This window comes from Puma concolor, unplaced genomic scaffold (genome assembly GCF_028749965.1).
Source record: "Puma concolor isolate L17-30 unplaced genomic scaffold, mPumCon1.1.hap2 unalloc_scaffold_86, whole genome shotgun sequence".
NCBI lineage: Eukaryota > Metazoa > Chordata > Mammalia > Carnivora > Felidae > Puma > Puma concolor.
Genome location: NW_028240298.1, coordinates 6,047 through 66,904, shown reverse-complemented (window position 1 = coordinate 66,904; position 60,858 = coordinate 6,047). Strand labels below are relative to the sequence as shown.

At 50.3% G+C, this 60,858-nt stretch overlaps 1 protein-coding gene across 1 annotated transcript; it reads left to right on the top strand.

The window, feature by feature from the left end:
* The first annotated feature begins 8,176 nt into the window (after nt 1-8,176).
* Nucleotides 8,177-53,420, top strand: LOC147570826 (complement C3-like). Its single transcript, XM_086696757.1, has 41 exons — nt 8,177-8,330; nt 8,722-8,914; nt 9,350-9,512; nt 9,611-9,681; nt 11,445-11,539; nt 11,620-11,702; nt 11,785-11,875; nt 12,152-12,254; nt 12,346-12,472; nt 14,879-14,994; nt 15,100-15,246; nt 15,640-15,849; nt 15,965-16,171; nt 16,504-16,659; nt 16,947-17,076; nt 17,351-17,422; nt 17,586-17,768; nt 29,609-29,717; nt 30,003-30,088; nt 35,549-35,691; nt 35,796-36,008; nt 38,090-38,156; nt 38,265-38,351; nt 39,109-39,312; nt 39,748-39,823; nt 40,111-40,270; nt 41,186-41,284; nt 44,248-44,404; nt 46,069-46,241; nt 47,603-47,761; nt 47,905-47,964; nt 48,081-48,171; nt 48,289-48,340; nt 49,646-49,733; nt 49,814-49,891; nt 51,671-51,776; nt 51,976-52,065; nt 52,190-52,273; nt 52,831-52,914; nt 53,006-53,141; nt 53,238-53,420. The coding sequence occupies exons 1-41, from the start codon at nt 8,254-8,256 to the stop codon at nt 53,377-53,379; spliced, it is 4,968 nt and encodes a 1,655-aa protein (XP_086552883.1). The 5' UTR covers nt 8,177-8,253; the 3' UTR covers nt 53,380-53,420.
* The last annotated feature ends 7,438 nt before the right edge of the window (nt 53,421-60,858 follow it).

The following is a 60,858-nucleotide window of genomic DNA, read 5'->3' as shown; positions in this document are numbered from 1 at the left end:
GGCTCCACAGTCCTCTGCCTCCTCACCTTCATCCCCACCTGGATCCTCCCCCTCCTCATCTTCATCCCCACCTGGATCCTTCCCTTCCTCACTTTCCTCCCACCTGGATTCTCCGCCTCCTCATCTTCCTCCCACCTGGACCCTCTGCCTCCTCACCTTCCTCCCACCTGGATCCTCCGCTTCCTCACCTTCCTCCCACATGGATCCTCTGCCCTCTCACCTTCCTCCCACCTGGATCTTCCCCCTCCTCACCTTCTTCCCACCTCGTCCTCCACCTCCTCACCTTCATCCCCACCTGGATCCTGTCTCCTCACCTGCCTCCCCACCTGGTTCTCAGCCTCCTCACCTTCCTCCCACCTGGATCCTCTGCCTCCTCATCTTCATCCCACTTGATCCCCTCTCCTCACCACCTGGATCCTCCGCCTCCTCACCTTCCTCCCACCTGGATCCTCCGCCTCCTCACCTTCCTGACACCTAGATCCTGCCCCTCCTCACCTTCCTCCACTCCTGGATCCTCCACGTCCTCACCTTCCTCCCACCTGGACCTTCACCCTCTCACCATCCTCCCACCTGGATCCTCCCCCTCCTCACCTTCCTCCCATCTGGATCCTCCCCTTACTCACCTTCCTCCCACCTGGATCTTCCCCCTCCTCACCTTCCTCCTACCTGGATGCTCTGCCTCACCTTCCTCCCACCTGGATCCTCCCCTCCTCACCTTCCTCCCCTCCTGAATCCTCTCCCTCCTCACCTTCCTCCCATCTGCACCCTCACTCTCCTCACCTTCCCCCCACCTGGACCCTCACCCTCCTCATCTTCCTCCCCTCCTGGATCCTCCCCCTCCTCACCTTCCTCCCACCTGGACCCTCACCGTCCTTACCTTCCTCCCACATGGATCCTCCCCCTCTCATATTTCTCCCACCTGGATCCTCAGCCTCCTCACCTTCCTCCCACCTGGATCCTCCCCCTCCTCACCTTCCTCCCAACTAGATTCTGCCTCTCCTCACCTTCCTCCCCCCTGGATCCTCCCCCTACTCATCATCCTCCCATATTCCCAACCTGGATCATCCGCCTCCTCACCTTCCTCCCACCTGTGTCCTCCCCCTCCTCCTAATCCTCCCATCCTCCCAACCTGGATCATCCGCCTCCTCACCTTCCTCCCACCTGGATCCTCTGCCTCCTCACCATCCTCCTACCTGGAACCTCCCCCTCCTCATCATCCTCCCCACCTGCATCCTTCCCCACCTCACCTTCCTCCCCACCTGGGTCCTCCACCTCCTCACCTTCCTCCCAACCTGGATCATCCGCCTCCTCACCTTCCTCCCACCTGGATCCTCTGCCTCCTCACCATCCTCCTACCTGGAACCTCCCCCTCCTCATCATCCTCCCCACCTGCATCCTTCCCCTCCTCACCTTCCTCCCCACCTGGGTCCTCCACCTCCTCACCTTCCTACCACCTGGATCCTCTGCCTCTTTATCTTCCTCCCACTTGGATCCTCCCCTCCTCTTCTTCCTCCCACCTGGATCCTCCCCCTCCTCACCTTCCTCTCACTTGGATCCTCCGCCTCCTCAGCATCCTCCCCACCTGTAATCTCACCCTCCTCACCTTCCTCCCCACCTGTATCCTCACCCTCCTCTTCTTCCTCCCACCTGGATCCTCCCCCTCCTCATCTTCCTCCCACCTGGATCCTCCGCCTCCTCACTGTCCTCCCCACCTGGATCCTCCCCCTATTCACCGTCCTCCCACCTGCATCCTCCACCTCCTCACCTTCCTCGCACCCTGATCCTCCCCTCCTCACCTTCCTCCAACCTGGATCCTCCACCTCCTCACCTTCCTCCTACCTGGATCCTCCACCTCCTCACCTTCCTCCCACCTGGATGCTCCGCCTCCTCACCATCCTTCGCACCTGGATCCTCCCCTCCTCAACTTCCTCCCACCTGGACCCTCCGCCTCCTCACCTTCCTCCCCACCGGGATCCTCCTGCTCCTCTCCTTCCTCCCACCTGGATTCTCTGCCTCCTCACCTTCCTCCCTACCCAGATCCTCCACCTCCTCACCTTCTTCCCCACCTGTTCTCACCTTCTTTCCATTTGCCCATCATCTCTAGGGTGTGTGCAACTCCATTCACTACTTTGCCTGCATTCCTCCTGGCTGTTCCCAGGCGGCGGCAATAAGGGGCAGGGCTGGCAAGGTTTTCACCGGATATTTGAGTGACCCAGGGAGGGGAAGGCATGAGTCCATTTTCAAGAGCAGACTGCAGGGGTCGGGGGGAGGTGGGCATTGTAGTCAAAGCATCACCTGAGCTGCGCGGGGGGCAGCAGTCACAGGCAAATCATTTCACTGGCTGTTGTTGGAACCTGGGCCCCTGGATGCCTCTTCTGATTAATAACACCACTAGTAAGTCTTGGTCTATGGATGGTGGGATCCAGTTCCTGGCTGTAGATGAGGTCATCATGAGAAAAGTCCTGAGACTGGCAGTCACCCATTTCCCCTAAGATCTCGAGTGCCTGTAAGCCCCACCTCCCAATTCCAGGAATATGGGAGAAATATATTCGCAGTCACCCTGCTACTTCCATTCTTGGTTGTCAGGCACCCCTGTCAAGGGGAGACTCAAAAATTCTCACCACTCACTAGGTGTCCCAGCCTCACTAGGTGACCTCTGACCAGACGTCTGCCCACCCGCCTTTATGTCCTTCTTGTCATGTTTTTCATGCCAATTTCTCCCTTTCTTCTGCCCTAGGATTAATTTTCTTCCTTTTTTTTTAATACATTGGTATTTTTTTGTTTGAGCACCTGTGGTTCCACACTGTGACAACACAGATATGATCTTTGAAACTCACATTCTAAAGACAGCGTGGAGTTGATGTGTTCCATCGATATTCACTTGATGAACCCGATAGTCACATGAGCCAATTCCTCAAAATAAATTGTGTGTGTGTGTGTATGCGTGTGTGCATGCAGATCATCGATAGATACATAGATACATACATGCATACATACATACATAGATAATACATATAAATCGTTAAGTGGTGGATAGATAGATAACATAGATAGATGATAGATAGTAGGCAATAGATGAATGGATGTATGGATGGGTAGATGAAGAGATGAATGAATATATAAATGGATGGATGGATGGATGGATGGATGGATGAATGCATGGTCAAATGGATGGATGGATGGATGGATGGATGGATGGATGGATGGACAAATGGGCGAATGGACAGATGGATGGATGGATTGATTGATGGATGGAAAAATGGATGGTTGGATGGATGGATGGATGGATGGATGGATGGAAGGATGAACCGATGGATGGATTTATGGTTGGGCGGGTAGATGGATGGATGCATGGATGAACAGACAAATGGATGAATAGATGAATGGATGGATGGATGGGTGTATTGCAAAATGGGTGGTTGGACAGATGGATGGATAAATGGACGGAGGGACAGATGGATGGATGGATGGGTGGGTGGGTGGATGGACAGATAGAGATATTACTGGTTCTTTCTCTGGAGAGCCCTGACTAATGTAGATGGTCAGGGAAGACAGGGATAGCTTCTGTCAGGAGGGAATTCTTGAGCCAACACACAGATGACAAGGAGGAGCCAGGCATGGAGAATCTGGAAAAGAACATTCCAGATGATGGAAACAGTATGTACAAAGTCCTCAAGATGCCTGAGGCCAAGTGAGCACAGGGTATGGACTTCAAGATAGTGAAGATCACTTTGTGTCTATTCTAAGCTCAGGGGAAGGCCAAGCTTTTTCTATAAAGGGCCAGATAGTAAATATCTTAAGGTTTGAGGGCCAAGATAAAATCAAGGAGATCATGAAGGTACTTGTAAAACAAGAGAGGAAACTTGTGTCCCGCCATGCCTTCTTCACCTGGGATGGGCCATCCTGGGTGGGGGGCATCCTCTATGCCCAGCAACCAGAGCTGTTCTCTCCATGATAAGGGATTCACCCAAGGGGGAGCAGTTTGGAGATCCAGAAAGGTGGAAGCAGTAGGAGGTGACCCCAAGGTCCGTTTCTCTCTGATCCAGTGATACCCAGATCCCAGCCAACCTTTCCATCCCAAGGTCTACTTTCTCTTCTGGATGAGCTTGTCAAAGGCAAGGCAACTTGCTGAGCCACCAACTCCCAAGATGAGATTCATTCACTCAGTGCCCTGTAGTTACCAACACAGGATTCTCCAACATGTAGGTGGCGGCCAGTATGACCAGCACAGGGCGTGTACGTGGTGAGATGTTGGCTGTGAGTCAGGGAGGTGGGCACTGGGAGCAGAGTGGGGAACAGGCAGAGAGGGAAGCCCCTGGTGGGTATCTGCAGCTCACTACAGTGAGCCTTTCCGTACACACAGAGGGGGATGGCTGGATTTGGGCCACGAGGCATAATGTGCTAGCCCCTGAGGCCTCCGTGGGAAGCCACTGCAATATTTTAAGCAGGGAAGACATGAAGGCTGACTTATGTGTTTGGAAAGCTGATGGTAGCAATTCCAATCCTAGCTATGTGCCCAAAGACTTGGAAGCTGGTACCCAGACAAATATACGTGCGAGCATGCTCATAGCAGCACTTCGCCCAGTAGCCCAAAGGTGGAACGACTGAAGCATCCCTCAGTGCGTGAATGGGCAAGAAAATGGGGATGTGTCCATGCACTAGAACATTCCTCAGCCCTAACAAGCAAGGACCTGGCTGAGACTTGAAAACATTATACTCAGTGAAGGAAGCCAGACACAAAAGACCACAGGTTGAGTATTTCCACTTTTCTGAAATACCTGAACTATTCAGGACAGGTAACTCCATAGAGCAGGAAAGCTGGCTAGTGGTTGGCAGGGGCTGGGAGGCCTGGGGGATGGGGACTGCTTTATGGGTATGGGCTTACCTTCCGAGGCGCTGAAAACGTCTGGGGACCAGACAGAGTTGTCCGACTGTGGAAATGCCCTAAATACCGCTGAACTGCTCACTTTAAAATGGTTGCTTTACGTTTTGTGAATTTCACCTCTAAAATAAAAGAAAATAGTAAATTAAATTTAACCATATAAATTAAAGGAAACAAATACACAAGTTCACACTTGTAGAGGGCAGAGAATGAATTAGGAGGTGGCAAGAGGCAGAGAGAACGTCCAGCTGGAAACCACTGCAAGGGTCAGGCCAGAAATGACGATGCCCTAGTGTGTTAGTGCAGTCTGGCGGCTGTAACAAGATGCCCTACACCGGGCGCCTCAAACGGCAGACATGCATCTCTCAGGGTTCCGGAGGCTGGAAGTCTGAGACACAGGTGCCAGCTTGGTCGGGCTCTGGTGAGGGCTCTGTTCCTGGCTTGTAGACAGTGGCCCTCTCACTGGGTCCTCAAACGTCTTCAAATGGCAGAGACAGAGAGGGAGGGAGAGAGTCTCCCGTCAGGGGCACTCATCCCATTCAGGAAGACTCCACCCTCCTGACCTAACCGCCTCCCCAGGGCCCCACCTACAGAGGCCATCAGGTAGGTGATCAGGACATCACCAAATGAACGGGGGAGGGGCACAGACACTCAGCCCACAGCACTTAGCAAAGGCAGCAGCGGTGGGTCTGGAAACAGGTGGCTGGGTTCACATCAGACGTTGAGACTGAAGGGCCAGGGCTTGCGAAAAGGTGGGATGTGGGGGAGAAGAGAAAGAGGGCTACTCAGGCCAGTTCGAGGTGCCCCCGGGACGACTCCCAGGCCTTGGATTCAGCCTAGTTAACCTAGCGGCTGGTGGTTACACCACCTGTCCGTGAGTTCCAATTTGAACTTGCATCCATGCATGCACGCATGCACACACACACTCACAGGCACACTCATGCACATGTACGCACACCCACACATGCAGGCGTATGTGTGTCTGCTCCTGCACACACCCGTGCACGTGAACACTCATGCACATCGGACACGCACACGCACCTACATGCACACACCTACACACACCCGCATGTGTGCATAGATGCACCAACATGCATGCCTGCACCTGCACTCATCTCCATGCACACATACACACAGCATACACACGCACACACGCGCGCACACACACACAAACCACTCTTGTATTTTGCACTTCCTTAACCACCATCTCAAACACTATATAGTATTTTCTTCTTTACGAGGCTCATTGTCTCTCACCCCAACAATGGGAGCTCCTTAACACCAGGGACTTATGTCTGTCTTGTTCACAGCTGTGGCCTCAAACCTAGAACAGTGCCTGGCACACACGTATCCAGGAATATTTGATCGAGGAGTGACCAAAGGCTGAACCCAGGTACCCATAGGCGCCTGTCTGCAGCGCGTGAAGCCCAGGACCATTGGGCAATTGTGGTTTCTTCCCTGCCCTCAGGGACCCAGCCATGCTAGCCCTGCCCTGAGGTGACTCAGGACCTCATCTGCTCAGGCATAGGGAGACAGTTCTATGGCCCTCAGTATATATGGTGGATGGACAGACAGACATCCCATTCACGAGGCTGGGGCACAGCCACAGGTGAAGACAGCCCTGCAGTGCGTGCCAGCTGAGCCTGGGCCTCCTGCTGCTGCTGCTGGCTGCTGGGGGAGATGGCCACACCCCTGCTGGTGAGTAGGGACTCAGGGCTTGTGGCAGGTGGGTGTCCTATGTCACTGTGCATGTCTCTGTGCACGTGTGTGCAGGACAGGAGACAGATTAAGTGTAGCCCATTGCAAGTCAATTCACTTCTCTGAACCTCAGTTTCCTCATCTGTAAAATGGGTGTGATAATACAAGTACCTACCTCACAGGGAATGAAATACGATACTGTGTGTGTACATGAGCTGGAAGAAGTGATTCTGCAGCCGTGAGGCCACAGACCACAGGGGTGCAGACAACAGACAGATGGACTGGGACAGTGAGTGCAGGGGAGAGGGAGGACGATGGGGGACGGCTTGGAGGATGGGCAGGGCTGTCAACGAAACAAGGTGAGGAAGAGAAGCAGGTGTTGGAAACAGTAAACATACAGTCCACGTGCAGTGGGGTCTCACCACGTGCGGGGCACCAGGCTGAGCCTCTGCCTGCCCCATGCCACTGGCTTGTCACCCAATGCTCAGAGGGACATTCATGGCTGTGAATGTCCAGCCTGCCCCTGCACCCTCCAGGGTGGGGGTCCCTGATGCTCAGGCCCCTCCTGAGCTTGAGTCAGGGGTGCGGGGGAGCGGGGGAAGCAGCCATGGGGCAGATCAGATCCAGCCGGGCCAAGTTTACCTTCCAGTTAATGAGTAATGAGTAGGGGGAGAAGGGGAGGCCTGGGCTGCATGGTGGGGGAGGTGCCCTGGCCGTGGGTCCTGGGGGGAAAATCTCAGAAAGCAGTGTAGCAAGGACCCCATCCTGGAAGTGGGGGGCCAGGAGGGGAGGGGCAGTCCCCGCTGTTCCCAGGCCTGGCACCGACTCAAGGGTGAGGGTGGGGGGTGCAGCAGGGAAATCACTGCACTCAAGGGGGTGGGGGGGAGAGGGGTGCCCGGGCTCCCCCCGCCCAGAAATCCTCCCCCTTCCTTCCCCTTCTTCTCCTTCCTCCAGCTGGGGTGCCAGACGAAACTCAGGACACCAGTTCAACTGGAATCGGGGACACGCAGCCAATACTGTGTTGGGGTTAAGTGCCTTCCAGAGACCCCACTTAGCCTCAACCCAGGCAGCCTGGCCCTCCGGCTGTCCGACCTGGAATGTTGGGCAGGGCACGCCAGCTAACGGGAATCCCATCCGCCAGGCCTCCTCCTCTCTCTCCCCTGCTGGCTTATCTTGCCTGCCATCCCTCTCCCACACTTCCGGGCACAATGGGCATAGAGATGAACCCATAGGAAGGCATTGGTTAACAAACGCATGGCCAGAAACTGACTGGGCGCCAGGCCCCGATACCTGGGGTGAGGAGCTCTCTGGCCCTCAGTGTTCCTCCGCCGCTAAGTAGGTGCAACAGGGAAAGGTCCCTGTTTGCCAACTGACCTTGACCCTGAGGGAGACCTTGGCAGGGGGAAGGTGTGTCCATGTTGCTGGAGGACATGCCCTTGGGTTACTTACCCCAGGACACACTGGCCCCAGGGATTGAAAAACTTAGGAAACGGTATTGAGCAATCTGGGGCAGCTCCAGGAAGGGGGAAGCCACGGGAGCTACGGGAGCTACGGGCTGGGCTGAGGTTGCAGGGGGAGGCGGGAGCCAGATAAAAGGCAGCCTCCAGCAGCCTCTGCTCATTCCCTCCCAGTCCGTTTCCTCCGTCCCTCTGTCCCTCCACCGTCCCTGCACCATGGGGCCTGCCTCGGGCCCCAGCCTGCTGCTGCTGCTGCTGCTTCCCATCCTGCCCCTGGCACCGGGGGACCCCATGTGAGTGGTCATGACCCTTCTCCAAACCGGGCTACTTGTGAGGTGGGGGTGGGGTTCAGGTCCTAGTAGAATCCAGGGCGCACGTGGGTGTCTGTGGAGGCAGGGGTCAGCGGGTTGGGATGTGAATGGACTTGGGCTGCCTGGGAGCTCATGATTTCATGAGCTGGGGGTTCATGGCACTCGGGTTACAATGGGAGGCGGATGTTTCTAGAAGCAGGGGTCTGCGGGTTTGGGTGCCTGTGGTGTGTTCAGTGATTCCGTGGCTGCAGAATCACTTGGAGGCCTCGAGATCTGACTTCACAGGATTTGGGGGCTTCGTGATATGTCGGTGAGGGTTGGAACCGTGGTCCCTACAACGGCAGCTCCATCCCGTGTTCCACCCGACCTGCAGGTTCTCCATGATCACCCCCAACATCCTGCGGCTGGAGAATGAGGAGAAGGTGCTGCTGGAGGCCCATGACTATGGAGGCAACATTGCTGTCACAGTCAGCGTCAACGACTTTCCAGACAGGAAGATAAGTTTGTCCAGAGGAAACACTTATCTGACCAAGGATAATGACCACATAAGCACAGTCAACATCAAGGTGCGTGCACCTGCTGGCGCCCCTCCCCGCTCTGAGTCTCCTCCATGTTTTGAACCCATCCTACTTGGAAGCCCCTCCCCATTATGACCAGGTGCCACTTGGAAGCCCCTCCCCTCTCTGAGACTCCTCTTTCAATTAGCTTCTCCTATCCTGAGCCCCTAGCTTTGAGCCCCTCTCCTAAGAGAGGTCCTCTGAGCCCCTTGTCTGATTCCCCCTACTCATCCCCCTTTCTGATCCCTACCCATCTTAGACCCTTACTCCCCCCCCCCCACTACCCCTCTGCTCCCAACCTGGGCACACCAGGGAGATCCGGAGTGGTGGACAGGTGCTATTGGCAGGAAGGGCAGACAGGTGTGGACCCCTCTGAAAGCCTGGAGCTGAATGCGGGCAAGGGGCCGGGAGGCAGCATCTCAATGATTCTCTGGCTATGCCTAGATCCCAGCCAACCGGGAATTAACATCAGGGAAGGGGAAAAAATTCGTGACTGTCCAGGCGGACTTCGGGGGCACTGTGGTGGAGAAGGTGGTGCTGGTCAGCTTTCAGAGTGGGTACCTCTTCATCCAGACGGACAAGCCCATCTATACCCCAGGCTCCACGGGTAAGGGGCTGGGCGGTGGCTGGAGAGAGGGCTGGGGGGGACTGTGGGGAGGGGCAGGGCCTCACTCACCGCCCCCTTTCTCTAACATCATCTCCCAGTCCTCTATCGGATCTTTACCGTGGACAACGACCTACTGCCCGTGGGCCGGATCATTATTTTCAGCATCCAGGTACCAGCAGCGGGGTACCCAGACAATGACTCCCCCTGGGCAGAGACTCGGGGAGAGACAAAGAGATAGAGACAGAGAAGAGATTCTGGAAAAGGCAGGACTGCAGAGGCCTAAAGGCAAAGAGACCTGTAGAGCCACGAACACAGAAAGAGCCCTGGACACAGGGCAGAGATCCAGGGATACCAGGCACAGTGATGCTTCTGCCCGTGGATTCCGGCTCCAGACAAACCTCTGGGGACCGTGTCACTCTGGACAGGTCACTTCACCCTCCTGGGCCTTGGTTTTCTCAGCTGAAGATTGAGATGACAGATAAAAACTCTCTGTAGCCCAATCCGCCTCCTGCTGCCAGGGGGCAGCCTCGAGCACCCAACTCCTGTCCCACCCTCCTCCACCCAGAGCCCTCCAGGAGCTCCCACCTCCTTGGGGTAAAAGCCTAAGTCCTCCCAGCACTCCCCAAGGCCCTGCAAGACTTGCCCTGTCCCCTACCTGTCCTCCTCTCCTCCTCTCCTCCCCCTCTTCCCCTCACTCACTCTGCTCCAGCCACATGGGCCTTATTGCTGTCCCTCCAACTGCCATAAAGAGCCAGCCCTAGGACCTTTGCACAGGCTGTTCCCCCACTACTCACAAAACGCTCTTCCTCCAAATACCCACATAGCTTGCCCCATCACGTCATTCAAGTCTCTGCTCAAATGTCACCGATGGCACAATTTTACAGAGAAGCCTGAGGACCTGTAAAATTGCAGACACCCTCTCCCAACTCATACACCCACGCACACACACACACACACACACACACACACACACACTCCACTGGTCTCCCTTCCTGTCATCTCCTTTAGGCACCCTATAAATTGAATGTATTCATTTGCTAATTGCCCGTTCCCTAGACCTCCAAAGAACCTAAATTCCAGACAGGATGGGTGCTTGGCATACAGTAATTTCTTTACAATTTACTGGGCTAAGGCAGGAAAGGGGTGGGGGGGGAGGGGGAATGGAAGGAGGAAGTGAAGGACAGAGGGAAGAGGTAGGTGGTTCTCAGAGGATCATCATGAGTACTTCTTGCAATCATGCAAAGTTAACAGGGACCAGGTCCTGACAGCCACAAGGTGACTGTGGGGATCGGTGGGATTTGTGGGGAACGGAGAACACACACCTCTAACGGTAGAGCCTCTGCCCAGTTCCAGTCAAATGTCGCTATGTGCCAACAGGAACCCGTATCCATGGTTATCCCAATTTCCAAGAGAAGCCAGAAAGCCAGATTTTTCATGATGTCTCCTGGTGTTTAGTTATTTGCAACGAATGACATACTGTGTGTTAGGTTGAACCACACGACTTTGTATTCTTGTAGGTCAAAGAGTCGAAGGTAGGCAATGCTGTGTGACTTAGCGCCCATAGGATGCTTACCACAGGGTCCCGCACAAAGTAGGTGATAAATGCTAATTACTATCAGTATTCAGACAGCTGCCGACGAGAGTGAGCTCCAGCTTACATGAATCATGTGCCAAGCCAGTGAGGGAGGGGCTATGTTCCTCTCCTTCTTCTAGCTGGGCACATTGAGCACAGAGACATCAAGTAATTTGCCCAAGGTGACACAGCACGTAAATGGGAGAGTGGGCATTTGAACCCAGGCTGACTGACTCAAGTCCATGTTCATAACCACTGCCCCAGTAGTCATGACACACAGAGAGTGTCCAGACACAGAGAGGAGGAAGAGAGCCTAGGGGCTAAGCCAGGTCTCTGAAGAGACACACCCTCCCTGTCAGACCCCCGACGGTGTTCCCATCAAGAGGGACTTCTTGTCTTCTGGGAGGCTGTTTGGCATCTCGTCCCTGTCTTGGAACATCCCGGAGCAGGTCAAGTATGTCAGGCCCTCCTAGAGGGGGTTCCCTATGCCAAGGGAGGGCGTCTGGCTGGCTCACTCACCTGCCTTCCCCACAGTACAGGGCAGTGGAAGATAGAAGCCCACTATGAAGATGCCCCACAGCAGGTATTCTCTGCTGAGTTCGAGGTGAAGGAGTACGGTAAGAGGAGGAAGGAGTCAGGGTGGGGGCCCCAGGTGCCAGGCCCAGTGCTGACAGCCTACTGGTGCCGTCTCGACCCCAGTGCTGCCCAGTTTTGAGGTCCAAGTGGAGCCTACAGAGAAATTCTACTACATTGATGACCCACAGGGCCTGGAGGTCACCATCACGGCCAGGTGAGGGGCTAGGAATGGGGCCAGGCGGGAGGGGAGGGGAGGGGGGCCAGGTGAGGGCTAGATGACGGGCCAGGTTGGCAGCTAGGGGTGGAGCCAGGTAGGGGCCGGGTAAGGGAACCCGGGTGCAGTGTGGCCAGGTGTGGGACCAGGTGGGCGCTGAGTGAAGAACCAGATACTGGCCAGGTAAGCACCAGGCGCGGGACCAGGGGTCCGTGGAAGTTTGCAGGCAGCCTCACCCTTCAGGAGAGGAGCATCTGAGACCCTCTTGCCTCTCAGGTTCTTGTATGGGAAGAATGTGGATGGAATAGCCTTCGTCATCTTTGGGGTCCAGGATGGTGAACAGAGGATTTCGCTGCCCCAGTCCCTCACCCGTGTTCAGGTGCTCTGCCCCTCTGAGCCTCCTCCACTTTGGACTTCCCCCTCCCTCACCTGCGCCCCTCCCCGTCTCTGAGCCTTCCTTCCTCCCCCAGATCGATGATGGCAGTGGGGAGGCCAGGCTGGAACGAAAGGTCCTGCTGAGCGGGGTGGAACCCTCCGGAGCAGATGCCCTGGTGGGGAAGTCGTTGTACGTGTCTGTCACCGTTATCCTGCACTCAGGTGAGGCCTGGTCTGAGGAAAGGGACCCAAATGAGGGGGGAGGCCCAGTGTGAGGGCAGAGGCCCAGAATGGATGTGGAATGCAGTGTGACAGGGGAGAACCAGTCTGAGGGCAAAGGCCAAGTGTAAGAGAGGATATCCAGAGGAAAGTGATACCCAGTGAGACAAAGGAGGCCCATCTGAGGGTGGGGGGAGCCCCAGAATGAAAGTGGGATCCAGTCTGATAGAGGAGGCCCAGTCTGAGGGGGGAGGGAGCCCCAGAATGAATGTGGGATCCAGTCTGACATGGGAGGCCCAGTCTGAGGGCGGAAGGAGCCCCAGAATGAATGTGGGATCCAGTCTGATAGAGGTGGCCCATTCTGAGTAGGGGAGGTCCAGAAGGAAAATGAGATCCAGTCTGTAGAGGAGGCCCAGTCTGAGGGGGTAGGTTCAGTATGAAGGTGTGATCCAGTCTGATAGAGGAGGTCCAGTCTGAGGGGGAGGCCAGAATGAAGGTGGGATCCAGTCTGACAGGGCAGGCCCAGTCTGTGGGGGAAGGCCCAAATGAATGTGGGATCCAGTCTGATAGAGGAGGCCCAGTCTGAGGGGGGAGGTCGAGTATGAATGTGGGATCCAGTCCGAGCGGAGGCCCAATCTGATGGGGGGGAGGCCAGAATGAAGGTGGGATCCAGTCTGACAGGGCAGGCCCAGTCTGAGGGGGAAGGCCCAAATGAATGTGGGATCCAGTCTGATAGAGGAGGCCCAGTCTGAGGGGGGAGGTCGAGTATGAATGTGGGATCCAGTCCGAGCGGAGGCCCAATCTGATGGGGGGGAGGCCAGAATGAAGGTGGGATCCAGTCTGATAGTGAAGCCCAGTCTGATAGGGGAGGCCAGTATTAAGGTGGGATCCAGTTTGACAGAAGAGCCCCAGTGAGGGGGAGCCCAGAATGAAGGTGGGATCCAGTCTGATACAGGAGGCCCAGTCTGAGGGGGCGAGGCCCAGTATGAATGTGGGATCCAGTCTGATAGAGGAGGCCCAATCTCATGGGGGGACGCCAGAATCAAGGTGGGAACCAGTCTGATACAGGAGGCCCAGTGAGGGTGCAGGCCAGAATGAAGGTGGGATCCAGTCTGACAGAGGAGACCCAGTCTGAGGGCAGAGGCCCAGTATGAAGGTGGGATCCAGTCTGATAGAGGAAGCCCAGTCTGAGTGGGGATGCCCACTATGAAGGTGGGATCCAGTCTGATAGACAAGGGCCAGTCTGAGTGGGGAGGCCCAGTATGAAAGTGGGATCCAGTCTGATAGAGAAGCCCAGTCTGAGAGGGGAGGCCAGAATGAAGGTGTTATTTTGTCCAACAGAGGAGGCCCAGTGAGGGGGGAGCTCAGAATGAAGGTGAAATCCAGTCTGATAGAGGAGGCCCAGTCTGAAGGGGGGAGGCCAGAATGAAGGTGGGATGCAGTCTGATAGAGGTGGCTGAGTCTGAGGGGGGAGGCCCAGAATAAAATTGGGATGTAGTCTGTCAGGTGAGGCCAAGTCTGAGAGGGGAGGCCCAGTATGAATATGGGAACCAGTCTGATAGAGGAGGCCCATTCTGAGGGGGGGGAGCTCCAGAATGAAGGGGGGATCCAGTCTGATATAGGAGGCCCAGTATGAAGGTGGGAGCCAGTCTGATAGAGGAGGCCCAGTCTGCCGGGGGGAGGCCAGAATGAAGGTGGGATCCAGTCTGACACAGGAGGCCCAGTCTGAGGGGGGAGGCCCAGTATGAATGCGTGATCCAGTCTGACAAAAGAGGCCAAGTCTGAAGGTGGCAGCCAGTGACAGGGTAGCCATAGTCTGAGGAATGAAGGTGCCTGCCAGTTTCTCAGAGGAGGCCTGGTCTGAGGGAGGCCCACTATGAAGGTGGGAAGTTGTCTGACAGAGGAGGCCTGGTCTGAGGGGGGAGGTCCAGAATAAAAGTGAGATCCAGTCTGATAGAGGAGGCCCAGTCTCAGGAGGGCGGCCCAAAATGAAATTGGGATCCAGTCTTACAGAATGGACCCAGTCTGAAAACAGGCCCAGTGAGGTTGGGGGCCAGTCTGACAGAGGAGGTCCCATCCTAGTGGGGAGGCCAGAATGAAGGTGGGCAACAGTCTGACAGAGGAAGTCTGATCACAGGAGGCCAGTATGAAGATTGGATCCTGTCTGATGGATGATGTCCAGTCTGAGGAGGGAGGCCCAGCATGAAGGTGGGATCCAGTCTGACAGAGGAGTCCCAGTGATGGGGGAGGAACAGAATGAAGGTTCTAGCCAGTCTGATGGGGGAGGAACAGAATGAAGGTTCCAGCCAGTCTGATGCAGGAGGCCCAGTCTGAGGGAGGCCCAGTGTAAGGTGTGGTCCAACCTGGAGGGGTGGCCCAGGAGCCTGCCCTCACGGCTGGCCCCCTCAGGCAGCGACATGGTGGAGGCGGAGCGCAGCGGGATCCCCATCGTGACCTCCCCCTACCAGATCCACTTCACTAAGACTTCCAAGTTCTTCAAACCAGGCATGCCCTTTGACCTCATGGTGAGACCCGGGGTGGGGCTGCCTCCCCCACCCTTCCCCTGAGCATCAGCCACGCCTCTGGGTCGACCTGAACGCCCTCCACCTGCCCCTGCACTGCACCCGCAGGTGTTCGTGACGAACCCCGACGGCTCCCCAGCCCCCAACGTCCCCGTGGTGACCCAGTACTCCAAAGGGTCCTCCTTCACCCAGGAAGACGGCGTGGCCAAGCTGATCATCAACACACACAAAACCTTTAGGTCCCTGCCCATCACCGTGAGTCCTCACCCTCCTCTCGCCCCACTTCTGGGAGATAGGGGACTGTATTTGCATGGAGGAACTCTGTCCTCTGCCACGGTCATCCTGCCACGTGAGGAGTGGGGTCCTTTTATTGTATCAGGGCTTCCTGCCATTCACATAGAGGGTTTTCATCTGTATAGAGGGGATCTTATCTGCACCAGCAGTCTGGCCATCTGCATAGGTATATTATAAAGATCCGGTGATTACATTTGACCCACCTGGATAATCCAAAACAGACTCCCCATCCTCAGACCCTTAATCCCATTTGCAAACTCCCTCGGCCAGGGAAGGTACCGTATTCCCAGGTCCCAGGGATTAGGATGTGGACATCTTTGGGGGGCCAGAATTCATCCCCCTTTCCTCACCCAGGTAAGCACTAGGAAGGATGGTATCCCAGAGTCACGACAGACCAACAGGACTATGAACGCCCAACCCTACAGCACCATGAGTAATAACTACCTGCACATCTCTGTGCCTCGCGTGGAGCTCAAGCCAGGGGAAGATCTCAACGTCAACTTCCACCTGCGAATTGACCCCACCACCACCCAGGAGAACAACATCCGCTACTTCACCTACCTGGTCCGTGCCCTCCTAGGATCCCAGACCCCTCCTCCTTACTTCTGCAGCACCCCCAGTCCAGGGCCACCCCCCTCCACCTTGCTGATTCTTCCTTATGCCAACCTGTCTCCCCCAGATCATGAACAAAGGGAAGCTGTTGAAGGCGGAGCGTCAGACGCGGGAGCCCGGCCAGGACATGTACGCGATGCCCCTGACCATCACTGAGGACTTCATTCCTTCCTTCCGCCTGGTGGCTTATTACACCTTCATTAACAACAATGGCCAGAGGGAGGTGGTGGCTGATTCCGTGTGGGTGGATGTCAAGGACTCCTGTGTGGGCAAGGTAAGCTTCCGGAGCCTTCCTCTGCACCCATCTTGGCACTCCCCGCCTGGCCAGTGCTCGCTCCGTCTCTGCCTCTCTCCAGCCTTCTGGGTGGGTTCCCCAACCGAGACCCATCTTCTCCTTTTCCAGCTCCTTCTCTCCCCACCTCTGTTTCAGCCTCAGTATCTCCCTCCCTGCTGGCCTTTCCACCTTCAGTCTGTCTGTCTCCACCGTTGCCCCTTCCTGACCAGCACAGCACGGACACTGCCCTGGGCTGACTGCTGATGGAGACCCAGCCTGGCAGGGCTGACCCCTCACTCCTACCTCTGTGTGTCCCCCATCCCCGCCAACAGCTGGTGGTGAAAGGTGGCAAGAAGGAAGAGAAGGTGTACCCACCTGGGCAGCTTTTGACCATCAAGATCGAGGGTGACCGGGGGTCCCGAGTGGGGCTCGTGGCAGTGGACAAGGGCGCGTTCGTGATGAACAGGAATAGGTTAACTCAGAGCAAGGTGCGCCCCGTACCGCTGGGGTGTGGCGGAAGCAAAGGGGTGGCGTGGGGCTGAGGCTCAGGTGGCGCTCAGAAGGGAACCGGAAGTGGGGCTAGGCGTGGGCGGGACAGAGGCTGGGAGGGACACAGACGTGGCGCGGAAGTGAAGGCCGCGGGTGGGAGCGTAGATGGAGGAGTCCGCGCTGGGGGTGGTTGGCGGGGGCTGTGCACACAGCTCTGAGAGGGGTCTGGGACCAGAACGGAGGGGCTGTCGGACATGTCAGCCTGGTGACCCCTGCCCTCCCGCAGATCTGGAACGTGGTAGAGAAGGCTGACATCGGCTGCACTCCAGGTAGCGGGAAGGACTATGCCGGCGTCTTCACGGACGCAGGGCTGGCCTTCCAGACCAACAAAAACCTGCAGACCCCGGATAGGACAGGTGAGGGCCGGGGAGGGGTGGGGCCTCCACCCCCGATGCTGAGAGCAGATGGAGGGCACTGTTCTGAGGTCCTCAGATGCTGAGAGCAGGTGGGGGCCCTGGGTTCAAGTCCTGCCCCAGCCCCCACCTAGTGAATCACTGCCCGCTGAGCCTCAGTTTCCTCATCTGTCAAATGGGAGCAGCAACACCCCTCCTTCACGGCTACTGAGAGGAGTACATCGGGGACCCTCAGTTGACGCTTAACCCACCTTGTTCGCGTGTGCCCTCCCCTCAGATCCCGAGTGCCCCAAACCTGATGCCTGGCGCCGCCGCTCGGTGATGCTCACAGAGAAGAGGATGGACAAAGGTGGGGGCCCCCACCCTTCCTCCAAACCCTGCCCATCTGGGATCCGGCCCAGGAGGGAGGAGGGCAGGGCCGGGCCCTGGGGACGTCCTACCCTTGGTCCGCCCTGAGCTCCTCCTGCTTTGAGGTCCCGGCTGAGGCCCTGACCGGTGTCGTGTCCACACAGCGGGTCAGTACCCAAAGCAGCTGCGCAAGTGCTGTGAACATGGCATGCGGGAGAACCCCACGAAGTTCTCGTGCGAGCGCAGGGCCGGGTTCGTCCAGCACGAGGCCTCGTGCGTGAAGGCCTTCCTGGACTGTTGCAACCGCATCGGCAGTACCGACAGTGCCCCCCTGGGCCTGACCCAGAGTGAGTCCACCTGCCTGTGGGCCAGCCAGAGGGGGGAAGCTCGGTCAGAGCGAGGAGGGCCTGGTCTGATGGGAGAGGGCTTGCTCCGAGGGAGGAGGGCATGGTCTGAGCAGGGAGGCTGGCCAGAATGGGGAGGCTCAATCAAGCCTCGATCAGGCTTGAGGGGTGAGGGGATGGTCTGAGTGGGGAGGCTCCCTTAAAGGGGAGAGGGCCTGGTCTGAGGGAGGAGGCCCAGGTCAGAGTGTTGAGGCTCAGTGAGAAGGAGGAGGGCCTGTTTGAGGGAGGAGAACCTATCTGAGGGGGGAAGGGGCCTGTTTGGGTGGAAGGATGCTTGTGTCTGAGGGGGGAGGAGGGCCTGTCTGAAGGGGAGGGCCTATCTAAGGGGAGAGGGTCCACCTGTCTGAGAGGGGCATGTGTACCCTTCTGTGGAGGAAGGAGGGCCTGTCTGAGGGGGGAAGTTGTTTCTGTCTGAGATGAGTTTTTAGCCTGCCTTTACCAAAGAAAACTCATTTACGTTGCTTTCCAAAGAGGTGCCTAACTCAATGCCTAACAACATCTGTTGATTTGTTTTCATTCATTCATTCCCTCCCTCCCTCATTCATTCATTCATTCACTAATTCATTCATTCATTCATTCATTCATTCATTCATTCAGTTCTGGATAAGACAAAACATGTGCACACTTGAAACTTTACATCTCGGGCCAAATAAATCTTAAGCCAAGAGAAATTTCTCTTCCAAGAAGCCCATTGAAAGCAGAACCAGAGTGGTCCCCACCACAAGGCGGCCCTGACAGAACTGGTGGGAATCCTACCTGCCATTTGCTCAGAGCCTTTGAGCCCAGTGAGGCCTGATGTCTGCTTTTTAAAAATGCTTTTTGATGTGTCTTATGTAGAGAAAGGCCTTTCTGCTAGGATGGGTGCAGTGGAAACCAAGCCCACAGAGAGCCCCCCCCCGCACCACGGGCAGCATGGCCCCTGTCGTGAGGGTCCCCCTGGCAGATTCCCTCTCGGCCCGCCCTGTCCAGATTGCTCTTTCTTTCTTTCTTTTTCTTTTATTTTTTTTTTAATTTACATCCAAATTAGTTAGCATATAGTGCAACAATGATTTCAGGAGTAGATTCCTTAATGCCTCTTACCCATTTAGCCCATCCTCCCTCCCACAACCCCTCCAGTAACTCTCAGTTTGTTCTCCATATTTAAGAGTCTCTATGGTTTGTCCCCCTCCCTGGTTTTATATTATTTTTCTTCCCTTCCCTTATGTTCATCTGTTCTGTGTCTTAAAGTCTTCATGTGCGTGAAGTGATATTTGTTTTTCTCTAACTTCGCTTAGCATAATACCCTTTAGTTCCCTCCACATAGTTGCAAATGGCAAGATTTCATATTTTTGATTGCCGAGTAATACTCCATTATATATATATATATATATATATATATATATATATATATACACATACATATACATATATATACATATATACACTCATATATATACATATATATACATATACATATATATATACATATATATGTATATACATGCATACCACGTTTTCTTTATCCATTCATCCATCGATGGACATTTGGGCTGTTTCCATATTCTGGCTATTGTTGATAGTGCTGCTATAAACATTGGGATGCATGTGTCCCTTCGAAACAGCACACCTCTATCCCTTGGATAAATGCCTAGTAATGCAATTGCTGGGTTGTAGGGTAGTTCTGTTTTTAGTTTTTTGAGGAACCTCCATACTGTTTTCCAGAGTGGCTGCACCAGCTTGCAATCCCACCAACAATGCAAAAGAGATCCTCTTTCTCCGCATCCTTGCCAACATCTGTTGTTGCCAGAGTTGTTAATGTTAGCCGTTCTGACAGGTGTAAGATGATATCTCATTGTGGTTTTTGATTTGTATTTCCCTGATGATGAGTGATGTTGAGCATCTTTTCATGGGTGGGTTGGCCATCTGTCTTCTTTGGAGAAGTGTCTATTCATGTCTTTTGCCCATTTCTTCACTGGATTATTTGTTTTTTGGATATTGAGTTTGAGAAGTTCTTTGTAGATTTTGGATACTAACCCTTTATCTGATATGTCATTTGCAAATATCTTCTCCCATTCTGTTGGTTGCCTTTTAGTTTTGCTGATTGTTTCCTTCGCTGTGCAGAAGCTTTTTATAATAGTAGTTCATTTTTGCTTTTGTTTCCCTTGCCTCTAGAGACGTGTTGAGTAAGAAGTTGCTGCAGCTGAGGTCAAAGAGGTTTTTGCCTGCTTTCTCCTCTAGGATTTGATGCCTTCCTGTCTTATTTAGGTCTTTCACCCATTTTGAGTTTATTTTTGTGTGTGGTGTAAGAAAGTGGTCGAGGTTCATTTTTCTGGTTGTTGCTGTCCAGTCTTCCCAGCACCACTTGCTGAAGAAACTGTCTTTATTCCACTGGATATTCTTTCCTGCTTTGTCAAAGATTAGTTGGCCATACATTTGTGGGTCCATTTCTGGGTTCTCTATTCTGTTCCATTGATCTGAGTGTCTGTTCTTGTGCCAGTACCATACTGTCTTAATGATTACAGCTTTGTAGTATAGCTTGAAGTCTGGGATTGTGATGCCTCCTGCTTTGGTTTTCTTTTTCAAGATCGCTTTGGCTATTCGGGGTCTTTTCTGGTTCCATACAAATTTTAGGATTATTTGTTCTAGCTCTGTGAAAAATGCTGGTGTTATTTTGATAGGGACTGCATTCAATATGAAGATTGCTTTGGGTAGTATTGACATTTTAACAATATTTATTCTTTCTATCCAGGAGCATGGAATCTTTTTTCCATTTTTTTTGTGTCTTCTTCAATTTCTTTCATAAGTTTTCTATAGTTTTCAGTGTATAGATTTTTCACCTCTTTGGTTAGATTTATTCCTAGGTATTTTATGGTTTTTTGTGCAACTGTAAATGGGATTGATTCCCTGATTTCTCTTTCTGTCACTTCATTGCTCTTTTTAACCACTGTGTGCAGAGTGGTGGTTGCTGCACTGACCCTTCTCACTGGCCATTTGAACGCTTCTTTTGCACATCCCATCGTTTTCATGGGGGACCAGAAATTGTGTTGTCCAAATTGGGTTCTGAGAACAAAGGCCAGTGTGAGTGGCTCTTGAAACCGAGGGAAGTTATCTTATCAATCACAGGATGAAAAGTCACAAAACAGAACCCCTTTGCTTAAAAACTAAGGAAGATGGGGAAATGCCATAAGCGGCAGTCTGCCCGATCCAAGCAAACATAATCATTTTTTTAAAAAATCTTTAGACTCAAGCAGAAAAAGGAGAAATGGGCATAAAAACCTTTTATCCCTCTGAATCATTTGAGGCCGCACCATTGAGGCCCCTAATTAGCTCCGTGTGGAATTTCTAGAAGCAAAGATATTCTCCCACAAAACCACAGCACAGGCATCAATATTAGGACGTTAATGTTGACTTGTTACCACCACCAAAACCTCCAGCCCCGTTCAGGCTGGCCAGTGGTTTCCCTTTGGTTTGGTCTGGTCTGGTTTGGCTTGGATCCTTTATAGGAAAAGGATCTGTGCAGGAACAGACGTCGTATTTACTGGTGGGGTCTCCTTAGTGTCCTTGGATCTGCTCAACCCCTGGCAGCACAGCCGTCTTGAGTGACTTTCACGTCCGGCTATTTGGGGGGCTGTCCCACGGTTTGGGTTGGCTCCATGCTTCCTCGTAATGACATCCAGGTTTTGCATTTGGGGGCAGCACTGTCACAGGAGAGACACTATGGATTCTCAGTGCATCATGTCGGGAGCCCAAAGACATCGATTTGTCCCATTGTTGGTGCTGTGAGTCTTGATCACGTGATTAAGGCGCTGTCTGCTGGGTCTCTCCACTGTAAAGTTCCTCCTTAGTCCTGGATAGTCCATTTCTAAACCTCTTTCTGCTATCAGATCAGGGCAAAATTAAAGCCAAGGGAAAATTTCCTCCAAATCAATTTTTATGTAGCCTTTATGACAGCAGGTATGGATCCTTATATGGTAACACATACTTTTCATGTACACTCATATTTTTATTTTTATTTTATTAATTTAATTTAATTTAATTTAATTTAATTTAATTAATTTATTTATTTTTTGCTTAGAAATGTGCAGTCACCTATTAAAGGCAGACATCGCCAAAGGGGACACATATTTCTGAATTCTTTTAGCTGGAAGGCTAGCACGCCCTCCACCATCACCCCCCAAAAAACACACAAAATCTAATTTTGATTTTTTGAGGGACCTCCACACTGTTTTCCAGAGTGGCTACACCAGTTTGTATTCCCACCAACAGTGCAAGAGGGTTCCCCTTTCTCCACATCCTCACCAACATCTGTTGTTTCCTGAGTTGTTACTTTTAGCCACTCTGACCAGTGTGAGGGGGTATCTCAATGTGTTTTTGGTTTGTATTTCCCTGATGATGAGTGATGTCGAGCATCTTGTCATGTGTCTGTTTACCATCTGGATGTCTTCTTTGGAAAAGTGTCTATGCATGTTTTCTGCCCATTTCTTCACTGGATTATTTGTTTTCTGGGTGTTGAGTTTGGTAAGTTGTTTATAGATTTTGTATACTAACTAACCCTTCATCCGTTATGTCATTTGCAAATATCTTCTCCCAGTCCATCAGTTGCCTTTTAGTTTTGTCGATTGTTTCCTATGCTATGCAGGAGCTTTTTATCCTGATGAGGTCCCAAACAGTTCATTTTTCCTTTATTTCCCTTGCCTTTGGAGACATGTTAAGTAAGAAGTTCCTGCAGGTGAAGACAAAGAGGTTGTTGCCTGTTTTCTCCTGTAGGATCTTGCTGGTTTCCTGTCTCACACTTAGGTCTTTCATCCATTTTCAATTTATTTTTGTGTATGGTGTAAGAAAGTGGTCCAGGTTCATTCTTCTGCATGTTGCTGTCCAGTTCTCCCAGCACCATTTGCTAAAGAGACTGTCTTTTTTCCATTGGATACTCTTTCCTGTTGTCAAATATTAGTTGGCTATATACTTGTGGGTGCATTTCTGGGCTCTCTATTCTGTTCCATTGGTCTATGTGTTTTTGTGCCAATACCATACTGTCTTGATGATTACAACTTTGTAATATAGGCTAAAATCCAGGATGGTGATGCCTCCAGCTTTGGTTCTCTTTTTCAACATTGCTTTAGTATTTGGGTTCTTTTGTGGTTTCATAAAAATTTTAGGGGCGCCTGGGTGGCTTGGTCGGTTAAGCGTCCAACTTCGGCTCAGGTCATGATCTCACAGTCCGTGAGTTCGAGCCCCGCATCGGGCTCTGTGCTGACAGCTTAGAGCCTGGAGCCTGTTTCAGATTCTGTGTCTCCCTCTCTCTCTGCCCCTCCCTTGTTCATGCTCTGTCTCTCTCTGTCTCATAAATAAACGTTAAAAGAAAATTTTTTTTTAAATTTTAGGATTGTTTGTTCTAGCTCTGTGAAGAATGCTGGTGCTATTTTCATTGGGATTGCAGTGAATGTGTAGATTACTTTGGGTAGTATCGACGTTTTAACAATACTTACTCTTCCAATCCATGAGCATGGAATGTTTTTCCATTTCTTTGTGTCTTTTTCTAGTTCTTTCATAAGATTTCTATGGTTTTCAGTGTGCAGATCTTTTACATCTTTGGTTAGGTTTGTTTCTATGTATTTTATAATTCTTGGTGCAATTGTAAATGGAATATATTCCTTGATTCTTCTTTCTGTTACTTCATTATTTGTGTATAGAAATGCAACCAATTTCTATACGTTGATTTTGTATCCTGTGACTTTCCTGAATTCATGTATCAGTTCCAGCAGTTTTAGGTGGACTCTTCGGTAGAGTTTCTTGTCATTTGTGAAGAGTGAAAGTTTGACTTCTTCTTGTCAATTTGGATACTTTTTACTTCGTTTTGTTGCCTGATTGCTGAGGCTCGGACTTCCAACACTATGTTAAATAACAGTGTGAGGGGCGCCTGGGTGGCGCAGTCGGTTAAGCGTCCGACTTCAGCCAGGTCACGATCTCGCGGTCCGTGAGTTCGAGCCCCGCGTCAGGCTCTGGGCTGATGGCTCAGAGCCTGGAGCCTGTTTCCGATTCTGTGTCTCCCTCTCTCTCTGCCCCTCCTCCGTTCATGCTCTGTCTCTCTCTGTCCCAAAAATAAAAATAAACGTTGAAAAAAAAAATTAAAAAAAAAATAACAGTGTGAGAGTGGACAGCCCTGTCATGTTCCCGATCTCAGAGGGAAAGTTCTGTTTTTCCCCATTGAGAATGACATTAGCTGTGGGCTTTTCATTTATGGCTTTTATGATGTTAAGGTATATTCCTAATATCCCGACTTTCTTGAGGGTTTTTATTAAGAAAGGATGTTGTATTTTGTCAAATGTTTTTTTCTGCACCTATTGACAGGATCCTATGGTTCTTATCCTTTCTTCTATTAATGTGATATATCACATTGATTGATTTGCAAATATTGAGCCAGCCCTGCAGCCCAGGAATGAATTCCACTTGATCATGGTGAAGAATTCTATTAATATACTATTGAATTCGATTTGTTAGTATCTGGTTGAGAATTTTTGCATCCATGTTCATCAAGGATGGTTGCCTGTAATTCTCTTTTTTAGTGGGGTCTTTGTCTGGTTTTGTAATCAAGGTAATTTTGGCTTCATAGAACGAGTCTGGAAACTTTCCTTCTGTTTATATTTTTTGGAACATCCTGAGAAGAATAGGTATGAATGCTACTTTAAATGTCTGGTAGAATTCCCCTGGGAAGGCATCTGGCCCAGGACTCTTACTTGTTGAGAGATTTTTGATAACGGATTCAATTTCTTCATTGGTTATGGGTCCGTTCAAATTTTCTATTTCTTCCCTTTTGAATTTTGGTAGTGTGTGTGTGTCTAGGAATTTGTCCAGTTCTTCCAGGGTGTCCAGTTTGTTTGCACATAATTTTTCATCATAGTCTCAAAAAATTGTATGTATTTCTGTGGTGTTTGTTTTGATCTCTCCTCTTTCATTTGTGATTTTATCTATTTTGGTCCTCTCTCTATTTTCTTTTTGAGAAGTCTGGTTAGGGGTTATCAACATTCTTTATTCTTTCCAAAAACCATCTCTCAGATTCTTCTGGGTTTTTAAAATTCTTTATTGTTTATTTCTGCTCTAATCTTTATTATTTCTATTCTGCTGCTGACCTTGGGCTTTCTTTTTTTTTTTTTTAATTTTTTTTCAACGTTTATTTATTTTTGGGACAGAGAGAGACAGAGCATGAACGGGCGAGGGGCAGAGAGAGAGGGAGACACAGAATCGGAAACAGGCTCCAGGCTCTGAGCCATCAGCCCAGAGCCTGACACGGGGCTCGAACTCCCGGACCACGAGATCGTGACCTGGCTGAAGTCGGACGCTCAACCGACTGCGCCACCCAGGCGCCCCTGACCTTGGGCTTTCTTTGCTGCTGCCCTTCTAGTTCCTTTAGATGTGAGGTTAGGTTATATATTGGGGACCTTTCTTGCTTCTTGAGACAGGCCTGAATTGCAATGTATTGTCCTTTTAGAACTGCCTTTGCTGAATCCCAAAGGCTTTGGACTGCTGTGTGTTCATTTTCATTTGCTTCCATACATGTTTTGATTTCTTCTTTAATTTCATGGTTGACCCATTCATGCTTTAGTAGGATGTTCTTTAATATGCATGTATTAAGGGGATTTCCAAATTTTTTCTTGTGGTTGATACCAAGTTTCATAGTGTTGTGATCTGAAAATAGGCATGGTATGATCTCAATCCTTTTATACTTGTTGAGGGCTGTTTTGTGACCCAGTATGTGATCTATTTTCAAGAATGTTCCATATGCCCTCGAGAAGAATGTGTATTCTGCTGTTTTGGATGAAAACTTCTGAATATACGTTAAGTCCATCTGGTCCAATGTGTCATTCAGAGCCATTGTGTCCTTATTGATTTTCTGACTAGATGGTCTGTCCATTGCAGCAAGTGGAGTATTAAAGTCCCCTGCAATCACGGTATTATTATCTATACATTTATTTATATTTGTGATTAGTTGATTTATATATTTGGGTGCTCTCATGTTGGGGGCATAAATATTTACAATTGTTAGCTCTTCTTGATGATGGACCCCTCAGTTATGATATAATGGCTTTCTTCATCTCTTGTTACAGTCTTTGTGTTAAAATCTAGTTCGTCTGGTATAAGTATGGCTACTCCAGCTATCTTTTGATGTCCAATGGCATGATAGATGGTTCTCCATCCCCTCACTCTCAATCTGCAGGTGTTCTCAGGTCTAAAATGAGTTTCTTGTAGGCAACATATAGATGGATCTTATTTTTTTTTTTATCCATTCTGATACCCTGTGTCTTTTGATTGGGGCATTTAGTCCATTTACATTGAGAGTGATTATTGAAAGGTATGGATTTACTGCCATTGTGTTATCTGCAGGTTTTGTGCTTATGGTGATGTCTCTGGTCCCTTGTAGTCATTGCTGCTTTCCACTCACAGAGTCCCCCTTACGCTCTCCTGCAGGGCTGGTTTAGTGGTCACAAACTCCTTCAGTTTTTGTTTGTCTGGGAAAGCCTTTATCTCTCCTTCTATTCTGAATGGCAGCCTTCCTGGATGAAGGATTCTTGGTTGCCTAGTTTTGCTCTTCAGCACATTGAATGTTTCCTGCCACTCGCTTCTGGCCTGCCAAGTTTCAGTGGACAGGTCTGCCACTACCCTTATGTGTCTACCCTTGTAGGTTAAGGCCCGTTTTCCCCTAGCTGCTTTCATAATTCTCTCTTTATTTTTGTATTTTGCAGTTTCACTATGATATGTCATTTTTTGTTGATTTTGAAGGGAGTTCTCTGTGCCTCTAGCACTTGGATGCCTGTTTCCTTCCCCAGATGAGGGAAGTTCTCAGCTATAATTTGTTCACATAAACCTTCTGCCCCTTTCCTTCTCTCTTCTTCTTCCAGAACTCCTATGATACAGTTATTATTTCATTTCACAGAATCACTTAGGTCTCTAAATCTCCCCTCATGGTCTAGTAATTTCCTTGCCCTCCTTTTTTCAGCTTCATCATTTTCCATTAATTTTGTCTTCTATTTCACTTATTCTCTCTTCGACTTCTTCCATCCTTGCTGTCACTGCAGCTGGGTTATTTTGCATCTCATTTACAACATTTCTTAATTCTTCTTGATTATTTCATAGGTCTTTGATCTCTGCAACAATAGATTCCCTGGTGTCTCCTATGCTTTTTTCAAGCCCAGCTATCAGTCTCATGACTGTTATTCTAAATTCTTGTTCAGATATATTGTTTATATCTTTTTTGAGCAGTTATCTGCCTGTCATTTATTCCTGGAATTTCTCATGAGGAGAGGTCTTCCATTTCATCATTTTGGCTAGGTTTCTGATTTTTGCACGTTTTAATAGCTTGTTATGTGTCCTGCACCTGCAAGTCGTACTATATTAAGAATAGGTCCTGGGACTTCCAGAAGTGTTTGTGGAGTGTGATCATGCACTCTGTTGCATATTTGGCTGTTCTGTCCCACTGCTCATAGTGGTGATGGTTTGGACCTTCCACCAGGGGTGTTTTGATTTGTTCACTGAAGGAGCCCTGGAAAAAGGAAAGGTGAGGGAAGCCTGATTCCCATACAAATAAAAAAATGAAAGGGTCAGAAAAAAAAGACCAGGCAGAGAATCAAAGAAACTATATGGCTTAACCCAGAGAGAGAGGGGGGAAATTAATAAAGAGATACAGAAAAGGTGTAAAAACAATAGAGAAAAATGCCTGACTAAACAAACAAACAAACAAACAAACAGAATGGAGAATGAAACTAGGTGGGGTGTATATATATATATATATATAGAGAGAGAGAGAGAGAGAGAGAGAGACTTGACCAAAAGTCAAATCAGAAAATATGATCGTGATTCCAAAGGAAATAAAAAGAGGAAGGTAAAAAGAAGGGAAAAGAGAAAAAATGAAAGAAAAGAAAAGAGAAAAAGAAAAACAAAACAAAATGGACTAACATAGAAAACTGCAGGACAGCTGCCTGTTGGTGCTCAGGACCGCTGGCTGTGCTGGTCTGGAGGAGAGGCTGTCTGGCCTGGTCAGGGTCAGTCCTGCTCCAGTATTTAAGCTGTTACCAGGCATGGAGGGGCGGGGTTTGTTGTAAACCGGTCCTGCCTCCACTGGGGGCTGCTGTCCTGTTCCCTGAAGCCCCACCATGTTGGTGATGGGGAGAAAAGTGTCTCAAACCATGCTGTTCAGACTGTCCTCATAGAGGAGTGCAGGGAGAGTGGGGGCCAGCTTGTCCTGTTCCACAGTCTCCTGCACCTCCTAGATGCTCAGATGGGATTCAAAACAAGATGCCTTAAAGAATCCCATACCTCACAGACTCGGTTCTGGGGTAGCACCATTCTGCCCAGCCTACACGGCTGATGCCTGCAGGGTCTTTTTTCCTTGGGGTGGCACTAAACCCTCTTCCCACAGTACTCCAGGGTGGGGACTGCTCTCTCCCAGTCACCCCTGAGATCGCTACTGGGCCCCGGGGCTGGCTCCCTCTCCACGAGGCATGTGCACACTGCAAGCTGCAAGAGAAAGTCTTGCACCCCTGAAAACTCTAATCTTCAACTCCTGAGACTTTGCAAAGTACAAACTGGCACTCTCCATATTTCTCATTCCCCCTCCATGGTCCAGAGATGTTTTTCTCTCGTCCGAACACAATGCCATACTCTTACAGCCTCTTTCTCTCCCTTTTGTGTCTCCACAGAAGGGGTCCCCTCCCCTCCATGCCTATGCTGCCCGTTTTATCTCTCCCAATCCACATACATGCACCTCAGTCCTGCCAAGCTGTCTCCTTCCACCTGTGGAGATGTTTCTATCACTCCCCAGACCTATTTCCTGGGTGTTCCAAGTGTTCTGACCTCAATACAGCTGTGTTTGAGGGACCAGGAAAATCCTTGTCCCACTACTTCTCTGCCATCTTGACTCCAGTCTTTTCTGTTTTAATGTGTTTTTTTGAGAGAGAGAGAAAGTGTGTGTGCATGCAAGCAGGGAAGGGGCAGAGACAGGGGGACAGAGGATCCCAAGCAGGCTCATAGTGACAGCAGCAAGCCTGGTGAAAGTCTCAAACTCACCAACCATGAGATCATGACCAGAGCAGAAGTCGCACACTCAACTGACTGAGCCACCCAGGTGCCCCAAATTGTGTAATTTCTTTAGCCGATTGGGGGTGAGACAGAGAGTTGCTTGCATGTTTGTATCTGACATGCACTTTGTTGGATTATTCCAGAATATGGGTGGATTTAGGCATCAGTCGATTTCACCTACTTTGTTATTAGGCAGACCGAAAGCCATGTTACAACCTGCCCCTCATGTTTTGAGCAAAGCCCAGACAGGGTTGAACCATATTCTGGCCCCATTTGGTCTACTTGCTGATGGCGTCAGGCTTGCTCAAAAGGCCACCCCATTGCCCGGGGTCACCAACAGGTCTGGGGAGTCTCTCGAGCCACCTGTTTGCTTGGGGGCCATAACCATCAGATGTAGCAGGAGTGGAGCCTGGGAGACACTATGCTTACTTAGATGCTCACACAAATGCTTCATTTCTATGAAAATCAGAGCAGGGGGAAATAGTCCTAGCCTGGACTATTTCTGCCCCTATACCGACACAGTTGTAAAATGTCATTTTTAATGGTATTTTTGGGGAGAAAGGAGCAATAAAGACAAACATGACTGCCCCCCTCCCCAGGCCATCATGGAACTATGGGTGTGTTTTTCTGGTAGGAACCTCTTCAGCCATTTAGAGATAAGTATCTCTGGGGACAGTGGAGAAATGGGTCTGTCCTCAACCCAGATTTGTCTCCTCCTCACCCGTGCCTCCCAGGTGACTTGGATGAGGATATAATCCTGGAAGAGGAAATCATTTCCCGAAGCCAGTTCCCTGAGAGCTGGCTGTGGCGCATAGAGGAACTCAGTGAACCTGAGAAAGATGGGTAAGGCTGAGACACCCCCTCACCTTAACCCCCCCCCCCAGGCCAGCTGCTATAGCGGCCCCATCTGGACCACTTCGTTTGCATGCACCCCATGCCTCTCTTTTCTGGAATCACTGGGCAACCCCACAACCCAGCCTAGAAAAAAAATCAAGAGTCAGGCTCCCTCTGTGTGCCCAGCCCCCACTCCTCCCTCCAACCTGCCCCTTGGGGCCCCTCCACACCAGCTCTCCCCCCAGGCCCCTGACACCTGCCTCTTTTTAATATCCCCACTTCTCCTCCATCCAGAATCTCCACAAAGATCATGAATATATTTTTGAAAGACTCCATCACCACCTGGGAGATTCTGGCGGTGAGCTTGTCGAACAAGAAAGGTGAGAGAAGGTGGTGGCCCCATGCTCACGAGTCAGGGATCCCAGGGCCATTGGGCATTTTCTCATCCCATCCAGAGAGATCCCCTGTTTCTTGGTGGCTGACACACTGCTCCCAGGTGACAAGTGGGGGTGTCAGATCCTGCTCTGTGGGTGACGAGTCAGCACCTTTTGTAAATAGATTTTCTTTCGAGAGCAGTTTTAGGTTGACAGCAAAATTGAGGGGAAGGTACAGAGAGTTCCCACATACATCCAGTCTACCCACCCCCGACGCACACAGTCTCCCTCGCGCAGACATGCACTATCAGCATCCCTCACCAGCATGGCGTATTCGTGACACTGACACGCCTATCGTCACCCCAAGTTCATCATTGACATGAGCGTTCACTCTCAGTGTTGTACGATCTACAGGTTTGGACACAGATATAAGGACATATGTCTACCATTGTACTATCATACAGAATAATTTGCAACAACAAACACGCTTAAGGGGTGGTGTTGACAGGGTGATGGGTGAATCCATTAAAATATGAAGGAGGTAGCAGGATGAAATGTATGATTGGCACATTGGCGGCCAGATTGTGAAACTTGGCAAAAAAAAAAAAAAAGGTAACCAGGGGGTAGGAGGCCCACCACAGGGAGCTGGGGAGCCCTGGCCTAATGGGGGTGGTCTCAGGCAGGCCTTGGAGCAGGGTGAGGAGAGGGAGGCACTAATTTTAAGGCAGATGTGTGATACTTTCATGTGATCATTTTGAAAAAATCAACGTGAATGCAAAAAAAAAAAAAAAAAAAAAAAACCATGATGAACAAAATATCTCCATTGTAAATAGAAGCCAGCACTGAGCTGAGCCATCACGGAGTTTGAGGCAAGACGGAAAATGTGTGTGCCCCTCCCCCCCCCCATGCCTGATTTAGGTACATTTTAAAGGTTAATTTTTTCGCTGAGCATTAAAGTAGGTGAAAAAATATTGAAACATTAAAAGGGAGGTATGTTAGGGGGCTGGGGTTGCTCTGTCTGTTAAGTGTCTGAACTAGGCTCCAATCATGATCTCACGGTTCATGAGTTTGAGCCTCATGTTGGACGCTGTGTTTTACCAGGTACAATTTTTTTTTTAAGTTTATTTATTTATTTTAAGAGAGAGATACAGCGTGAATAGGGAAGGGGCAGAGAGACGGGGAGAGAGAGAGAATCCCAAGTAGGCTCTGAGCTACCGGCCAATGCAGGGCTCGAACTCACGAGACCCCGAGATCATGACCTGAGCCGAAACTAAGAGTCAGATGCTTATTGACTGAGCCACCCAGACGCCCTTTACCTGGTACCATTTTTGACTCCCAACACATTATCTCATTCAGTGCTCACAAGAACCCTCTGAGGTTGGTACATTTATTCTCCGACAAATGAGGATACTGAAGCTAGGGAAGGCAGGTCACTTGCCCAAGATCACCAGGGGATGAACCTTTAAGGAACGCCATCTTAGAGGTTCAGAATTTATATTTTAGGATGGTTACCAGTGGAACTTGGAAATTTTAGACTCCTGAGATACCATGAATGCAAAGAGTCAGCAGAGTTACAAGCAGGGAGCTTCTCAAGCTTAAATGCCTGGATTCAAATCCCAGGTCGTCCGCTAGGCAGCTGTGTGGCCTGAGTCAAGTTACTCACCCTCTCTGTGTGCATCCATAAAACAGGCATAATACAAATAGTAGCCACTCAAAGTGTTGTGCGGAGAGTTTTTTGAGTTAATACGTGTGGAGCCCTTAAAATGGTGCCTGGCACATTACAGATGTTCGATGAGTGTGAGTCATTATTGAAGCCAAACATATTTTATTTTTGTAAATTTTTTTTTTGAGAGAGAGAGAGATCTCGAGCAGGTGAGGGGCAGAGAGAGGGAAACACAGAACCTGAAGCAAGCTCCAGGCTCTGAGCTGTCAGCACAGAGCCAGATGTGGGGCTCGAACTCACAAAACATAAGATCAGACATGAGCTGAAGTTGGACGCTTAACCGACTGAACCACCCAGGCACCCTGGTTGATTTTTTTTTTAATTAATGGGTTTTCTTAAAATTTTTTTTAATGTTTATTTATTTTTGAGGGAGACAGAGACAGAGCATGAGTGGGGAGAGGCAGGGAGAGGGAGACACAGAATCTGAAGCAGGCTCCAGGCTCCAAGCTGTCAGCACAGAGCCTGACGCGGGACTCAAACTCATGAACTGTGAGATCATGACCTGAGCCGAAGTTGGACGCCCAACCGACTGAGCCACCCAGGGGCCCCTAATTAATGGGTTTTCTTAAACAATTTAGGTCTACAGAAACAACTGAGAATTACCACTCACTCCTCAATTCCCCCCCAATTCCCATCTCTACCCCTTTTTTGCATTAGGTGGTACCTTTGCCACAATCCCTGGGACAACACTGATACATTATCATCAACTGTAGTCAAAAGCTAGGGTTCCCTTTCAGTGATGTACCTTCCATGGGTTTGGACCAACATGCGGTGACATGTAGCTGTCCTTCCAGGGTCACGGAGAGTAGGCGTTTCTCTGCCTCAAACATAACACGGATGGTGTGTCAGAAGTCACTCTGTGTGTGGTTCTCTCTCGCTCCTTCCAGCTTGTTCAAGGGAAAAGCGAAGTCTGGTGCAAGGATGTCCTCATCTCCTCTGTAGGTCTTGACTGAGTTGGATTAGCAAGGAGAGAGCAGGTCTGCTTTCTGCAGGCACAACGTGAGCTGGCCAGTATTTAACAAAACAAAACTGTTTTGTTTCCCTGGAGGTAGCCTCCTGTTTGTGGTGCAAAAGCTGGTTTTTCACCCACCAGAGTAAATTAAATCTGGCTTTAAGAATGTGAAAATAGGGGCGCCTGGGTGGCGCAGTCGGTTAAAAATCCGACTTCAGCCAGGTCACGATCTCGCGGTCCGGGAGTTCGAGCCCCGCGTCAGGCTCTGGGCTGATGGCTCGGAGCCTGGAGCCTGTTTCCGATTCTGTGTCTCCCTCTCTCTCTGCCCCTCCCCCGTTCATGCTCTGTCTCTCTCTGTCCCAAAAATAAATAAAAACGTTGAAAAAAAAATTAAAAAAAAAAAAAAAAGAATGTGAAAACAGGGGGGCGCCTGGGTGGCTCAATCGGTTGAGCATTTGACTTCAGCTCAGGTCATGATCTCACGGTTCATGAGTTCCAGCCCTGTGTTGGGCTCTGTGCTGACAGCTCGGACCCTGGATTCGCTTCAGATTCCATGTCTCCCTCTCTCTCTGACCTTCCCCCATTCATGCTCTGTTTCTCTCTCAAAAATAAATAAACATTAAATATATATTGGCTCAGTTGGTTAAGTGTCTGACTTTGGCTCAGGTCATGATCTCATGGTCCATGGGTTCGAGCCCCGCATCGGGCTCTGTGCTGACAGCTTAGACCCTGGAGCCTGCTTCAGATTCTGTGTCCCCCTCTCTCTGCCCCTCCCCCATTCCAGCTCTGCCTCTCAAAAATAAATAAACATTAAAAAAATGTAAAAATGAATAGTAGATAAGAAATGATAACTACGTCCCATGACTATAACAGACCCCCCGAGAATGATGAATAATGACTGTAGGTTAGCAAATAAGGATTTTGTTCAAGTCTCTATTTTTTTCAACACTGAAGAATAGACACACAAAACTTATTAAATTATAATATATTTCTTTTTTAACTGCATTTAAAAAATATTTACTTATTTTTGAGAGACTGAGAGAGAGTGGGGGGGGGGCAGAGAGAGAGGGAGAAAGAGAATCCAAAGCAGTCTCCACACCATCACCTCAGAGCCTGAGGCCAGGCTCCGACTCAGGAACCTGGAGATCATGACCTGAGCTGAAATCAGGAGTCAGATGCTTAACCACCTGAGCCAACCAGGTGCTCCAAATTTTTTTTTTTTTAATTTTTTTTTTCAACGTTTATTTATTTTGGGGACAGAGAGAGACAGAGCATGAACGGGGGAGGAGCAGAGAGAGAGGGAGACACAGAATCGGAAACAGGCTCCAGGCTCTGAGCCATCAGCCCAGAGCCTGATGCGGGGCTCGAACTCACCGACCGCGAGATCGTGACCTGAGCTGAAGTCGGACGCTCAACCGACTGAGCCACCCAGGCGCCCCCAGGTGCTCCAATTTTAATACACTTCTTGGTGCAACACTATTTTTATTTATTTTTTTAGTGTAACATTTTTTTTTAACGTTTATTTATGTTTGAGACAGAGAGAGACAGAGCATGAACGGGGGAGGGGCAGAGAGAGAGGGAGACACAGAATCTGAAATGGGCTCCAGGCTCTGAGCTGTCAGCACAGAGCCCGACACGGGGCTCGAACTCACGGACCGCGAGATCGTGACCTGAGCTGAAGTCGGACGTTTAACCGACTGAGCCACCCAGGCGCCCCAAATTTTAATACACCTTTGGTGCAACATTATTTTTATTTATTTTTTTAGTGTAACATTTCAATATGATAAAGCTTTGGCACATTTTGCTTGCATCAACCCAGTGCTTGAATATTAGCCTAGTAGCTGTTGAATCACAAATTAACCATCGCTTTTGCAGTCATTTTTACTCCTGTAGATCAGCACTGTCCACCAGAAATATGATGCATGTAATTTTAAATCTTCTGGTAGCCCCATAAAAAAAGAGGCGGTGACATCAATTTTATTGTACATTTTTTTAACCAGATGTCTCCAAAACATTATTCTTTCAACATGTGGTAAATATGTTAAAAAATATGTTGAAAAATATGTTGAAAAAAGCATCATCAGACTCATAATAATGTTATAACCATCTGTTCATATTTGAGAATAACCTATTAATACCTCAAAATTATGAAAGATGCATTTACTTGATCATCTAAGCCTCTGATGTATCATATATTTTATACTTGCAGAACGTTTCAATGAGGGTGCTACGATTTTTCTTTTTTAAGATTTTAATTTTATTTGTAAGTCATCTCCACACCCCACGTGAGCTTGAACTCATGGCCCCAGATCAAGCATCACACCCACCACTGACTGAGCCAGTCAGTGGAAAGGCGCCCCTAGCCTTTCATTGGAAATACTTTGATCTGTATTGTAGGATTTGCAAAATGTACAGCTGAAAAGGTAGGTTGGCGTATGCAAATTGTTCCAAACATTTGTTAAAGAGTTTTCTGAGCTAGCCACATTCCAAGTGACCAGGGACCAGAGAGGGCTCAGGCTACCATTTTGGAGGGCCCAGGTATGGACCCTTCGGGTGTGCTCGAGCCCTTCCCCCTGCACACCTACCTATGAGTAAAACTACAAGAAGAAAATGGAAACCGTACATGACAGTGACTCCCAGCTGCCACCACTATCGCTAATGTGTCACCTGTGCAATTGTTTAGCCCCTGGGCTTGCACAAACACAGGCTGAGCCTGACACAGCTCCCGCAGTGAGGGGTAAGCACTGAGAGCCTGTCCACCTCCTTCCCTTGACACTCCACTCCTGGGCAGGGATCTGCGTGGCTGACCCCTATGAGGTCACGGTGATGCAAGACTTCTTCATCGACCTGCGGCTACCCTACTCCGTCGTGCGCAACGAGCAAGTGGAGATCCAGGCCGTGCTCTACAATTACCAGGATGTTGGGGAGCTCAAGGTGGGTTCCCGCGGGGGCAGAGGTATGGTGGAGAGCTTGGAAGATGGCAGGTGTAGGGGGGAACCATGGCACATGCCCCTTGACTGATACTCTTTCCCTGGCAGGCGAGGGTGACCCTGCTCTACAACCCAGCCTTCTGCAGCCTGGCCACCGCCAAGAAACCATATCAGCAGATTCTGAACATCCCAGCCAAGTCTTCAATAGCTGTGCCTTTTCTCATCGTGCCTCTGAAGGTCGGCCTACATAACGTGGAGGTCAAGGCTGCTGTCGACAATCGTTTCCTCATGGATGGTGTCAAGAAACTCTTGAAGGTCGTGGTGAGTCCTTGGGGCACCTGCAGTGCCTTGTCCTTTGGGAGAGGCTCCTGTCTCCCCATGCTGTCAACCCAGGTTGGAGACACTGACTCTGAGACACCAAGAGTGTCCAGTGTCCAGCTTAGGATGTTTGAGAGTCCTGCAAGATTGGAAGCAAGGCCAGGATTAGGGTGAGTAAGTGAGGAACAGTTACATTTCTACACTTTCTTAGTGATGAACATTCTCAAAAATAATACTAGATCAAGTCATAAATAAAAATAAAGCCTGCAGGTGACTGGGGTGCCTGGGTGGCTCAGTCAGTTAAGCATCTGACTTCAGGTCATGGTCTCACAGCTCATGAGTTTGAGCCCTGTGTTGGGCTCTGCACTGAGTGGGGAGCGCAGAGCCTGCTTTGGGTTCTGTGTCTCCCTCTCTCTGTGCCCCTCCCCTGCCCCCATTCACACTCTGTCTCTTTCTCTCTCAAAAATAAACATCAAAAATTTTTTTTAAAAAATAAAAAATAAAAGCCTCCTATCATCTTTATTAATATTTTCAAGCAAAACGTGAGGTCATGAGGGTAACAATCTTTTAACGCAATATTGTAAGGAATCAAAATTAATGCCAAAAAACCTGTGATGAACAAAAGATCAAATTTTAAATACAGACAGTGCCAAGTCAAACCATAATCGGAGCCTGAAGCTAATGGAAAAATGAAGGCTCCCATCCACGTGTCTTTTTTTTAATGGTTGAAATTGTTTGGTGGTTAATTTTCCCCCGAAACCTTAAAGTAATTGAAAAAATATTGAAACATTGAAAAGCAAATGCTTTAAAACTCACAGTGTTATTTTACAGTGAAATGTCTTATTTATACTCATACCAGAATTTACCATAATATTTCTTTTCTGACTTTAATAGAACCAAACTCGAATTTTTTAAACAGATTTTATTTATTTTTTATTTTTTTTTAACGATTATTCATCTTTGAGAGACAGAGAGAGACACAGAGCATGAGCAGGGAAGGGGCAGAGAGAGGGACACAGAATCGGAAGCAGGCTCCAGGCTCCAAGCTGTCAGCACAGAACCTGATGCGGGGCTTGAACCCACGAACTGCAAGATCATGACCTGAACCAAAGTCGGATGCTCAACCGACTGAGCCACACAGGCACCCCTATTTTTTTCTATTTTAAAAAATATTTACATATTTTGAAAGAGACAACAGAGTGCAAGCAGGGAAGGGGCTAAGAGAGAAGGAGACAGAGAATCTGAAGCAGGCTCCAGGCTCTAAGCTCTGAGCTGTCATCACAGAGCCCAACATGAGGCTCAAACTCATGAACTGTGAGATCATAACCTCAGCTGAAATCAGACGCTTAACTAAGCCACCCAGGCGACCCAAGATTTTATTTTTAAGTAATCTCCACGCCCGATGTGGGACTTGAACTTACAACCCCAAGATCAAGAGTCCCATGCTTTTCCACCGAGCCGCACAGGCACCCCCAGGAGCACAATCTTAATTATCCCTTTAACAGGGGTCCCAGTGTGGCAACATGGGAAGAAACCCAAGAGGGCGCTGGAGCCTGCACAAGGCTCCCCAGAGCCAGTGTGTCCACAACTCCCAACTCTGCACCCTCTGATGCTGGTAGCTTGAAATCTACCGTGGCAGGGATATTCGCAGGATGGAAACTGCCAGTGCCACAAATCAGGATCTTTTCTTCCTGGAGAGGTGGCTATCAAATGTTTACCAGCATGCCATGGAGGAGACTGGGTCTCCAAAGGAAAATGTGTGCATTAGTACCAGCTTCAAGGAGAATGTGTGATGGAAGGGCACAAACAGCAGCAGTCCAGCATGGAAGGAGAGCTTCACTTGGGACATTGATAATAAGATAGCCCCTAGTTTAACTGAGCGCTACTAAGTGCCAGGCATTATACTCAGCACTTTATGACATTCTTTTATTTTAAGGACATTTGAGAGGCAGTGGGGTAAACTGACTCCCAGTCACAGAACTAGGATGGGTGATGCCATCGTGCCCATGCCCTGCTGATCAGCTGTGTCTGTTCTTTTATTCACCTGACTTCCCCCTCCCCCATCCCATCCCAACACTGTTCAGCCTGAAGGAATCAAAGTCAAAAAAATTGTGGCCGTTCACACACTGGATCCAGAAAACCGGGGCAGAAGTGAGTCAGCCACAGCAGAAGGGTTGAGACCTGGGGGTGTGGGGTAGGGGGTGAGGCAGGGCCTTGTGGGAGAGGGTGAAGCCACGGGTCCTTCCAATCCACTGGCAGACGGAGTGCAGCGAGCAGAGATCCACGCCACAAACCTCCGTGACCAGGTACCAGACACAGATTCAGAGACCAGGATCCTCCTGCAAGGTGAGCTGCCACTGACCCTCGCCCAGGAAGGCACAGCTCTGGAGAAGGGGGCCTAATTTCTCCGAATTCTGGGTGTATATGCTACCGTGCATCCCCTGCCTCCACTACAGCTAGAACAGCAGGCCACCTCCCTGATCTGTTTTATACAGGGTTCCAGGCAGTATTTAGTTCAGCAAATAGCCTTTGATGATAGAGAAGCTTAAATGAGCAACAGTATAGTTCAAGAGCAGGAAATTCTGGAACTAATTGCCTGAGTTGGACGACTGGAGCCAGAAGGGAAAAGAAGTTCCTGGAAAAGCACCTTGTAACCTGTAAGCTGTAAGGTTTTGGGGAGAGACCCTTGGTTTTCTCATCTGTGATGGGGTGAATAATAGTACCTATATCAAAGGCTTGTTGAGAGGATTAAATGAGATACTGTATGATGTTTCTCTAGAACAGCGCCTGGCAACAGCATGAAGCATGATCTAAGTATTGGTGACGATTGCTCTGGAATTAATTTGCCACTTGTAACGAGAGGCTCAGGGAGCAGATTTCTGTGAAGCATAAGACCCCCTTCCCTACAAATGTAGACACCCTCCCCACTCCCCTACCCCCGCCTCCTACCTCCTACCATCACGTCCCCTCAGCCCCCAACTGCCCCTGACCTCTTTGGCACTGGCTGCCTGGAGCCTGGGATCGCTGGGGACAGCCCTGACCCTTCTCACCCCACCCCATGGTGGGTGAGTTGCTTGAGCCCTGTCCTCCCGCCCGGTTGCAGGGACCCCGGTGGCTCAGTTGACTGAGGATGCCATTGACGCGGAGCGACTGAAAAACCTCATCGTGACCCCCACGGGCTCCGGGGAGCAGAACATGAAAAGCATGACGCCCACGGTCATTGCCGTCCATTACCTGGACCAAACGGAGCAGTGGGACAAGTTGGGACCCACAAAGCGAAAGGAAGCTTTACAGCTCATCAAAAAGGGTGGGTCTGCCTGGGAGACCCTCTCTGCTCCAGCTACTTCCAGAGCAGGGTCCTCCCTGAGACCCAGGCCCCTTTCCAGGCCACGCCCTTCCCCTAAGCTCCTCCCCTTTCAGGATCCCTTCTTTTCAAAGACCTCCCTTGACCTTTGCCCTCTCTGAGACCCTGGGCCCCTCTGAGCCCTCTAGAACTCCCTCTCTCCCTGAGGCCCCCTTGCCCTGAACCCCCTTGAGATCCTTCGCCTCTCTGAACCCCTCTCCTCTGAGAACTCCTTCCCCTTTTAGAAGCCCCTTCCGCTCTTCTAGCAGACTTCCCTGCTCAGCCCTGAGCCCCCTCATTCCTCCCTGAACCCCTGTCTAACCCCTCAGAGAATCCTTGTCCCCTGAGCCCCTCCACTCAGCCCCTGCTCCTCTGGAGACACTTCTGGCTTCCCTGCAGGGTACTCCCAGCAGCTGGCCTTCAGACAAGACAACTCGGCTTTTGCGGCCTTCCAGAACCGGAAAGCCAGCACCTGGTGAGTGGTCTGGCACCCCACTGAGCAAGGCGGCCTTGGGTGGTCCCACCAGGTCTCGCCCCAAGGGCCCTATGCTATGGACCCTCAGCCCACACCAATGAGCCGCCCACCTTGAGGTGCCACGTGGCCTGTGGACATCAAGCGCCCCCTGTGGCTAGGCTGGCCCCTGCCTTGGGTGGGGAAGCTGGGCCAGCCTGTAGGCCCCGCCCCTCTCTGCTCATTGGTTTCCTGGAATGGCAGTCTCTGGGTCCCGGAGGCGATTGGCTGACGCTTTGTGCCGCCCACAGGCTGACAGCCTACGTGGTCAAGGTCTTCTCTCTGGCAGCCAATCTCATTGTCATTCAGGCCGATGTCATCTGCGGAGCTGTCAGATGGCTGATCCTGCAGAGGCAGAAACCCGACGGGGTCTTCCAGGAAGATTCGCCCGTAATTGACCAAGAAATGACTGTAAGAGGCAAGGGTTTAGGGCAGGCTGGGGGGAGGGGTGGCTGTAGTCACAGGATAGACAGGAGAAAGGCTAGCCCTTTGGATGAGAGTGTCACTATTCCATCTGAAAGACTAGAGGCCTTCAGAATCTAGTGCAAAACAGAAGTCCCTCCCCCTTCATTCAGAAAATATAGAACAACTCACAGCTGTGGGTCTCTAAATGTGGTCTCCAGGGCAGCAGTATCAGCATCACCTTCTAATTAGTTAGAAATGTATTTTCTCAAAGCTGGACTCGAGATTCAGGAATCAGACACTTCAGGAGGAGGGCCTAGGAATCAGTTGCTACAAGCCCCCCACCCCCCGCCATATGATGCTGATGCATGCATAAGGTGGAGAATCACTGCCTTAGCCTGACTTTTCAGACTTCCAATCTCACACCGTCCCCCTACCCCCATCCACATGCCATCTGCACTGAAAGGAGCCTTGCTCTACCCAGCCACGGGGCCTTTGCACATGCTGTTCTCACTGTCTGGCATGCCAACCCTGGTCATCCTGTAAGGAAATCTTTCCTGATCTCCCCAACTGAGTCACACTCCCACTTTCCAATCTCACTGCCACATCCACTTCTCCTCCTGCACTGCACTCACCAATTTGTTACGATATGTCTACTGGTGAGCCAATTGGTTCATGTCTGTCTCCCCTACTAGATGGGGAGCACTGTGGGGGTGGGACTGGTGTTGGGTTCTTACCCACCATCTTTTCCACAGCATGAGCAACAATTGCTGAATGAGTGAATATTGAAGAGTGTGGCCCACCTAGGGAGAGACACTGAGGAGATTCTCACCCCTGCCTTGACCTGCTGACCCTACAAGAGGTTTGGTCAGCATGTGGGGACATAGTGGTGATACTATCCTTATTTCCTGCTTCCCATTCTAGGGTGGCTACCAGGAGAATAAGGAGAAGGATGTGTCCCTCACAGCCTTTGTTCTCATTGCATTGGAAGAGGCTAAAGATATTTGCAATGATCAGTTCAACGTAAGTGTCCACCCACCTTCTCCTTCTCGCCTCCCTACCCATGGCACATCCACCTTGGAGGGTGAGGTGTTGCATTAGGGTGATTCCCGGTCCTCCCAGTGCAATAGCAGCCACCACAGCAGCCATAATGCCCATAAAACCATAATAATTCCCAGCATTTTTTGAGCATTTAACTAAGATGCTCATCTAAGTGCTGCACATGCTAAGTCCTGTAATCCTTCTAAGAGTCCGAGACGTAGGCTACTCTTCTTATCCCCAGGTTACAGAGGAGAAAACTAAGACAGAAAGAGATCAAAGAATGGGTCCTTTCTGCCTGCTTTACCCTGTCCAGAGAGTGTCAGCCAATTTCAACAAAAGTCCCCTCAGCCTGCTTTCCCCATCCCTGCTACATGATCAGTGCAGCATACCTTGCTGCTTCCCTGAAGAAAAGGCACAACCCAGACCCAAGAACACATCAAGGCTACTCTCTTAGTTCAGGAGATCTTTTAGGAAATTTTCCAAGGGGCCCATGACCCCAAAAAGGAAGTGATTACAAATATTGGCTCACGGCTGTCTCTTTTTCCTCTGGTTTTGGTTCTGAAGCATAGAAGCTTAGAAAGGTGGACTCCCGAGAGTCTCTGCAATTACTCCCTCTGCTTTGTCCTGGGGTTTGAGAGTGGTTTGTTTGACCTTAGCTTGACAAGGTGGAGAGCCCAGGATTTTACCTCAGGCAGCTGCCCCTCCCTTCATCGGACTCAAGATAGAGGGGACAGGGCTGTTGACTTGAGAGCCTCAGAGGGACCCAGGCCGTTCTGGGCCCAATAATTCCTCTCTCCCTGCCATCCAGCCTGCCCGGCAGAACTCGGCTGCCTTCCTTGGGGAAATAGCCAGACCAAACCTAGAGCTTTCAGATACCCATAGGGGAAATTCTGATTGGCCCACCCCGGGTCAGGTGGTCATACCTGGTCCAATCAGCTGAGGGCAGGAAGTAGGTCTTACTGAGCAAATATGGCTGCTTCCACTGTGGCCGAGTGAATGAAAGACCGAAATTTCTGCAAAAGTCAAGAGTAGACGGAGAACAGGCAGCTGGGCAGGGAAGCTGGGCAGCTGGGAAAGGATTAGTTTCTGCTGCAAGGCACCAACATTTTCTTCTACAAAATGGCAACACTGTAGCAGGATTCTTGCAGAGAGAGTCGTGACATAGAGGCTTATTTTCCAGGAAGCAACTTTATTCGTGCCAGCAGGCTCAGTTGGGTTTATACCCTAAGAGCTGAGCCCCTAACTCCAGGTGGCATAGTGTTTTACATATCTTTTACTCCTTTGTCTCCCATATATGGTAACACACAAACATGCAGTCTGATCAAGGGATCTCATGTTACAGGGTCATGAAGGATGTCAAGTACTCTTTATAGCCAGGTTGCCTGACGTTTTGTTTTTGTTTTGCTTATTTTCCTTAGGGAGGGGCCCTACCACAACAGTATAACTGAGCATAGCATAGGCTATAGAAGCAGATTGCTGGGGTGCAGATCAGGAGTGTGCTGGAACTAGGGTGCCTTGGGTGGCTTGGTCGGTTGAGCCTCTGATGTCAGCTCAGGTCATGATCTCCCTGTTAGGGAGTTCCAGCCTGGTATTGGGCTCTGCGCTGACATCTTGCAGCTTGGAGCCTGGAGCCTGCTTCTATTCTGTCTCTGTCTATCTGCTGCTGTCCTCTCTCTCTCTCTCAAATACCAATAAACATTAAAAAAAAAAAGTGTGCTGGGATCAGTCTGTGAAAGCCAACCGTTAAACTTCCAGGACTTTCACAAGCTAGTTGTTAAACACAATCATTCTTTTCAAGCAAATTATGTAAACTGACTTTAAACTAAACACTAAGCATTAAAAGCAAAGGTAAGAAACACTCAAAACTCATCACTTCCTGATTGTTTTATTACTTTCCCTCATTATCTATGACAAATCTATCCATCTCGAGGTTATGTACCTATAAGGTGGAAATGCTATCTAATTCTGTGCTACTGCCCCCCTCCCCCCAACTCTGCATTCACTGACTCCACATAGTTTGAAATTGGCCACGGTAATATTTACACCAAGAAAGTTCACGAACGCTGCACGTCATGTCTTCCTCCTTCCATCATCTCTCTGGGTCTCAATCTTGTCATTCGTGCAGTAGAGATGATGATGAAAATAATGCCAACCCCATAGTATCCTGAAGTTCAGCGATTGCCTGTGTGACTGCCATACAGTAAGTGTTAGCTGTGAAGCTGATGATTAGAGAAGAGGTTTCCCAGTGGGGTGCTGAAGCTGGGTCATGCTAGGTCATGAGTGTCTATCTGCATACATATTCTCCCCTTTATGTTCAGGGCCATTACGTTCGTAGCTTGAAATTGCCCACAGTGGGAGCATTTACACCACAGTAATTGGCAGGCGATAAAACAGACCCCTGGCCCCCATACACACTCCGGAGAGCTGGTGCTTAACTGTTACCAAAACACCACTGGATATATAAACTGTCCCAGGCACATCAGAGTTACTCAGAAACAAGGCAGTTCATGCATACTAAAATGTCTGGAAACCTGCCCCCCCCCCAAAAAAGAAAAAAAAAACCATCCTAAACAAATATGTACCAGGGACAGAAACCATCTTCGCACCCAGAAATTGACATTTGTGTGATCCTTACCAGCTCTTTGTGGCAGCAATATCCACCTTACCAGGGAAACCAATCCTGTTTCTTTTTTTTTTTTTTTTTTTTTTTAATTTTTTTTTTCAACGTTTATTTATTTTTGGGACAGAGAGAGACAGAGCATGAACGGGGGAGGGGCAGAGAGAGAGGGAGACACAGAATCGGAAACAGGCTCCAGGCTCTGAGCCATCAGCCCAGAGCCCGACGCGGGGCTCGAACTCACGGACCGCGAGATCATGACCTGGCTGAAGTCGGCCGCTTAACCGACTGCGCCACCCAGGCGCCCCACCAATCCTGTTTCTTATAGAGCCTGGAGCGAAGCATGGATAAAGCAGGAGATTATCTTGAAGCCCACTACAGGAACCTGCGGAGACCGTATTCTGTGGCCATTGCAGGCTATGCCTTGGCCCAATTAGGAAGACTGGAGAAAGACCTCCTCAAAAAATTTCTGAGCACAGCCAAAGGTGAGTGGCAGCCTGGTGAGGTAAAGAGGCATGCATGGCCAGGGTTTGGGGGTGGTCATCTTGAGCTGGCATGTGTGGCTCTAAGCTATGCTACGACGGGCAGCTTCTGGTTGAGCTGGAGTGGATGGTGCTAAGCCCTGCTGGCTGAATGGGTCTGAGGTGTGAGAAATCCTCACTGTAAGCTACACAAGAACGTGGCATCATTCATTCAACAAGTGTGTGTTGAGCACTTGCTATGACACAGGAGAAAAGATGTGAGCTCTGAGGTCAGACAGACCCAAATTCAAATCCCCCTCTGCCACATTCTCACTGTGCGACTCTGTAAAAGTCACTGACCCTCCCTGGACCTCATCTGAAGAAGATACTTACATCATAGGTGGTTGACAAGATTGAAGGAGTAAGGCAGGTAGAAGGTCTAGCATACAGTGAGAGCTCTATTCCGATGTTGTTGTCGTCATTATCTCAAGGGTAATTAGGATTAGATAAGATAATGCCATAGGGAATTTAGCACAGTGCCCAGCACACAGTGAGCACTTAATCATTGGCTCAGGTAATATACTGCATCAGGTTTGCACTCACTGATGTAACATATGTCAGTACATATACTGAGGTGGTTTAGCACAATGGAAGCTTGTTGTTGGTGGACAGCTCTCTTCCAGACAGTCGTGTGGAGATCTGGGCCTCTATCTTTTCATGACTTTGCCACCACGGGGTGCTTGGGATCCACTCCATCTAAGCATAAGGGGAAATGGTCAGGTGGATTGTTTAAGGGAGGTAGACCAGGCATGGAAGGGGCCCCTAACATTGCCAGTGTCCATTCCATCATCCAGAGTTCAGTCATGTGGCTGCACCTGCCTGCAAAGACATATGGGAGATGCATTGCAACTGTGTGCCCAGGAGGAGGGAGCAGTGTTTTTGTTTTTTTTTTTAATGTTCATTTATTTTGAAAGAGAGGGCATGAGCAGGGGAGAGGCAGAGACAGTGGGAGACAGAGAGTGCAAAGCTGGCTCTGTGCTGACAGCAGACATCCTGATGTGGGTCTTGAACTCCTGAACCGTGAGATCATGACCTGAACCAAAGTTGGAAGCTCCACCGACTGAGCCACCCAGGTGTCCCTGAGGAGGGAATGCTTTTTAATGATGATCTCTGCCACAAGTGCTTTCGTGGGCACTTGGGACATCGCAGTGAATACAGCACAGCCCCTGCCAACATGGTTCACACTCCAGTTGAGGAAACAAATGAGTAAATAGATTGCTATAGAGCATCACAGTGCTAGGACAGGACAGCACATGATGTTTTAAGAGACAGAGGGAGGGCCTCACAAACTCTTGGGGTGCCATTGAAGCTGAATTGTGCAGGATGGGATTAACCAGGAATACATAGAGGGTACAGAATATGAAAAGGCCCAGCAAGTAAGAATGACCATGGAAAGTTTAGGGAATCTCCTGTAGATCAGTGGGGCTGCAGTTGAGAATTGAAATGGAAGAGTGAAGGTTAATGAAAGAAGAGAGTGAGGCAGGAGCCAGCACATTGAGGGCCTTGGATGTCAGTCAGGACACCTGAACACCAAGAAGTCTATTGTGAGTCTTTTTCTGAGTTTTCTTTGAGCCATCCCAAGACTGGACAGCGCAGTGAGCATGGGGGACTGGGGGGTTTCTCTGCAGAGAAGACACAGTGGGAGGAGCCTGACAAGAAGCTCTACAGCATGGAGGCCACATCCTATGCCCTCTTGGCCCTGCTGGTGCTCAAAGAATTTGACTCTGTGCTTCCCGTCGCAAACTGGCTCAAAGAGCAGAGAGAATACGGAGGTATTCTCCACAGATATGGCTCCACCCAGGCAAGTGACCTCATATCCCCCATGCACCTGAATGCCTACTTCCTCTGGCTTCCCACTGGCTTTTCAGAGAAGATGTTAAGACCAAGAGGGGCCGTCCTTCTGTCCCGCAACCATAGTGGCTGGAATGGATTTGAGAGATCAGGCTTTTTTTGTTGTGATCCCACTGGCATATTCTAGACTACACTCTGAATGCTCAAGCTCTGATCTGAGGCTCCTCATATCCTGACCATGTTCTCAGTTCCACCAGGCTCCCAGTGTTACCTCCTAACTTCCTGTGTGTTCTAGACTATGTTCTCAGTTCGACAAGGCTCCAAGTGTTAGCTCATATATTCCAGTGTGTTCTAGACCAGTTTCTCAGTCCTACCAGGCTCTCAGTGTTAGCGCACATCTTTCTGTGGGTTGTAGACCATGTTCTCAGTTGCATCTGGCTCCCAGTGTTAGCTCAATCTTCCTGTGAGTTATAGGCCAGCTTCTCCAGTCTACCAGTCTCCCAGTATTAGCTCATGGGTTCTAGACCATATTCTCAGTTCCAACTGGCTCCAAGTGTTAGCTCATATCTTCCTATGTGTTCAAGATCATGTTGTCAGATCCAGGATGCTCCCAGTGTTAGCCCATATCTTCCTCTGGGTTCTAGACCAGGTTCTCAGTTCCAACAGACTCCTAGAGTTAGCCCATATCTTCCGGTGGCTTCTAGAAAAGGATCTCAGTTGTACCTGGCTCCCAGTGTTAGCTCATATCTTCCTTGGGCTCTAGACCATTTTTTCAGTTCCACCAGGATCCTAGTGTTAATTCGTCTTACTCTGGATTCTAGCCCATGTTCTTGGCTATTCTAGCACATCATCCAATCTCTCCATCTGGAAGGTGGGTTCTAGGATATGGGCTTCCGGCTCCAGTTTGAACCCCTTTCTTTCTGGAGGGCTATCAGTCACATTCTCAGTATCCCTTTTGGATTCTAGACCATATGTTCAGTGTTCCCAAGCTCCAACTTCATTCTTCTGACACAAACAGATTCTATATACATTCTCAGTGACTCCAAACCCTTGTCTTAGACTCTCCTCTGGATGGGCCTGGGCACACTCTCAGTTTCAATTTCAGTCTTATGCCTGCAATTTATGGTGGATTCTAGACTTGTTCTCAGTGTTTCCAGGATCTTGTCTAAACCCGTGTCCCTTGGAGAATCAAGAACATGTCGTCAGTGTCTAACAACCCCTAATCTTATCCTCACCTTCTCTGGGGCAGGGGGTCCTAAGCTATAGTCCCAGTAGCCCCCTCCCTCTGATCTGAGTCTCTTTCTTCCCCAGTGGGTTCTAACCACTTTCTCAGTCTCCTGGCTCACCCTCTTTCTTTCTCATGGGTTCTAGGCCACCTACATGGTGTTCCAAGCCTTGGCCCAATTCCAGAAGGATGTCCCTGACCACAAGGATCTGAATCTGGATGTGTCCATCCAACTGCCCAGCCACAGCTCTGTCATCAAGTACAGAATCTTGTGGGAATCTGCTAGCCTCCAGCGGTCAGCAGAGGTACAACTGCCTAGCCAAACCCTTGCCGTCCCCCTCCACAACAAGCAGTGTTTGCCACAGGCAAGAAATAGGGCATATGACTGTAGCAACCAGGGGAAGGCTTGGTTCCCAAATCCTCTCTCTTCTCTCCCTGCTCCCTGCAGACCAAGAAAAATGAGGATTTTGTAGTAACAGCTAAAGGGAAAGGACAAGGCACCTTGTCGGTAAGGAACAGGAACACACACCAGCTTGGCCCGCCTTCTCTCAGCCCCTCTGGCCCCAAGGGACCCTCTTCTCAACTCAAGTGGGCTGACACTGCATTGCCCTGTGATCTCACCAGGTGGTGACAATGTACCATGCCAAGCTCAAAAGCAACCACACCTGCAAGAAGTTTGACCTCAGGGTTGATGTACGACGAGCTCCTGAAGATGGTAAAAGAGTTAAGACCCTACCTGTTACCCTTCCCCTGCCCTCATTCTAATGTCTGCCTCCTTCCTGAGTTGGGACCCAGGGACACCCCCCTCCCATTTTTCTGTCTGTGTTTCTAGTCAAGAGGCCTCAGGAAGCCCTGGACACCATGATCCTTGACATCTGTACCAGGTAAGTGATGGGTCACTGGGGGTCATCTTGGCCATTCCTCTGTCTATAGCAAGACTTCTCCTTTCCATGGCCTAATCCTTTCTAAGAGCATATTGTGCATCTGGTATTGTCTGAAGTACCTGCCAGGAGGTGGGTACCCCAGGCAGTCCTCACTTTGCATTGGCAGTCCAACACGAGCGATGGCCCCATAACCTGAAATTATTCAAGCAGTGTCAACAAATCAGTGGGGGAAGTTGCCATTGTTGCATGACCTTTAAAGCATTTTATCACAGCTTCAGAACTCTCAAACTGCCAGTTAGGAAGGTACAGAGAAATGGAAATTACAGTAACATGAGAATTTGTTTAGCATGCTGTAAACTACAACATTAGAACATGGAGATAACAAGCAATTCTTGTTCTCCTTTGTAAAACACTTACCAAAAGTCCTGTGGGTCTTCCTTCTGTTGTGTCACTTGGGGTAGGGATTGAGCAGGCATCTTTCCTATGACATAGTGAACTGTCACGCTCCCTTCTAACTTAGGTCACCTTCCAACTCTAATCTTTTGAGCGGCCGATGTCACAAGACAGCCGGTCGGTCCCTCCAATGGCAGCAAGGGTGACATTCCCACAGTCTGCTGTTCCTTCTCTAACTCCGTTTCTGTGCTTTCAAATTTTACCTCCAGTGTCTTCATTTCTCTGCTGCCTTTCATCTTGGCTGGCAGATCCCTCTGCCAGTTGACCAGTTTTGTGAAACGTCATGCGGCTTATCCCTGGGAGATAAGGAAGTACCACAACCACAGGCCTTGCTGTCTGTGTATGAACTGCTCAGTGACCCATCACAGACAGACTTCGAAAGGAATGACGTGATTGGTCACTGACCGTGATGCGTGTCTGTGATTTGCACAATGATTGGTGGACTCGAGATCCAGAGACAAGATTTGTATTCGTACTTTATGCAATTACGACTGCTGTACCCTGGTGCTGGGGGCCTGGTGTTATTGAGCTAGGCCATGGTAACATTTTCTCGTCTGCATTTTCTGGACGAATTGAGGCATGGAGAGGTCAAGTGACTCATCAAATGTCATATGGAGCTGGGATTTGAACCCGTGCAAAGGGGCTCCAGAGCCTAAGATTTTAGTCACCTTGACCATGACACTGCCTTTCCTTTATTCCATTTGGGGAGTGTTTCCCACAATCTAATATCCTTCTGTGCTGCTGTGTGGGAACCAGTAACCCCAGTCTCTGACCAGACCCCCTTGTGCAGACACTGTGCCCCAGGGCTGACCCTACCCTGGGACCCAAGTGCCCTCTCCCTGCCCTATTCAGGTACCTGGGAGACCAGGATGCTACCATGTCGATCCTGGATGTATCCATGATGACTGGCTTTTCTCCTGACACTGGTGATCTCCACCAGGTGTGAAGGGCTTGGGCTTGGGGGCTGGCATCAGTGGGCAGGGGTTTGAGGACGATTTCACAAATCTTACCTTTCCCCAGTTGAGCAACATCATTGGAAGATACCTCTCTTTGTGTGACATGAACAATAAGAACACCGTCACCATCTACCTGGACAAGGTAAGGCTTCCAATGGGGATCTGACATCTACCAGGCAGGCCTCCTTCTGGGCCACACCAGGCCCAGTCTAGAAAGTGAGGGGTCTGTGCTGCTGGGTGATGGACGGAAGGGGCATAAAAAGAAGGTGGACAACCCAGGTCCTCTCATCTTTTCTAAGCAGCTTACCTTCTGACCAGTCTCATCCCAACCTCATTTTACACTTGCTTCCTCCAACTTCTCATCGTAGTCCTAAACAACTTTTGAAAGGAGCCACTTGGGTTTAAAAAATAAAGTGCTCAGTGCTGAAAAGCATCCTGCTTGCTCCGCACCCCCTGGGTTTTCTCTCTCCGTGTTTGCTCTCCATCTGACTTTCTGTCACTGCCTTCCTCTCTAACATTGACTTGAGCTTCCTCCTCTCCCCTACTTACATCTTTCCGTTTCCCTATCCTCACATGCCCCTGCTAACTTCCAAAATTCCCAAAGTCCCCTCACCCCATATTAGTCAGCATAAGTAACACTAGCTGCTGTAATAAGCCTCTCAAGAATATGAGGGTCCCAACACAAGAGTCTTGTGCCTCCCACTCAGGTAAAGTCCAGTTGTGAGGCTAAGGGAAGGGTTTTCTGCTCCACACACTAAGTCAGGGATCTGCTCACATTCCTTCTTGGGGCTCTGCAATTCCTAGGATCTTAGAGTCCTCTGCTGGACCCCTCCTCCCTGGAAGAAAAGAGGATTGTGCATGAGCTAGTGGTTGACGTTTTCTTGTACTGGAGTTTTTGTGCACTTAAATTTTTATAGGATTCCAACCTTACAGGGAAATTGCACAGCAGTAAAACACAGTTCCATATACTCTCTACCCAACTTCATTAAGTGCTAGCCTGTTCCTCCAAGTACACCTGTCTATGCATATCTATTTCTGTTTCTCTCTCTCTCCCTTTCTTTGTCTTTATTTTTTCAGCTTGAATGGGGTATCATTGACATATAAAATTGTGTAAGTTTAAGGTGCATAACATAATGATTTGATGTATGTGTATATTGGGAAATGATCACCACCATAAGTTTACTTAACACATTTATTACTTCACATAGTTTTAATGCATGCGCGCGCACGCGTGTGTGTGTGTGTGTGTGTGTGTGTGTGTGTGTGTGTGTGATGAGAACTTTTAAGATCTACCCTCTCAATAAGTTTTTCTTTTCAATTTTCTAATGTTTATTTATTTTGAGAGAGACAGAGAACACAAGCAGGGGAGGGGCAGAGAGAAGTAAAGACAGAATCCCAAGAAGGCTCTGTGCTGTCAGAGCAGAGCCCAATGTGGGGCTCAAAGTCACAAACCCATGAGATCATGACCTGACCTGAGATAAAGAGTCGGATATTTAACCGACTATGCCCTCCTGGTGCCACCCCAACAACTACTTTTAAATATCGCATTCAGTACCATTAACCGTGGATGTTTTTATGGGCAGAGACAGCAGTCTGGTGGCCAGAACTCAATCACATGGCCACACTGGACTAGGAAAGGAAGCTGACAGGGATAATGTAGCTTCAAGCCTTGGATAAGTGGAAAATGGCTGTGTTGAAGTGCTCATCGGTCTTTTGGTGGAGACTCCTGCTCCCTCACTTTCTCCACCACTGTCTCAACCCCCAGGACCCTATGCTGGGCTCCGTTCCATGTGGCCCCACTGACCAGCCTCCTCCTTCCCCCCAGATCTCACACGACCTGTCGCCCCACTGACCAGCCTCTTCCTCCCCCCAGATCTCACACGACCTTTGCCCCACTGACCAGCCTCCTCCTTCCCCCCAGATCTCACATGACCAGGAGGACTGTCTGACCTTCAAGGTGCACCAGTACTTCAACGTGGGGCTTATCCAGCCTGGGTCGGTCAAGGTGTACTCCTATTACAACCTGGGTGAGCAGCCCACCTAGGGCCTGGGGGGCCTGGGGGGCCTGAGGGTCCAAGGGATCCGTGCAAGGTGGGGGCCTGAGGGTCCCAGGGTTGGGGACCTGGCCTCTCCAGGTCTGAGGCACTGGAGTTGGGAATCCAAGCCCCTGGGTCTCTGGGCTGGAGGCCCTAGCCCTCTGACACCTCCCTGCCACTCTGCCCACAGATGAGAATTGCATCCGGTTCTACCACCCAGACAAAAAAGATGGATTGCGGAGCAAGCACTGTCACACAGACGTGTGCCGATGTGGTGAGGGTGGACACAAAATTTTCAGGAAGTGTTGGCCCCACACCCAGTGGACACTCACACGGACCCAGGGGCGGGGGGCCCTGGACATCGCGTGTAATACAACCATGTCCCCCACTCATCCACCACACAGAGAACTGCTTCATGCACCCAATGGATGAAAAGATCACCCTGGATGAGCGTCTAGACAAGGCCTGTGAACCAGGAGTAGGCTACGGTGAGTGGGCACGTGCACGTGGGTGCCTGGGTGAGCGACACTGTGTGGCCATGGCTGTGTGTGTGACTGGCTGTGAGTGCCCCTGGCTGCATATGGCTATACGTCAGGCTGTGGTTGCAGCCGATGTGTGTGTGGGTGTAAATGTGTTATGAGGGGCCATGAGTGCATGGGGAGCCACGCTAATGAGTCGGCCGGGTGTGCAGCCAGTGTGAGTGCGGATATGGTTGTCTGCCCGTTGTGTGTGTGACATTGTAGTCGTGCCAAGCCATGGAGATGAGAGACAGTGCTTGTGGGGGATAGTGGATGGGAGGTTATGCATAGGACTCCACTGTGGTGAGTGTAATTGTGCACATGGCCCTGTGTGGCTGTGTGACGTGGTGGTTGTGGGAAGACATGTGGCAGGTGTGTTACTGGGGGGCAGGGACTGTTGCACGTGTGGCTGTGACCCTGCATGTGTCTGCTTGGGGACGCCATACGCCCAGGTGCGCCTGCAGCTGAGGGTCCCCGCAGCCCCCCTTGCCCGTGACCCCACCGTCCTTCCCCTCCTCCCCCATCAGTGTACAAGACCAGGCTTCTCAAGAAGGAGCTGTCAGAAGACTTTGATGATTACGTAATGGTCATCGAGCAGATCATCAAATCAGGTCAGCCCTGCGGTCTGTGCTCTGTCTTTCCACTTCCTTCTTGCTGGTTCCCTGCCCTCCCCCACTCAGCGTCCCTCTCTGTCCCTTCCAGGCTCTGATAAGGTGCGGGTTGGACAGGAGCGCAGGTTCATCAGCCACATCAAGTGCAGAGAAGCCCTGAAGCTGCAGGAGGGGAAACACTACCTCATGTGGGGCATGTCCGCCGACCTGTGGGGAGAGAAACCCAAGTGAGTGTCAGCCCTGTGCATGCCCCACACCCCGCAGTGAGTCGCCCCTTCCCATGCTTTCCCTGCCCTGATCCTGACCTGCCGTCCTCCCCGCAGCATCAGCTACATCATCAGGAAGGACACCTGGGTGGAGCTGTGGCCAGAGTCTGATGAATGCCAGGATGAGGAGAATGAGAAGCTGTGTCAAGACCTGGCCAACTTCGCTGAGAACATGGTTGTCTTTGGCTGTCCCAACTGACCCCTGCCCACAGTCCCCACAATAAAGCTTCTCTGAGAGTTCATGTGTCTCCCAAAGTCGGAAGGTCTCGGAGAGGGAGGAAGAGGCAGCTGTGATCCCCTGCTTCCTCCCCTGCAACTCCTTCCTCCCTGTGGATCACCTGCACGTTTGCTTCCTCCCCCGGGGAGCCCGTGCCCACATGCACCTGCACTGCACCTGCACGTAGTCTGAAGTGAGCCTGCGTTTGCGCCAAGTGCTCACCTACTTGCTTTCTTTCCACCTGCATCGTGACCTGTGTGTCCTCTGCCTCTTTTTCAGGGTCCTCACCAGTATCTTCACCTACATCCTTCTCTCATCCACTGTGTGGGTACCAGTATCCTCACCTGCTTTACCCCAGCCCTCACGAGCATCTTATGCACGAGGGCTCCACAGTCCTCTGCCTCCTCACCTTCATCCCCACCTGGATCCTCCCCCTCCTCATCTTCATCCCCACCTGGATCCTTCCCTTCCTCACTTTCCTCCCACCTGGATTCTCCGCCTCCTCATCTTCCTCCCACCTGTACCCTCTGCCTCCTCACCTTCCTCCCACCTGGATCCTCCGCTTCCTCACCTTCCTCCCACATGGATCCTCTGCCCTCTCACCTTCCTCCCACCTGGATCTTCCCCCTCCTCACCTTCTTCCCACCTCGTCCTCCACCTCCTCACCTTCATCCCCACCTGGATCCTGTCTCCTCACCTGCCTCCCCACCTGGTTCTCAGCCTCCTCACCTTCCTCCCACCTGGATCCTCTGCCTCCTCACCTTTCTCCCCACCTGTACTCACCTTCTCCCCACTTGCCCCTCATCTGCAGCTCGCTTACAACTCCATTCACTACTTTGTGTGCATTCCACATGGCTTTGCCCAGGAGGTGATGATACAAGGCAGAACAGGCGAGTTTCCACTGTCGATCAGTGAGCCAGGGAGGGGAAGGCATGAGTCAGCAATCAAGGGCTGAAGGTGGGGGGGTGGTTCAGGGGATATTGTGGTCGCAGCATCACCTGAGCTGCATGGGGGCAGCAGCCACAGGCAAATGGTTTCACTGTCTGCTGATCGGAACTGGGCCCCTGGATGCCTCTTCTGATTAATAACACCACTAGTAAGTCTTGGTCTATAGAGGGTGGGATCCAGTTCCTGACTCTAGATGAGGTCATCACGGGAAAATCCCTGAGCCTGCCAGTCACCCCTTCTCAGCCCATTTCCCCTAAGACCCCAGGACCTGTGGTCCCCACCTCCCCATTCCCTGAATATAGGGGAAATAGATTCACAGCACCCCTGCTCCTTCCAGCATGTCAGGCACCCCTGTCAAGGGGAGACTCAAAAATTCTCACCACTCACTAGGTGTCCCAGCCTCACTAGGTGACCTCTGACCAGACGCCCGCCCACCCGCCTTCATGTCCTTCTTGTCATGTTTTTCATGCCAATTTCTCCCTTTCTTCTGCCCTGGGATTAATTTCCTTCCTTTTGTTTTTAATACATTGATATTTTTTTGTTTGAGCACCTGTGGTTCCAGACTGTGACAACACAGACATGATCTTTGAAACTCACATGCTAAAGATAGCATGGAGTTGATGTGTCCCATCAATATTGGACTTGCTGAACCTGATAGTCACATGAGCCAATTCCTCAAAATAAATTGTGTGTGTGTGTGTGTGTGTGTATGCGCGTGTGCACACAGATCATTGATAGATAGATACATGCATACATACATACATACATAGATAATACATATAAATAGTTAAATGATAGAGATAGATAGATGATAGATAGTAGGCAATAGATGAATGGATGTATGGTTTGTTGGTGAAGGGATGAATGAATATATAAATGGATGAATGGATGGATGGATGGATGGAAGGATGAACAGATGGATGAATTTATGGTTGGGCAGGTAGATGGATGGATGCATGGATGATCAGACAAATGGATGGATGGATGAATGGATGGATGGATGGGTGGGTGGATTGCAAAATTGGTGGTTGGATGGATGGATGGATAAATGGACGGATGGACAGATGAATGGATGGATGGATGGGTGGATTTATGGATGGATGGTCAGACAGATGGATGGATGGATGGATGGATGGATGGATGGATGGATAAATGGATGAATGGATGGATGGATGGGTGGATGGATGGATGGACAGATAGAGATATTACTGGTTTTTTCTCTGGAGAGCCGTGACTAATGCAGATGGTCAGGGAAGACAGGGATATCTCCTGTGAGGAGAGAATTCTTGAGCCAAGACAGAGATGACAAGGAGGAGCCAGCCATGGAGAATCTGGAAAAGAACATTCCAGATGAAGGAAACAGTATGTACAAAGTCCTCAAGATGCCTGAGGCCAAGTGAGCACAGGGTATGGACTTCAAGATAGTGAAGATCACTTTGTGTCTACTCTAAGCTCAGGGGAAGGCCAAGCTTTTTCTATAAAGGGCCAGATAGTAAATATCTTAAGGTTTGAGGGCCAAGATAAAATCAAGGAGATCATGAAGGTACTTGTAAAACAAGAGAGGAAACTTGTGTCCCGCCATGCCTTCTTCACCTGGGATGGGCCATCCTGGGTGGGGGGCATCCTCTATGCCCAGCAACCAGAGCTGTTCTCTCCATGATAAGGGATTCACCCAAGGGGGAGCAGTTTGGAGATCCAGAAAGGTGGAAGCAGTAGGAGGTGACCCCAAGGTCCGTTTCTCTCTGATCCAGTGATACCCAGATCCCAGCCAACCTTTCCATCCCAAGGTCTACTTTCTCTTCTGGATGAGCTTGTCAAAGGCAAGGCAACTTGCTGAGTCACCAACTCCCAAGATGAGATTCATTCACTCAGTGCCCTGTAGTTACCAACACAGGATTCTCCAACATGTAGGTGGCGGCCAGTATGACCAGCACAGGGCGTGGACGTGGTGAGATGTTGGCTGTGAGTCAGGGAGGTGGGCACTGGGAGCAGAGTGGGGAACAGGCAGAGAGGGAAGCCCCTGGTGGGTATCTGCAGCTCACTAAAGTGAGCCACTCCCGTACACACAGAGGGGGATGGCTGGATTTGGGCCACGAGGCATAATGTGCTAGCCCCTGAGGCCTCCGTGGGAAGCCACTGCAATATTTTAAGCAGGGAAGACATGAAGCCTGACTTATGTGTTTGGAAAGCTTATGGTAGCAATTCCAATCCTAGCTATGTGCCCAAAGACTTGGAAGCTGGTACCCAGACAAATATACGTGCGAGCATGCTCATAGCAGCACTTCGCCCAGTAGCCCAAAGGTGGAACGACTGAAGCATCCCTCAGTGCGTGAATGGGCAAGAAAATGGGGATGTGTCCATGCACTAGAACATTCCTCAGCCCTAACAAGCAAGGACCTGGCTGAGACTTGAAAACATTATACTCAGTGAAGGAAGCCAGACACAAAAGACCACAGGTTGAGTATTTCCACTTTTCTGAAATACCTGAACTATTCAGGACAGGTAACTCCATAGAGCAGGAAAGCTGACTAGTGGTTGGCAGGGGCTGGGAGGCCTGGGGGATGGGGACTGCTTTATGGGTATGGGCTTACCTTCCGAGGCGCTGAAAACGTCTGGGGACCAGAGTTGTCCGACTGTGGAAATGCCCTAAATACCGCTGAACTGCTCACTTTGAAATGGTTGCTTTACGTTTTGTGAATTTCACCTCTAAAATAAAAGAAAATAGTAAATTAAATTAAACCATATAAATTAAAGGAAACAAATACACAAGTTCACACTTGTAGAGGGCAGAGAATGAATTAGGAGGTGGCAAGAGGCAGAGAGAACGTCCAGCTGGAAACCACTGCAAGGGTCAGGCCAGAAATGACGATGCCCTAGTGTGTTAGTGCAGTCTGGCGGCTGTAACAAGATGCCCTACACCGGGCGCCTCAAACGGCAGACATGCATCTCTCAGGGTTCCGGAGGCTGGAAGTCTGAGACACAGGTGCCAGCTTGGTCGGGCTCTGGTGAGGGCTCTGTTCCTGGCTTGTAGACAGTGGCCCTCTCACTGGGTCCTCAAACGTCTTCAAATGGCAGAGACAGAGAGGGAGGGAGAGAGTCTCCCGTCAGGGGCACTCATCCCATTCAGGAAGACTCCACCCTCCTGACCTAACCGCCTCCCCAGGGCCCCACCTACAGAGGCCATCATGTAGGTGATCAGGACATCCCCAAATGAACGGGGGAGGGGCACAGACAGCCCACAGCACTTAGCAAAGGCAGCAGCAGTGGGTCTGGAAACAGGCGGCTGGGTTCACATCAGACGTTGAGACTGAATGGCCAGGGCTTGCGAAAAGGTGGGATGTGGGGGAAAAGAGAAAGAGGGCTACTCAGGCCAGTTCGAGGTGCCCCCGGGACGACTCCCAGGCCTTGGATTCAGCCTAGTTAACCTAGCGGCTGGTGGTCACACCGCCTGTCCGTGAGTTCCAATTTGAACTTGCATCCATGCATGCACGCATGCACACACACACTCACAGGCACACTCATGCACATGTACACACATCCACACATGCAGGCGTATGTGTGTCTGCGCCTGCACACACTTGCATGCACGTACACTCATGCACACCTCACATGCACACTCACCTACATGCACACCCCTGCTTGCATGCACACTCATGCACATCCACATGCACACGCACCTACATGCACACCCCCACTTGCATGCACACTCATGCACACCACACATGCACACGCACCTACATGCACACACACGTGCATGCATAGTCATGCACACCACACATGCACATGCACCTACATGCACACCCCTGCTTGCATGCACACTCATGCACACCACACATGCACACACTTATGCACGTGCACACACATTTGCACATGCACCTACATGCACACCCCCACTTGCATGCACACTCATGCACACCACAATGCACACACACCTACATGCACACACACGTGCATGCATAGTCATGCACACCACACATGCACATGCACCTACATGCACCCACATGCATGCACACTCATACACCCCACACATACACACACACCTGCATACACACACCTGCACACACCCACATGTGTGCATGGGTGCACATACACACATGCCTGCCCCTGCACTCATCTCCATGCACACATACACACAGCATACACACGCACACATGCACTGGACCCAATATACACACCTGGACACACTCACACACACAAAAAGCACTCTTGTAGTTTGCACTTCCCTAACCACCATCTCAAACACTCTAGTATTTTCTTCTTTACTAGGCTCATTGTCTCTCACCCCAAAATGGGAGCTCCTTAAGACCGGGGACTTTTGTCTCTCTTTTTCATGTTGTGCCCTCAAACTTCGAACAATGCCTGGCACACAGGAGATGCTCTATAAATATTTGGTCACGAGGGAATGAAGCAGCCACAGGGAAAAACTGTGGCCTCTCTCCTCCATCCCTACCTGAGTCACATCTTTAGATGCCCCTGGAATGTGTGAGAGTCTGTATGACTTAGATTGAGATAGAGCCAGCCTGGGGGTGAGAGGACAGGAAGAAGAGGAGGGCCAGTGGGGAAAGGAGAGGGGCGAACCCCAGGACCCATGGGTGCCTGTCTGCAGCATGTGAAGCCCAGGACTATTGAGCAATTGTGATTTCCTCCCTACCCTCAGGGACCCAAGCGTGCAACCCAGCCCTGAAGTGTCTCAGGACCTTGTCTGCTCAGGCCTGGAGGAGATGGTTTGCGGTCCTCTGTGTTCATGGAGGATGGACAGACATCCCATTCACGAGGCTGGGGCACAGCCACAGGTGAAGACAGCCCTGCAGTGCATGCCAGCTGGGCCTGGGCCTCCTGCTGCTGCTGCTGGCTGCTGGGGGAGATGGTCACACCCCTGCTGGTGAGTAGGGGCTCATGGCTTGTGGCAGGTGGGTCTCATGTGTCACTGTGCATGTCTCTGTGCACGTGTGTGCAGGACAGAAGACAGATTAAGTGTAGCCCATTGCAAGTCAATTCACTTCTCTGAACCTCAGTTTCCTCATCTGTAAAATGGGTGTGATAATACAAGTACCTACCTCACAGGGAATGAAATACGATATTGTGTGTGTACATGGGCTGGAAGAAGTGATTCTGCAGCAGGGAGGCCACAGACCACAGGGGTTCAGACAACAGACAGACTGGGATGGTGAGTGCACAGGAGAGGTAGAAAATGGGGGACCCTGGCTTGGAGGCCTAGTGGGACAGTCCCCAAAACAAGGTAAGGAGGAGAAGGAGTAGGTGTTGGAAACAATAAACATACAGTCCATGTGCAGTGAGGCCTCACCACGTGCAGGGCACCAGCCTGAGCCTTCTGCCTGCCCCATGCCACTGGCTGGTCACCCAATGCTCAGAGGGACATTCATGGCTGTGAATGTCCAGTCTGCCCCTGCATCCTCCAGGGTGGGAGTCCCTGATGCTCAGGTCTCTCCTGAGCTTGAGTCAGGGGTGCAGGGGAGTGGGGGAAGGAGCCATGGGGCAGATCAGACCCAACAGGGCCAAGTTTTCCTTCCAGTTAATGAGTAATGAGTAGGGGGAGAAGGGGAGGCCTGGGCTGCATGGTGGGGGAGGTGCCCTGGCCGTGGGTCATGGGGGGAAAATCTCAGAAAGCAGTGTAGCAAGGACCCCATCCTGGAAGTGGGGGGCCAGGAGGGGAGGGGCAGTCCCTGCTGTTCCCAGGCCTGACACTGACTCTGAAGGGTGAGGGTGGGGGGTGCAGCAGGGAAATCACTGCAGTCAGTGTGAGAACTAAGCCCACTGAGCCAATCAAAGGAGGCACACAGAGACTCAGAGCACAGTGAGGCGAGGTTTTAACCAACGTTCTTGCAAGAGCAGGTGTGCAGCAGACAATTTATCTCCCAGCGTGCTAGTCCCTCCCCTGATTCCTCATTGGCTGAATACCGCAGAGGTCACAGCCTTACCTAGAAGTCACCTATGTCCACGTAAGGCAAAAAGTAGTCTGTTGGAACAAACGTGCATTTCCTGTGGTGACGCAGAAACTTCCAGTCCCCTCCTTTGTTCTTTGGCACATGCTCTTTGCAAAGACTGTGAAAATAAGCCCGCAAAACGGAGGGGAAGATCCAGAAAGTGGAGTGTTTAATGGTTTGGGACTCCACTGGGGAGGGGGAGAGGTGCGTACCTATTTCTAATAGGTTGCAAACCTGTTGTTAGTTAGATAGCACAGCTTTTATTAGTATTTCTGAACATGAATCATGTCCCTTCTCACAATCCCTTCTCTTCTAAGCTGATTCCATTTTCATTTATATGTCCTTAATTTTTGAGGTCTCGCAAACATATTCAGCAAATGTTGGCCCTCATCTTCACAGTCAGATTTATCTTTCAAAAATAATAAGTTATTTTTGGCCCAAGACACAGACATTTGTTTCTTAAGAGGAACCTTACACCCTAGGAGGTTTGCTGTGGTCAGACACTCCCAGCATTGTTCCAAACTACGTGTGGGATTTTTTTTTTCCACCCAGGGAGCTCAGGTCCTAA

Bases quoted from the DNA above. Each gene is read 5' to 3' on its own strand.
- LOC147570826 (XM_086696757.1), top strand. From the start codon at position 8,254: ATGGGGCCTGCCTCGGGCCCCAGCCTGCTGCTGCTGCTGCTGCTTCCC. The intron at 35,692-35,795 runs GTGGGTTCCCGC...TTTCCCTGGCAG, and splicing joins AGGATGTTGGGGAGCTCAAG to GCGAGGGTGACCCTGCTCTA. The intron at 52,066-52,189 runs GTGGACACAAAA...TCCACCACACAG, and splicing joins CGTGTGCCGATGTGGTGAGG to AGAACTGCTTCATGCACCCA.